We start from the raw sequence: 72,089 nt of genomic DNA on the forward strand, positions 1-72,089 counted from the left end.
AATGAGTAGGTGTGTCCAAGCTTTTGACTGGTACTGTATATATTTTTATTTGACAAAAATAGTGCACTGGGACATTTACAACTTCTGTATTAGTGGAACAATATAGCCGTCTGCAGCACTGGATTTTTTTTTTCTTCACAAGAGTAGTGCACTGGGCCTTTACTACTTCTGTAATAGCACAGAGAGAAATATTTTTCTTTCGCCCCTTTACAAAAAAAATACTTCCCTCATGAAAAGAAGCAGCAACAGCACAATGTGGCCACCTTGTGGTGCTATAACCCTGTCTGGGAATAGGCTGCTACTCCATAGCAGGCCAACTGTCAGGAGTCTGACAGTCACTGCATTGTGTGACTGCTGCAGTGCTGATCCTTTTGCCTACAGCCATTTCAGATGATCTAGTTAACAACATACCATTATTATGAGTAAAAACAGGTAGATGTGAATTGACACTCATTTTATTAACAGTGCCACATCCATCATAATGCCTTGAGTCTTGTTAGGTCGGTCTGTTTTCGTGATCCCTTTTTTTAGAGAAAGATTGGCAGGCACATTGAGGGACCTGCTGCACCTCTGCTTTGATCTGACGGTTACAGCCAAATTCAGACAGTAAGACACCATGCAACCAGCCTGGCCAACACAGAAAATGGGCTATATTGGCTGTCTGATATATATCAATGTGTTCAAAGATGGGCTTAGGCAGTGCCAAGCACTAGGTTTTTACTCCCATTCAGGGCCTCTCTTCAGATGAGCTGAATTATAATGGGATGCTTGGCTTGATCCAACTGGGGAATATCACCTTCCAACAGCAACAAAAGAGGACTAGTCTGTTTTTCCATTGTCTTTTACAATACCACTGTAGTTAGAACAGGCAGAGATGCTGTGTGTATTGACACAATGTCAAAGGTCATAAGTCAGAAAAATGTCAAATACCTCTGTACATACATACAGTACATACCTAGTCATACTGCATTGGTGTCTGAGGTTTCTACTGAATCTGATGAAGCTACATGCATTCCATTTGTGTTCATCATCATAATCATATTGAGCTTCTCTGTTCCATTCCTCGTCTCCTCTTTCCTTCTCCTCTTCCGTCTGCAAAGTTTATGTCGACTGAGACAGAAAAATACCATTAGAAAGTAGATTTGTGATTTTAAAATGCATCGTTTGATATTTATTCTATCATGTGAGTATGGTATCGTCGGTGTTGAATCTCACTTTAGTTATTCACCAATACATTCTCCCAGTATCTCAGAGGTTAGGCATCTAATGTATTTTTTAGCACAGAAGACTCTTTTGTTAATCTGATGCTCAGCACTCTGTCTCGCTTTTGGGTAAAAATGAGAAGGGAGAGCAGGGCAGATACAGTACATACAACCCGATGAAAACCAAAGGTAACATGGCCACAAGCGTTACATTATTACTTTTCCATTCACGGGACACACATAGATTCCTTACATCCCATCCCAGGGTTAGTATGACAGGCTGTAAGGTGATGAGTCTGTATGTCCACCTCTCACTCTTACAAACTCAAACACACACACACATGGAAGTTGACAACATAAGGAAAATCTGGCTGTTTGATGCTTTAAGAATGTTTATTTTACTCACTGTGCACAGATGCGGATGAATGTGATGAGCAGTATGAGGAAGACCAATACTGCTATCACACAGACTACGATGATCTGCCTCTTGTCATCTAGACGCGAGGCCAGATCAACATACTCACACCTGGACCCAATGTACCCTCTCTCACATCTAAAACAGAGCAAACATACCATACACCCACTGTGATAAAAATATGCACAAGAAGTTTGCTTATTGGTTCTATCTCTTGTTGCCAAAAGAAAAACAAAGACGTAACTTGAAGTACATGGGCTATGAGTTAACAAGCAGATGCTGAGCTATCAGAGCTGTCTTGCTGATTGTGATTCTATGATGCTTGTGAGGCTTGATGAAATGCATTAAGACCATGTTAAACCAACCATTTATCTGCCTTGTTGTTTTGATTTAAGTATAATCTGGGGGTCACAGTGAACAAGGTTAGGACAATCATTAGGGTCAACAAGTGATTTGTCTTACAAAGTTTTTAAAAAGTGTTTTACTTCTATTGTCACGCCCTGACCATAGAGAGCCATTGTTTCTCTATGGTGAAGTGGGTCAGGGCGTGACTGGGGGTGATCTAGTTTATTTATTTCTATGTGGTGTTCTAAGTTTATTTTCTATGTTGGTGATTTGTATGATTCCCAATTAGAGGCAGCTGGTAATCGTTGTCTCTAATTGGGGATCATATTTAAGTAGCTGTTTTTCCCACCTGTGTTTATGGGATATTGTTTTGAGTTAGTGCACGTAGCACCTCTGTAGTCATTGTTAGTTTATTGTATATTTGTCTTTGCTAAGTTTCACTTTATTATTAAAATGATGTGGAACTCAACATCCGCTGCGCCTTGGTCCGATATTTATTCTAGCGAACGTGACATCTATTAGGAACTTGAACTTTATACTTGTAATAGTGATGTGTAATAATTCTGCTACAATTATCAAAATAGACACATAAAGCAGGTTTTTAATACATTTTTACTGCAGAGATTGTTGAGTATGCAGCATGTCCTTGGCTTGAGACCTTCTGCCATGGATATATACAGATAAAGGATTGGGGCCCATGGGTCGGGTCGGGTGAGATGATTTACCTGCATGAAGGAGTATTCTGTTCCTTTACAAAGCGACACGACCCATGGATACAGTATTGCCTTAACTCCTTTGGACATTTGGTGAAATGGCCACTCTTTTTGCCTTGAGTTGCAGTTTCTATTGAGTCTATGGAGAGTGCAAATATAAAAATATGGGGGTAAGGGGGATTATAGAGTAACTATTTTGCCATATAATATCCTTCTGATAAGATTGCATTGCAAAGGTGATGTAGAATAAGATATGAGTTTGAAGTGAGAAGCTCCGGTTTTCCCTTAGTAATCTGACTCAGGGTGGCCAGTATCACCTGTCATATAAATATGATCTGAGGAAGGACTAGGAACTGGACTGTCACAACGAGGACAGGACTGGTGTGGTTGAGGATAATGTGTCAATTATATGTCATGAAATACAGTCAAAGTAAAAGAAAACTGAGTAAAAGACAACCTTCTCAGCCAAATTTGGTTGTTGTGTAGAAATACACAAACATAACATTCAAACATAATCGATTTGGCCACTGTTAGTAAAGAGAAGGGATACCTAGAGTTTTATTACATACTCCTCTTTTCCCATCCAGTGAGTCATGGCGAACTTGGGCCGGTAAAATAATGAGGCTTAGTTCCCATCACATAGAGGGAGAAAGCCCCAATTGTAGTGTGAAACATTAGAGCATGCCTTTAAAATGAAAATGACCCATATTGAATAGTAGCCGAACTAGTTACAAATTAACAACAGGTGTAAATTGATCTAGGTATTTAGTTAAGTAGCTGTATGTGCAGCCAGTGATCATACTATACTTCACCGGGATAAGTGAGCAGCTGGGAAATGCTGCTGCTGTTTGATCAACAGAACATAAGAGGTATATGGCGGGAACCAGGAACTACTTCACCGTAATAAAATGAACATAACTGCATCACTCTTCTTCTCCATGTGGGTAAATACAATAGTATGATCAGTAGTTAAGTTGAGTTTATTTTATTTTTACAGGGACAGTGCACATTAATCAACGTTTCAGTAAAAGTGCCGGTTTTAGCCAGCCGGCTCATTTTCAACCACAGTCCCTGGGCAGGTTATTAAAAACAATTACAATATAGACAATCATTGAGCAGTGAGCACACACAGAGCAACATAGGACAAGCAAGACATAGCATACAGACAGAGCAACATAGGACAAGCAAGACGTAGCATACAGACAGAGCAACATAGAACAAAAAGCAGCAAGACAAAATTCATAAAAGCAACAAAGTGTTTCCACACCTCACAAGCTACAGACAACCGACAACATGGAAAGCAGCAATACATAGCTAGGGATTATGTTCACAAATCTGATTGACCTTTAGCCATGTCTTCATGTTTTTTGTGAAAGTGTGATATGTGGTGCAGTTATGTGTGTCTGATGGCAGTGTATTCCAGACATGGGAAGCTCTCACAGAGAAAGCGGATTTACTTAAGGTGCTTTTCCTTAAGGGAACTATACAGTCACCTCTCATGGCAGACGTTGTGGATCTGCTGCCATATGTTTGGGTTTTCTGTTTAACAAATATACTGAGTGGAGGAGGAGCCAGGCCATTTAGGATCTTGAATACAAGACATGCGTCGGTGTATTGCACAAGATTTTTCCAACTCAGGAGCTCATGCTTTCTGAGGATGTAACAGTGATGATGGCTATTGGGCTTCCTATCAAGCACTTTGAGAGCCTGTTTGTAGACAGACTGAATAGGTTTTAATGTTGTACAGCAAGCTTGGGCCCAACTAGTCAAGCAATATGTTAAGTGGGGGAGTATCATAGATTTGAAGTACAGTTTTGCTACCTTGTTGATTAGCCCTTTTAGGTGTGAGGGTTATCATCAAACAGCAACTGACAACTCCTGAACAGTGGAGGCTTCAACTAAGGAGGCTTCAACTGACACATGATGTCAGCCTGCCGTCCATAAAGGCCACGTCTAAATAGCATCAGAGGAACCTAACCCAGGGCACATAACAAGCTGGTGGTACACTTCACAATAACACTCACAGGGGAGGTAATAACTGCATGGTCACTGGTGGCAAGAAGGCTTTAATGTGCACTATGGTCTCTTTTGGGGCTGGTAGGTGACACCACCTCCTGTTACTTCAGGGCCGGGTGGAGATTGGAGAAGCCTTTCATATTCCAACTGTTTGAATGAATAACTGTGAATGACGTACTCCTGAAGCAGTGCCTTCAATTTAACAACAGAGCACGAATACATATAAGAATAGTAGAAGAATGTTTTTGAAGGACTTTTTACAAACGTCACAAACACATTACTTTTCTAATCCAACAGGTTTCTTCTAAACCTGGCTAATTCTAAAGTCAAAATGACTCAAAAATGTTAACACGTGCATGTCAGATGATAAAAAAACTTCAAACAAACTTTTATGGCATGATTATCCCTCCATAAGTTGATGTTTCTTTGGGGAAAACAATCTACCTTTGAAGTTGTTTGTGTTGCCTTGGTGATGGAGGGACACAGTGTTGTTCGCCGGCTGCTCAGTTGTATTCCATTCAGCCAGAGAGTATTTACACAGGGCCAAAGCTACGACCAGAAAACAAACAGAGCTGGTCACACAATGCACAAACATCAAGTCAAATCCTTACAATTCCACCAACATTGGTTTTAGAATCTGATTATGGAGCTTATGATTGACAATTTGACAGTAATACCTCCTAGCTCAGGCTCAGGCTTTGGGTGTCTGGGATTTCCAACACCATGATAACCTTTCTAAAGATAGTCTTTGCATTCAATCCAACAACACTGTCAGTTTTTCATAATATTCAAAACAACACCCAGCCATGATACGAATGTGGTGAATGGGATAAGTGATCTATAAAAACAACAGATGTGGTTATTAATAGTCTATTCTATTGGTTTGGGTAATCTTGGCATGTGATTTGGGGGAACTCTATTTGTAAATAGAGAGAGGGTTATGGGGTGGTGGGTGGTGGATCATTTGCTGATCATCTGACACACCAGCATGCTAATTGCTGCTGTCAATCACAGTATAGGCAGGTACATAGGAGTATTAAGTTAACAGTACACTACACTCCAGTATCTAAAATCAGTGTTGCAGACTCCTTTAAAGCACAGATAGATTAATCAAAGTAGCTAGACAGGGGAAATAATTTCAAAATTGGGCAGTCCTGTAAGGTTCTGCTTTTCTTTTCTTTGTCAACCTTGTGATCTTTTTCTTTGTATTCTGGAACGTAGCCCTATCTTTCATTTTTGTTCATTGATTTCACCTGTGTTCGTTTCTCACCTGGTCTCATCAGCTCCCTATTTAGTTCAGTTCTTTCTGTTTGTATGGTTGTGAGGTATTGTTTGCTTTTTGACTGCCTACCTGTCTTTGACCATTGCCTGCCTGTAACCACGATTCCTGCCACGCTCTGCACGTGAATCTACACCTTTTTCCCCTGAGTATTCATTACAAGTCCATTCATCTTTGTTGGCATATCTTTTGTTATAAAAACTATACAACCTTCTACTTCACTGAGTTGCACAAATAAATATCGTATTGTCTCTTCTGGTGAAAAGAGGCCAACAATAGACTGTAGCATTTACATTTACATTTTACATTTTAGTCATTTAGCAGACGCTCTTATCCAGAGCGACTTACAGTAGAGTGCATACATTTTTATTACATTTTTTTTACATACTGAGACAAGGATATCCCTACCGGCCAAACCCTCCCTACCGGCCAAACCCTCCCTAACCCGGACGACGCTATGCCAATTGTGCGTCGCCCCACGGATCTCCCGGTTGCGGCCGGCTGCGACAGAGCCTGGGCGCGAACCCAGCCCAGCCTGGGCGTGAACCCAGAGACTCTGGTGGCGCAGCTAGCACTGCGATGCAGTGCCCTAGACCACTGGGCAGACCACCCTAGACAACCCTAGACCACTGCGCCACCCGGGAGACTAGCAGCCACATTATGTACAAAACAAGCTACGAACAAAGCAAAAAATAAAAATAAATAGCCTGGTTGGTTAAGAGCCGATAAGACGTTAGCCTTCCCCTCCGGCGCCGTCACAATTTTTTAAATAAATAAATAATAATTTTAAAAAGGAAAAAATACAAATAAAAGGTGCATGGCCAAGCAATCATAGCAGAGAGTACAGGAGGGTGGAGGTGTTGTTGCCTACCTTCACAACTTGGGGTCGGCCTGACAGGATGTCCAGGACACAGTTGCACAGGGCGGGGTTCAGACCCAGGGCCCTGAGCTTAGTGATGAGCTTGGAGGACACTATGGTGATGAAGGCTGAGCTGTAGTCGATGAACAGCATTTTTACATAGGTATTTCTTTTGTCCAGGTGGGATAGGGCAGTGCAATGGCTATTGCGCCCGTGGATCTCTTGGGTGTCAGGTAAGGTTGAGGTGATATGGTCCTTAACTAGCCTCTCAAAGCACTTCATGATGACAGCTACAGGGCAATAGTAATTTACTTCAGTTACCTTCGCTTTCCTGGGTAGAGAAACAATTGTGTATATCTTGAAGCAAGTGGGGACAACATACTGGGATATGGAGAGATGGAATTTGTCCGTAAACACTCCAGCCAGCTGGTCTGCACATGTTTACGGACATATTGGCAGGGTTACATATATCAAGGAACCACCTGGAATTGTACCTTCGAGGGATGACTCTACCCCTGTATATGATTTCCAATTTCCACTACTTATTGCCTGGCCTTGCAGCATTGATGTCCATAGACTAGCTATACTTGAGTTCACATTTTAGCAGAGGGCTCATTGCACTGAGTAGGCCTCAATAGAGAGTAGTCTGAAGGTGAGAAATGAAAGAGCACCTCCTCCCAGCTGCCCACTGCACTCAGGATAGGAAACTCTGTCACCACCGATAAATCCACTATAATTGAGAATTTCAATAAGCATTTTTCTACGGCTGGCCATGCTTTCCACCTGGCTACCCCTATCCCGGTCAACAGCACTGCACCCCCCACAGCAACTCGCCCAATACTTCCCCATTTCTCTCTCTCCCAAATCCAGTCAGCTGATGTTCTGAAAGAGCTGCAAAATCTGGACCCCTACAAATCAGCCGGGCTAGACAATCTGGAGCCCCTCTTTCTAAATGTATCTGCTGAAATTGTTGTAACCCCTATTACTAGCCTGTTCAACCTCTCTTTCGTGTCGTCTGAGATTCCCAAAGATTGGAAAGCAGCTGCGGTCATCCCCCTCTTCAAAGGCGGTGACACTCTAGACCCAAACTGCTACAGACCTATATCTATACTACCCTGCCTTTCTAAGGTCTTCGAAAGGCAAGTCAACAAACAGATTACCGACCATTTCGAATCCCACCGCACCTTCTCCGCTATGCAATCTGGTTTCAGAGCTGGTCATGGGTGCACCTCAGCCACGCTCAAGGTCCTAAACGATATCTTAACCGCCATCGACAAGAAACAATACTGTGCAGCCGTATTCATTGACCTAGCCAAGGCTTTCGACTCTGTCAATCACCACATACTCATCGGCAGACTCAATAGCCTTGGATTCTAAAAAAATTGCCTCGCCTGGTTCACCAACTACTTCTCTGATAGAGTTCAGTGTGTCAAATCGGAGTGCCTGTTGTCCGGGCCTCTGGCAGTCTCTATGGGGGTGCCACAGGGTTCAATTCTTGGACCGACTCTCTTCTCTGTATACATCAATGATGTCGCTCTTGCTGCTGGTGAGTCTCTGATCCACCTCTACGCAGACGACACCATTCTGTATACTTCTGGCCCTTCTTTGGACACTGTGTTAACAACCCTCCAGATGAGCTTCAATGCCATACAACTCTCCTTTCGTGGCCTCCATCTGCTCTTAAATACAAGTAAAACTAAATGCATGCTCTTCAACCGATCGCTGCCCGCACCTGCCCCACCGTCCAGCATCACTACTCTGGACGGTTCTGACTTAGAATATGTGGACAACTACAAATACCTAGGTGTCTGGTTAGACTGTAAACTCTCCTTCCAGACTCACATCAAACATCTCCAATCCAAAGTTAAATCTAGAATTGGCTCCCTATTTCGCAACAAATCATCCTTCACTCATGCTGCCAAACACACCCTCGTAAAACTGACCATCCTACCGATCCTCGACTTCGGCGATGTCATTTACAAAATAGCCTCCAACACTCTACTCAATAAATTAGATGCAGTCTATCACAGTGCCATCTGTTTTGTCACCAAAGCCCCATATACTACCCACCACTGCGACCTGTACGCTCTCGTTGGCTGGCCATCGCTTCATACTCGTCGCCAAACCCACTGGCTCCAGGTCATCTACAAGACCCTGCTAGGTTAAGTCCCCCCTTATCTCAGCTCGCTGGTCACCATAGCAGCACCCACCTGTAGCACGCGCTCCAGCAGGTATACCTCTCTGGTCACCCCCAAAGCCAATTCCTCCTTTGGCCGCCTCTCCTTCCAGTTTTCTGCTGCCAATGACTGGAACGAACGACAAAAATCTCTGAAACTGGAAACACTTATCTCCCTCACTAGCTTAAAGCACCAGTTGTCAGAGCAGCTCACAGATTACTGCACCTGTACATAGCCCATCTATAATTTAGCCCAAACAACTACCTCTTCCCCTACTGTATTTATTTATTTATTTTGCTCCTTTGCACCCCATTATTTCTATTTCTACTTTGCACATTCTTCCACTACAAATCTACCATTCCAGTGTTTTACTTGCTATATTGTATTTACTTCGCCACCATGGCCTTTTTTGCCTTTACCTCCCTTATCTCACCTCATTTGCTCACATTGTATATAGACTTATTTTTCTACTGTATTATTGACTGTATGTTTGTTTTACTCCATGTGTAACTCTGTGTTGTTGTATGTGTCGAACTGCTTTGCTTTATCTTGGCCAGGTCGCAATTGTAAATGAGAACTTGTTCTCAACTTGCCTACCTGGTTAAATAAAGGTGAAAAAACAACAACAATTGCCTCTATATCATAGGCCTGTAGTGGCTAAAGCGTAATAATTGCCACACCATACCAAACCTTCACAAATGTTTCTAAACTTTATTAGGGTAATATTGTCAGTCCCTGATCTGTTTCACCTATTCCTGTGATATTCTCCACCCCCTCCAGGTGTCGCTTATTTTCCCCAGTGTATTTATCCCTGTCTTTTGTCGTGGTAATTTCCTGTATTACTATGTGATGAGAGAGCAAACCACACACAAGTCAGAGTTATATTATAAAGTCCATCTTTAATTATATGAGCTTCACCATAGCCCTTTTGACTCTCAGATCAATTCAGTGTTTATCAATGAATTCTCTGAGAGTGCTTACAAAACAATTCTTAGTATCTTTTATAGAAAAGATACACCCCTCTCAACTTACATGACGATTAACAGATCTTAGGAACATTACAAAGAACCTTTTACTTGAAAGAGGAGTATCCTATCCAGATAGCATTAGCTATAAATTATCGTTCAGTTTGGTCTCTTTAGACGAGACTCTAATCTCGTTCTTGGTACCACTCGGGACCAAAACATTACCTCATCCAATGGCATATATCAATTGTCAATTCTAGATACTCCCATCTCAAATACACCCCCTCCTGGACAAGCTCAGAAAGGGGAGTGATTCTCTAGGTCATATACCAGGTCAAGATTCATACAACATCAGAGGGGTAATACAATGATTCCAGACACTGCCATACTCCTCCCCCCAATGGGAAAAGAAGGGAGTGACTAGCGTACAGACATAGTGGAGCCCTTCTCCCTTTCTGATATTCTGCATATTATGAAAGTAAATAAAACATCTTATTTATCTATGTTACCTAACTAATTATGATTAATCTACGACACTCTCTGTGCCAGATCGTCTTGTATGTTTAGTCAAGTCAACCAGTGTGTTTTTCCCCATACTCCTTTTGCTATTCTCCTTTTTCTAGTCCTCCTGGTTTTGACCCTTGCCTGTTTCTGGACTCTGTACCCGCCTGCCTGACCATTCTGCCTGCCTTGACCACAAGCCTGTCTGCTACCTCCTGGACTCTGATCTGGTTTTGACCTTTTGCCTGTCCATGAACATTCTCTTGCTTACCCCTTTTGATTATTAAACATTGTAAGTGTAAGGGTGCGTGCTGGTGGCAGGGAAGTCAGGCGCAGGAGATCGAACTTCGTATAAACGGAGCAGTTTAATAAGTGCTCAAAAACTCTGACAACCAAAATATACAAAATAAAACAAGTGGGTACAAAACCCGTCGCACACCAGAATATATCTTGCACAATGCTTACAAACAAAACAATCACCGACAAGGACAATGATTGAAACCAGGTGTGATACAAGACAAGACAAAACCAAAGGAAAATGAAAAGAGGATCAGCGATGGCTAGAAGGTTGGCGACCGCCGAACGCTGCCCGAACAAGGAGAGGGACCAACTTCGGCGGAAGTCGTGACAGTAAGACTCCAACCATCTGCCTCCTGTGTCTGCATCTGGGTCTCGCCTTGTGCCTTGATAAAGATCAAAGTAAGCCATTGTTTATAGGGAAAATACAAGCAGAAGAGCAAATGCAAACAAGGGAGAAAACGCACTACCATCCCCTGTGCCCCCCAAAAATCCACACAACCCTCGCCAAAGCAAATAGAAAAAGTTTCACCACCCTCCCCTATTTTGGACCGCCCAGTCAATTTCGATCTGTCCTTTAGCAATGGCAAATATACTTAAAATGTGTAAGCAACACTCACCAATAAGCCATTCATCCTCAACAGCTCCCGCCTGGAGGCTTACAGGCCAACATTTCTGTTCTGCAGAATGAACAAGTCGTGCTTTCCGCCAGGCCACTTCAGTAGCGTCTTTTGTGCATCACAACCAGTGGTGTAAAAAGTACCTAGTTGTCATACCTGAGCAAAAGTAAAGATACCTTAACAGAAAATCACTCAACTAAAAGTGAAAGACACCCAGTAAATTTGAGTAAAAGTCTGAAAGTATTTGGTTTTAAATATACTTAAGTATCAAAAGTAAATGTAATTGCTAAAATATAAATCATTTCAAATTCCTTATATAAACCAAAACAGACGGCATAAAATATTTATTTTTTTATGTACAAATTGCCAGGGGTATGCTCCAACACTTTTATGCAGGGAACTTAAATCCGTTTTACCTCATTTCTACCAGCATGTCACAGGTGCAACCAGAGAGAAAAAAAAACCTCTAGACCTCCTTTACTCCAGACACAGAGACGCGTACAAAGTTCTCCCTATCCCTCCATTTGGCAAATCTGACCATAATTGATTCCTCCTGATTCCTGGTTACAAGCAAAAACTAAAGCAGGAAGTACCAGTCACTTGCTCAATACGGAAGTGGTCAGATTACGCAGATGCTAAACTTAAGGACTGTTTTGCTAACACAGACTGGAATATGTTCCGGGACTCATCCGATTGCATTGAGGAGTATACCACATTCGTCAGAGGCGTCATCAATAAGTGCACCGACGACATTGTCCCCACAGTGACCGTACCTACATACCTCAACCAAAAGCCATGGATTACAGGCAACATCCACACTGAGCTTAAGGGTATAGCTGCCGCTTTCAAGGAGCAGGACTCCAACCCGGACACTTATAAGAAATCCTGTTATGCACTCAGATGAACCAATAAACAGGCAAAGCCTCAATACAGGACTAAGATTAAATCCTACTAAACCGGCTCTGACACTCGTCGGATGTGGCAGGGCTCGCAAACTATTACGGACTACAAAGGGAAGCAGCGAGCTGCCCAGTGACACAAGCTTACCAGACGAGCTAAATTACTTCTATTCGCGCTTTGAGGCAAGCAACACTGAAGCATGCATGAAGCACCAGCTGTTCTGGAGGACTGTGTGATCATGCTCGCCGTAGCCGATGTAAATAAGACCTTTAAACAGGCTGAGACCTGTCCCTGGCTGAGTCTATAATACCTACATGTTTCAAGCAGACCACCATAGTCCCTGTGCCCAAGAACACCAAGGTAACCTGCCTAAATGACTACCGACTCGTAGCACTCACATCTGTAGCCATGAAGTGCTTTGAAACGCTGGTCATGGCTCACATCAACACCATCATCCCATAAACCCTAGACCCACTCCAATTTGCCTACCGCCACAACAGATCCACAGATGACGCAATCTCTATTGCACTCCACTGCCCTTTCCCACCTGGACAAAATTAACACGTACTTGAGAATGCTGTTCATTGACTGCAGCTCAGCATTCAACACCATGGTGCCCTCAAAGCTCATCACTAAGCTAAGGACCCTGGGACTAAACACCTCCCAACTGGATCCTGGACTTCCTGACTGGCTGCTCCCAGGTGATAAGGGTAGGCAAATACACATCTGCCATGCAGATCGTAAACACAGGGGACCCCTCAGGGGTGCATGCTTAGTCCCCTCCTGTACTCTCTGTTCACACATGTCTGCATGGCCAATCACGACTCCAACACCATTATTAAGTTTGCCGACGATACAACGGTGGTAGGCCTGATCACTGACAACGATGAGACAGCCTATAAGGATGAGGTCAGAGACCTGGCATTGTGGTGTCAGGACAACAACCTCTCCCTCAACATGATCAAGAGAAAGGAAATTATCGTGGACTACAGGAAAAGAAGGGGTGAGCACGCCCCCATTCTCATTGAGAGGGTTGTAGTGGAGCAGGTTGAGAGCTTCAAGTTCCTTGGTGTCCACATCACCAACAAGCTAGGACCATCCAAGCACATCAAGACAGTCATGAAGAGGGCACGTCAATGCCTGTTCCCCCTCAGAAGACTGAAAAGATTTGGCATGTGTCCTCAGATCCTCAAAAATTCTTCAGCTGCACCATCAAGAGCCTCCTGCAAGGCGATATAGATGGTAGTGAGTACGGCCCAGTACATCACTGGGGCCAAGCTTCCTGCCATCCAGGACCTCTATACCAGTGGTGTAAAAAATACCCAATTGTCATACTTGAGTAAAAGTTAAGATACCTTATAGAAAATGACTCAAGTAAAAGTGAAAGTCATCCAGTAAAATATTACTTTAGTAAAAGTCTAAAAGTATTTGGTTATAAATATACTTTAGTATCAGAAGGAAATGTAATCGCTAAAACGTACTTAAGTATCAAAAGTAAAAGTAAAAGTATAAATAATTTCAAATTCCTTATTAAGCAAACCAGATGGCACCATTTTCTTGTTTTTTAAGTTTACGGATAGAGCCACGGCACACTCCAACATTCAGACATAATTTACAAACAAAGCATGTGTGTTTAATGAGTCCGCCAGATCAGAGGCAGTAGGGATGACAAGGCATATTCTGTTGATAAGTGTGTGAATTGGACCATTTTCCTGTGCTGCTTAGCATTCTAAGTACTTTTGGGTGTCAGGGAAAATGTAAAAGGTACAATATTTTCTTTAGTAATGTAGTGAAGTAAAAGTAAAAGTTGTTAAAAAATATAAATATTAAAGTAAAGTAAACCCCAAAAAACTACTTATACTAAATACTAAAGTATTTTTACTTAAGTACTTCACACCACTGCTCTATACCAGGCGGTGTCAGAGGAAGGCCCAAAAAATTGTCAAAGACTCCAGTCACCCAAGTCAAAGACTGTGGCAAGCGGTACCGGAGAACCAAGTCTGGGTCCAAAAGGCTTCTTAACAGCTTCTACCCCCAAGCCATTAGACTGCTGAACAGCTAATCAAATGCACTGATCCCCCCCCCCCCCCCCCCTCCCCCTTTTTTTTAAGGGCCATTACAATCAATGCAGAGAAAGAAATAATACAACAATAAACCCCTTGACTTTTTCCACATTTTGTTACATTAGAGCCTTATTCTAAATGTATTAAATAAAACATTTTCCTTATCAATCTACACCCCAAAATGATTAAGTGAAAAAACGTTTTAGATAAAAATTTTAAAAACAGATTTACATAAGTATTCAGACCCTTTGCGATGAGACTCAAAATTGAGCTCAGGTACATCCTGTTTCCATTGATCATCCTTGAGATGTTTCTACAACTTGATTGGAGTCCACCTGTGGTAAATTCAATTGATTGGACATGATTTGAAAAGGCACATACCAGTCTATATAAAGGTCCCACAGTTGACAGTGCATGTCAGAGCAAAAACCAAGCCAGGAGGTCGAATTAATTGTACGTAGAGCTCCGAGACAGGATTGTGTCGAGGCACAGATCTGGGGAAGGATACCAACAAATGTCTGCAGCATTGAAGGTTCCCAAGAACACAGTGGCCTCCATTATTCTTCAATGGAAGAAGTTTTGAACCACCAAGACTCTTCCTAGAGCTCACCGCCTGGCAAAACTGAGCAATCGGGGGAGAAGGGCCTTGGTCAGGGAGGTGACCAAGAACCCGATGGTCACTCTGACAGAGGTCCAGAGTTGCACTGTGGAGATGGGAGAACCTTCCAGAACGACAACCATCTCTGCAGTACTACACCAATAAGGCCTTTATGTTAGAGTGGCCAGACAGAAGCCACTCCTCAGTAAAAGGCACCCCCATCCAACCTGACAGAGCTTGAGAGTATCTGTGGAGAGGAACGGGAGAAACTCCCCAAATACAGGTGTGTGGATATGTACGTACAGTCACTGTGGGGACAACGTCGTCGATACACGTATTAATGAAGCTGGGGACTGATGTAGTAAATGCCTCAATGACATTGTATTAATCCCAGAACATATTCAAGTCTGTGCTAGTGAAACAATCCTGTACCTTAGCATCCGCTTCATCGGACCACTTCCATATAGACAAGTTGGTTGTTTAGCAACAAAACCAAGGGGTGTGCAACTATGGGGCAAAACAGACGGGGTTGGCTTAGATTGTTGACAACATGTAAATGCAATAGGTGCTTCATGTTTTAAGGGGATGTTGTAGAAATTGTTTCACAGGGACACTCAAAGTCAATCTTAAATTAATAATTGTTTGTCAGCGTGCTAGATATGTTCCAACAAACTTGATGCACCACAGTGAATGTCTGTCAGGAGATCTAAAAGGGCAGTCCCATTAGTTCCCTTATATACTGACAAGTCATTTTTGCATGATTTAGCTTATTCATAATTAATTAATTCATCATTAACGTTTGCTTCATTCGTGTGACCGACCAGTACAGGGTCATGCATGTGACAGACCAATACCTCACAAGGCTTCTTCTCTCAGCTGAAACCTTGAAACTGAGATATCCCTTTCTCTAAGCAAGGTTCTGGGCGTACTGACAAAATTGCAGACACTGATAGTGAGGATTCGTTCAATCAGTCACTTGCATGAACACAGAAATTGGTTTATAGAAAAGCACAAACATAGAAATTGGTAAATAGAAAAGCACCAACATAAAATGTTCCATCACAGGAGCATGGAATTGGCATGCTGACTGCAGGAATGTCCACCAGAGCTGTTGCCAAAAAATGTAATGTTCATTTCTCTACCATAAGCCACCTTCAACATCGGTTTAGAGAATTTGATAGTACGTCCAACAGAATCATTTATGTACAAACTGTCAGAAACCGTCTCAGGGAAGCTCATCTGCGTGCTCATCGTCTTCACCAGGGTCTTGACCTGATTGCAGTTTGGCATCGTAACCGACTTCAGTGGGAAAATGCTCACATTTGATGACCACTGGCCTGCTGGAGAAGTGTGCTCTTTACAGATTAATCCCGGTTTCAACTGTACCGGGCAGATGGCAGACAATGCGCATGATGTTGTGTGGATGAGCGGTTTGCTGATGTCAAGGTTGTGAACAGAGTGCCCCATGGTGGTGGTGGTGTTATGGTATGGGCAGGCATAAGCTATGGACCACTAACACAATTGCATTTTATCAATGGCAATTTGAATGCACAGATATACTGTGACTAGATCCTGAGGCCCATTGTCGTGCCATTCATCCACTGCCGTCTCCTCATGTTTCAGCATGATAATGCACGGCCCCATGTCGCAAGGATCTATACACAATTCCTGGAAGCTGAAAATGGCCAAGTTCTTCCATGACCTTCATGCTCACAAGACATGTCACCCATTTTTAAAAGAATTTAAAAAATGTATTTCACCTTTATTTAACCAGGTAGGCCAGTTGAGAACAAGTTCTCATTTACAACTGCGACCTGGCCAAGATAAAGCAAAGCAGTGCGAGAAAAACAACAACACAGAGTTACACATAAATAAACGTACAGTCAATAACACAATAGAAAAATCCAAGTACAGTGTGTGCAAATGTAGAAGAGTAGGTAGGTAAGGCAATAAATAGGCCATAGAGGCAAGTAGCGATACCGGGGTGCAAACGAGCAAGAGTTGGTAGATGTAAATTGAGATTAATAATATAACAAATATATATGAAGAAATAGATATATACATGGGACGGGACAAGACAAGACAAGACAAGACAAAACAGACGTCCAACTGCTACGCCATCTTGGGAAAAAATTGGGATGCTCTGGATTGACATATACGACAACGTGTTCCAGTTCCCGCTAATATCCAGCAAATTCGCACAGCCATTGAAGAGGAGTGGGACAACATTCCACAGGCCACAATCAACAGTCTTATTAACTTTATGCAAAGGAGATGTATCGTGTTGCATGAGGCAAATGGTGGTCACACCAGATACTGATTGGTTTTCTGATCCATGCCCCTACCTTTGTTTTATAAAGGTATCTGTGACCCCGTATCTGTCACACCCTGATCTGTTTCACCTGTCTTTGTAATTGTCTCCACCCACCTCCAGGTGTCTCCTTTTTTTCTCCAATAGTACCCGTTGCATGTATCCCTGTGTTCTCTGTCTCTCTGTGCCAGTTCGTCTTGTTTTGCCAAGTCAACCAGCATTTCTCCTAGCTCCAATTTTTCCCAGACTCTGTTTTTTCCTAGCCCTCCTGGTTTTGACCCTTGCCTGTCCTGACGCCGAATCCGCCTGCCTGACCACTCTGCCTGTTCTGACCTCGAGCCTGCCTATCCCCCTGTACTGTTTGGACTCGGACCTGTTCACTGAACCCCTGCCTGTCCTGACCTCGAGCCTGCCTATCGCCTGGTACTGTTTGGACTCTGACCTGGTTTATGAACTCGTGGTCTGCCACGTGGTCTGCCACTGCGAGGACGATCAGCTGTCCGTCCTGTCTCCCTGTAGCGCTGTCTTAGGCGTCTCACAGTACGGACATTGCAATGTATTGCCCTGGCCACATCTGCAGTCCTCATGCCTCCTTGCAGCATGCATAAGGCACGTTCACGCAGATGAGCAGGGACCCTGGGCATCTTTCTTTTGGTGTTTTTCAGAGTCAGTAGAAAGGCCTCTTTAGTGTCCTAAGTTTTCATAACTGTGACCTTAATTGCCTTAAGCTGTTAGTGTCTTAACGACCGTTCCACAGGTGCATGTTCATTAATTGTTTATGGTTCATTGAACAAGCATGAGAAACAGTGTTTAAACCCTTTACACCGAAGATCTGTGAAGTTATTTGGATTTTTACTAATTATCTTTGAAAGACAGGGTCCTGAAAAAGGGATGTTTCTTTTTTTGCTGAGTTTAGATGAAAACTCTCTTGGTAAATAGTATGGACTACAGCTTATCATGAGGTATTCTATCTTAGGGAGCAGAACCTCGACACTTCCTTAAATATTAGAGTGGTCTTAGCATGATAGTCCAGAGGTCTTTTTTGTTGTTGTACTTTTTACCCCTTTTTCTCCCCAATTGGTACTTACAGTTTTGTCCCATCGCTGCAACTCCCGTACAGACTCGGGAGAGGTATGCATCCTCTGAAACACGACCCTGCCAAGCCGCACTGATCGCTTTACCCAGAAGCCAGCCACACCAATGTATTGGAGAAAACACTGTACAACTGGCGACTGTGTCAGCGTGCATGTTCCACGCCTGCCACAAGGAGTCGATAGAGCTCGATGGGACAAGACATCCCGGTCGGCAAAACCCTCCCCTAACCCGGACAATGCTGGGCCAATTGTGCGCCGCCTCATGAGTCCCCCAATCATAGCCAGCTGCGACACAGCCCGGGAGTGAACTCGGGTCTGTGGTGACACCTCAAACACTACAGTGCCTTAGACCGCTGTGCCACTTGGGAGGGCCTAATAATCTATTTTTAAGCATGCTACACCACTAACTCATTGGGAAGGGGTTACATATATACAATAAGATAGCATATTTTGTTACCCCATCAATATTCACTTTGTAACATTTACAGAGCTATAGTTGAAGTCGGAAGTTTACATACACTTAGGTTGGAGTCATTAAAACTCGTTTTTCAACCACTCCACAAATGTCTTGCTTACAAACTATAGTTTTGGCAAGTCCGTTAGGACATCTACTTTGTGCATGACACAAGTCATTTTTCCAACAATTGTTAACAGACAGATTATTTCACTTATAACTCACTGTATCACAATTCCAGGGGGTCAGAAGTTTACATACACTAAGTTGACTGTGCCTTTAATTAATCAGCTTGGAAAATTCCAGAAAATTATGTCATGGCTTTAGAAGCTTCTGATAGGCTAATTGACATCATTTGAGTCAATTGGAGGTGTACCTTTGGATTTATTTCAAAGCCTACCTTCAAACTTGACATCATGGGAAAATCTAAAGAAATCAGCCAAGACCTCAGAAAAAAAGGGTAGACCTCCACAAGTCTGGTTCATCCTTGGGAGCAATTTCCAAACGCCTGAAGGTACCTCTTTCATCTGTCCAAACAAGAGTACGCAAGTATAAACACCATGGGACCACGCAGCCGTCATACCGCTCAGGAAGGAGACGCGTTCTGTCTCCTAGAGATGAACGTAGTTTGGTGCGAAAAGTGCAAATCAATCCCAGAACAACAACAAAGGACCTTGTGAAGATTCTGGAGGAAACGTCTCCTTCCTGAGCGGTATGACGGCTGCGTGGTCCCATGGTGTTTACCCTTTTTTTCTGAGGTCTTGGCTGATTTCTTTCGATTTTCCCATGATGTCAAGTTTGAAGGTAGACTTTGAAATAAATCCAAAGGTACACCTCCAATTGACTCAAATGATGTCAATTAGCCTATCAGAAGCTTCTAAAGCCATGACATCATTTTCTGGTACAAAAGCATCTGTATCCACAGTAAAATGGTCCTATATCGACATAACCTGAAAGGCCGATCAACAAGGAAGAAGCCACTGCTCCAAAACCGCCATAAAAAAAGCCAGACTACGGTTTGCAACTGCACTTGGAGACAAAGATCGTACTTTTTGGAGAAATGTCCTCTGGTCTGATGAACTGTTTGGCCATAATGACCATCATTATGTTTGGAGGAAAAAGGGTGAAGCTTGCAAGCCGAAGAACACCATCCCAACTGTGAAGTACGGGGGTTGTCGGGGTGCTTTGCTGCAGGAGGGACTGGTGCACTTCGCAAAATAGATGGCATCATGAGGAATGAAAATGATGTGGATATATTGAAGCAACATCTCAAGACATCAGTCAGGAAGTTAAAGCTTGGTCGCAAATGGGATTTCCAAATGGACAATGACCCCAAGCATACTTCCAAAGTTGTGGCAAAATGGCTTAAGGTCAACAAAGTCAAGGTATTAGAGTGGCCATCAGAAAGCCCTGACCTCAATCCTATAGAAAATTTGTGGGCACAACTGAAAAAGTGTGTGCGAGCAAGGAGGCCTACAAACCTGACTCAGTTACACCAGCTCTGTCAGGAGGAATGGGCCAACATTCACCCAACTTATTGTGGGAAGCTTGTGGAAGGCTACCCGAAGCCTTTGACCCAAGTTAAACAATTTAAAGGCAATGCTATCAAATACTAATTGAGTGTATGTAAACTTCTGACCCACTGGGAATGTGATGAAAAAAATAAAAGCTGAAATAAATCATTCTCTCTACTATTATTCTGACATTTCACATTCTTAAAAGAAAGTGGTGATCCCAACTGACCTAAGACAGGGAATTTTTACTAAGATTAAATGTCAGGAATTGTGAAAAACTGAGTTTAAATGTATTTGGCTAAACTTCCGACTTCAACTGTACATACTGCCATCTAGTGTACAAACTTTAAGAAACACCTCATGTGAATAAACAGGTAGCAGTGTTACATTTTAGTCATTTAGCAGACACTCTTATCCAGAGTGATTTACAGGAGAAATTGGTGTTAAGTGCCTTGCTCAAGGGAACATTGGCAGATATTTCACTTAGTCAGCTTGGGGATTTGAACCAGCACACTTTCAGTTACTGGCCCAACACTCTTAACCACTAGGGTACCTGCCGCCCCAAGTGTTCCTTAGACTGACTATCTTCATTCATGTAAGTCATGTATACAGGCAGCATTTCATATGCTCATGATTCACATTAAACTCTTCATTTTAGAGTCTTGTCAGTGATTAGCAAAAAATAGTAAGCAGACATTTCTTCTTATTGCATGACTGTGCCATGTGACGCCTGGATGTGTGTAATTCATCTCCTTTTAGTCTCCAGTCCAGTGCACCTTCCATCTATACAACAACCTCAAAGGGCTCCATCACTTACAGAAGACGAGGTAGTTCATGTCTGGCAGATAGACTTTAGGATGTCCCTTCCCTGTGATCACCTCTCAGGTGGACTGGCATAATTGGCTGCTGCTGCCTTAGTATCCAATGGTTTCACATCCAGCTGAGGATTAAACCTGGTGCTGGTGGAAGCTCAACTCATTTACCCCCAAAATGATGAGCAATCAGCATGAAACAATGTGGTTACATTTGAAGAAATATGCATAATCCTATTTCATCTGTTGTTTTCATATACTGTTATGACAGTGCCGTGGGAAGTGTAATCATTGGCATATAGTTGATGGTGTTTAGCTGTTTCAGTACTAATGTCATTACCAGTTCTACCTGCTTCTCTGTCCTTGTCTGAGGGTCTGATTTACGAATGCACTTCGGGAAGGTGAACCCAAATGAATGTCCCAGGAGTGCTACTTTGCTTTGAAATGGTATTGTGTCATCTTTAATTTGTTTGATGTCCTTTTAAAGATGCATCCATGGAGAGACCTGTTCCATTTTAACGACATGCACTACAGTACCTTGCGACACTAGTACACACACTCCATTAGGACACTATTTTACTCAGGACCCATGAGCAGTGAGTGCATTTGGAAAATATTCAGAACCCTTGACTTTTTCCACATTTTGTTACGTTACAGCCTTATTCCAGACTGGATTAAATAATGTTTTTCCTCATCAATATACACACAACAACCCATAATAACAAAGTGAAAACAGGTTTTTACAAAATGTTGCCAATATATTCCATTAAAAATCTGAAATACCTTATTTACATACAGTACCAGTCAAAAGTTTGGACACCTACTCATTCAAGGATTTGTCTTTATTTTTTGCAAAATAATATTGAAGACATCAAAACTATGAAATAACACATATGGAATCAAGTAGTAACCAAAAAAGTGTTAACCAAATAAAAATATATTTTATATTTGAGATTCTTCAAAGTAGCCACCCTTTGTCTTGATGACAGCTTTGCACACTCTTGGCATTCTCTCAACCAGCTTCATGAGGTGGAATGCATTTCAATTAACAGGTGTGCCTTGTTCAAAGTGAATTTGTGGAATTTCTTTCCTTCTTAATGCGTTTGAGCCAACCAGTTGTGTTGTGACAAGATAGGGGTGATATACAGAAGATAGCCCTATTTGGTAAAAGACCAAGTACATATTATGGCAAGAACAGCTCAAATAAGCAAGGAGAAATGAAAGTCTATCGTTACTTTAAGACATGAAGGTCATCCAATGCGGAAAATTTCACTTTGAGCAGTAGCAAAAACCATCAAGCGCTATGATGTAACTGGCTCTCATAAGGTGAATGTGATTCCATGTAAACCTGTCTGTGTCAACTTTTCTACCCAGAGCTGCAAAGTATTTACCTTGCTTCCAGATAATTACCAGATCAGATTCATGGACATGGACTGACATCAAATTAATTAGTCACCCAGCAGTTGGCCATGACAGCAAATGTTTCTGCACTGATTATGGAACTGATGTGATCTGACATGCTGCCATCCCCTTGACAACTTCAGTTCTGCTATAGAATGTAATATTGGTGTGGAAAACAAAATGTATAAGAATATTTACCCTCAGCTGACAACTTTGGCCTCATAAACATTATATTACGTGGGTGGCAGTAAAAAAAAAAGAATTCTGCAATTACTGAGGCTTGACTTGTAACTGTGTTCTTTTAGTGTATTGCCAGCAGCCAGCATTCAATTACAGCACTGTCAGGGGTTGGGGATGAGGGTCGAGCAGCTGGTGATCCTTCAGCTTTATGGTATTTTAATGGCTGTTATAAAACCATCCTCCTCGCCAATGACTGGCAGGTATGACAGCATCATGAGCATCACAACCATCCTTGCAGACTTCATTACCAACTCACATCCAACCCCTCCTCTCTTATCACACATGCATGCACAAACACACACACACAAAAATATATCAATAAACAAATGTTTTTAGAAAAAACTGATATAATTCCAATCTTTGAAAATAGTGTGCACAGTCTTCACAGAAAGACAGTTTCACCACTACCTATACAGCAGGTGTAATCCAACTGTAGAGAGTAGGTCGTTTGTCATTAGGTTTAATTGATTCAGTGGCATTGAGAGAGAAAAGATCCACCTTTTACGGTAATTTGACATGATTAGCCTGTGACAGTTAATTGAGGAAGTCTGCTGGAACTATTGACAGTTACTCTACTGTGAAACAAAAATGTAGATATGGGTTATTAATAACAACATGCATCTGTCATCACATCAGACTATGCATAATCTAAAATGAAAGACACATTCTGGTTGCGCCTGAATATATGATCAAATATTAGAGGACTTACAAGCACTCCAGTAATATTTGATCAAACAAGATAGTATATTGAATCTTTAGAACAGGTTTACCTGATGCACAGTTATTCTAAGTCCTGTTTAATGTCTTCTTCCATCAAGGCCTCTGTAGTCTCTTATCCTCATCCTTGGACCCCAGATGCCAACCACTTATCTGTTTGATAGCATGCCTGTCTGCCAACTTAGACCATGATCAAAGATAGAGAAGAAAGGGACAGACAGACGATTGATCTATCAACACTGTTTTATAGGGAAAGATTTTCTGTCTTACAGGGCTACTGTACTGCCCTACAAAGGCAAAATGCAGTAACTACGAATTTGGTCAGAAATCTTTGATCTGTTGTAATGGCCAGGTACACTACATTATCAAATGTATGTGGACACCTGCTCGTCAATCATCTCATTCCAAAATCATGGGCATTAATATGGAGTTGGTCCCCCCTTTGCTACCAGCTGCTATAACAGCCTCCATTCTTCTGGGAAGGCTTTCCACTAGATGTTGGAACATTGCTACAGGGACTTGCTTCCATTCAGCCACAAGAGCATTTGTGAGGTTGAGCACTGATGTTGGGCGATTAGGCCTGGCTTGCAGTCGGCGTTCCAAGTTATCCCAAAGGTGATCAATGAAGTTGAGGTCAGGGCTCTGTACAGGCCAGTCCTTCCACACCGATCTTGACAAACCATTTCTCTATGGACCTTGCTTTGTGCACAGGGGCATTGTCATCCTGAAACAGGAAAGGGCCTTCCCCAAACTGTTGCCACAAAGTGGGAAGCACAGAATCGTCTAAAATGTAATTGTATGCTGTAGCGTTAAGATTTCTCTTCACTGGAATTAAGGGGCCTAGCCCGAACCATGAAAAACAGCCCCAGACCAATATTCCTCCTCTACCAAACTTTACAGTTGGCACTATGCCTTGTGGCAGGTAGTGTTCTTCTGGCATCCGCCAAACCCAGACTCTTCCTTCGGACTGCCAGATGGTGAAGTGTGATTCATCACTCCAGAGAACGCGTTTCCACTGCTCCAGAGTCCAATTGCGGCGAACTTTACACCACTCCAGCCGTGAAAACCCATTTCATGAAGCTCCCGACGAACAGTTATTGTGCTGACGTAGCTTCCAGAAGCAGTTTGGAACTCGGTAGTGAGTGTTGCAACTGAGGACAGAAGATTTTTATGTGCCACACGCTTTAGCACTTGGTGGTCCCATTTTGTGAGCTTGTGTGGCCTACCTCTTCACGGCTGAGCTGTTGTTGCTCCTAGACGTTTCCACTTTAGCACTTATGGTTGACTCTAGCAGGGCAGAGAAATTTGACAAAATAACTTGTTGGAAAGGTGGAATCCTATGACGGTGCCACGTTGAAAGTCGCTGTGGTCTTCAGTAAGGCCATTCTACTGCCAATGTTTGTGTATGGAGATTTCATGTCTGTGTGCTCAATTTTAATACACCTTGAAATAGTCGAAACCACTAATTTGAAGGGGTGTTCACTTACTTTTGTATATATAGTGTATTTTATCTGATTAATGTGATATTTAGTTTCCTGGCACAAGAATAAGCAGGATGATCAGAATATATCATGAAATATTGGAAATTGCTGTGTCTTTACAGAAAAATACTTTGAATCCATATTTTGCTGTAAAACACAATGTAGTTACTTCGTTTTGCCTTTGTAGGGCAGTGTTCTGGACAATGAACAGTAGTGGTGATCCTCAATTAATTGATAGGAACACATCCCTGCAGTGGGCACAATTCTCAGTGTTATTGAACCGACACGTACAGGGCGGTCTGCGTCCTGTACGTATTCACCCTCCTTGGCATTTTTCCTATTTTGTTGCCTTACAACCTGGAATTTAAAACATTTATGGGGGGGGTTTGAATCATTTAATTTATACAACATGCCTACCACTTTTAAGATACAAACAATTTTTTTATTGTGAAACAAACAAGAAATAAGACAAAAAAACTGAAAACTTGAGCGTGCATAACTATTCACCTTCCCAAAGTCAATACTTTGTAGAGACACCTTTCGCAGCAATTACAACTGCAAGTCTCTTGGGATATGTTTCCATAAGATTGGCACATCTAGCCACTGGGATTTTTACCCATTCTTCAAGGCAAAACTGCTCCAGCTCCTTCAAGTTGGATGGGTTCTTGCTGGTGTACAGCAATCTTTAAGTCATACCACAGATTCTCAATTGGATTGAGGTCTGGGCTTCCAAGACATTTAAATGTTCCCCCTTAAACCACCCGAGTGTTGCTTTAGCAGTATGCTTAGGGTTATTGTCCTACTGGAAGGTGAACCTCCGTCCCAGTCTCAAATCTCTGGAAGACTGAAACAGGTTTCCCTCAAGAATTCCCTGTATTTAGCACCATCCATCATTCCTTCAATTCTGACCAATTTCCCAGTCCCTGCTGATGAAAAACCTCCCCACAACATGATGCTGCCACCACCATGCTTCACTGTGGGGATGGTGTTCTCGGGTGATGAGAGGTGTTGGGTTTGTGACAGACATAGCATTTTCCTTGATGGCCAAAAAGCTCAATTTTAGTCTCATTTTACCAGAGTATGTTCTTCCATACGTTTGGGGAGTCTCCCACATGCCTTTTGGCGAACACCAAACGTGTTTGCTTATTTTTTCTTTAAGCAATGGCTTTTTTCTGGCCACTCTTCCGAGCCCAGCTCTGTGGAGTGTACGGATTAAAGTGGTCCTATGGACAGATACTCCAATCTCTGCTGTGGAGCTTTGCAGCTCCTTCAGGGTTATCTTTGGTCTCTTTGTTGCCTCTGATTAATGCCCTCCTTGCCTGGTCCATGAGTTTTGGTGGGCAGCCCTCTCTTGGCAGGTTTGTTGTGGTGCCATATTCTTTCCATTTTTTAATAATGGATTTAAAATGGAGCTCCGTGGGATGTTCAAGGTTTCTGATATTTTTTTATAACCCAACCCTGATCTGTACTTCTCCGCAACTTTGTCCCTGACTTGTTTGGAGAGCTCCTTGGTTTTCATGGTGCCGCTTGCTTGGTGGTTCCCCTTGCTTAGTGGTGTTGCAGACTCTGGGGCCTTTCAGAACAGGGATATACAGTGGGGAGAACAAGTATTTGATACACTGCCGATTTTGCAGGTTTTCCTACTTACAAAGCATGTAGAGGTCTGTCATTTTTATCATAGGTACACTTCAACTGTGAGAGACGGAATCTAAAACAAAAATCCAGAAAATCACATTGTATGATTTTTAAGTAATTAATTTGCATTTTATTGCATGACATAAGTATTTGATCACCTACCAACCAGTAAGAATTCCGGCTCTCACAGACCTGTTAGTTTTTCTTTAAGAAGCCCTCCTGTTCTCCACTCATTACCTGTATTAACTGCACCTGTTTGAACTCGTTACCTGTATAAAAGACACCTGTCCACACACTCAATCAAACAGACTCCAACCTCTCCACAATGGCCAAGACCAGAGAGCTGTGTAAGGACATCAGGGATAAATTGTAGACCTGTACAAGGCTGGGATGGGCTACAGGACAATAGGCAAGCAGCTTGGTGAGAAGGCAACAACTGTTGGCACAATTATTAGAAAATGGAAGAAGTTCAAGATGACGGTCAATCACCCTCGGTCTGGGGCTCCATGCAAGATCTCACCTCGTGGGGCATCAATGATCATGAGGAATGTGAGGGATCAGCCCAGAACTACACGGCAGGACCTGGTCAATGACCTGAAGAGAGCTGGGACCACAGTCTCAAAGAAAACCATTAGTAACACACTACGCCGTCATGGATTAAAATCCTGCAGCGCACGCAAGGTCCCCCTGCTCAAGCCAGCGCATGTCCAGGCCCGTCTGAAGTTTGCCAATGACCATCTGGATGATCCAGAGGAGGAATGGGAGAAGGTCATGTGGTCTGATGAGACAAAAATAGAGCTTTTTGGTCTAAACTCCACTCGCCGTGTTTGGAGGAAGAAGAAGGATGAGTACAACCCCATGAACACCATCCCAACCGTGAAGCATGGAGGTGGAAACATCATTCTTTGGGGATGCTTTTCTGCAAAGGGGACAGGACGACTGCACCGTATTGAGGGGAGGATGGATGGGGCCATGTATCGCGAGATCTTGACCAACAACCTCCTTCCCTCAGTAAGAGCATTGAAGATGGGTCGTGGCTGGGTCTTCCAGCATGACAACGACCCGAAACACACAGCCAGGGCAACTAAGGAGTGGCTCCGTAAGAAGCATCTCAAGGTCCTGGAGTGGCCTTGCCAGTCTCCAGACCTGAACCCAATAGAAAATCTTTGGAGGGAGCCGAAAGTCCGTATTGCCCAGCGACAGCCCCGAAACCTGAAGGATCTGGAGAAGGTCTGTATGGAGAAGTGGGCCAAAATCCCTGCTGCAGTGTGTGCAAACCTGGTCAAGAACTACAGGAAACGTATGATCTCTGTAATTGCAAACTAAGGTTTCTGTACCAAATATTAAGTTCTGCTTTTCTGATGTATCAAATACTTATGTCATGCAATAAAATGCAAATAAATTACTTAAAAATCATACAATGTGATTTTCTGGATTTTTGTTTTAGATTCCTTCTCTCACAGTTGAAGTGTACCTATGATAAAAATTACAGACCTCTACATGCTTTGTAAGTAGGAAAACCTGCAAAATCGTCAGTGTATCAAATACTTGTTCTCCCCACTGTATATACGGAGATCATGTGACAGATCATGTGACACAGATTGCACACAGTTGGACTTTATAAAATTAATATCGTAACGTCTGAAGGTAATTGGTTGCACCAGATCTTTTTTAGGGGCTTCATAGCAAATGGGGTGAATACATATGCACGCACCACTTTTCTGTTATTTGAATTAAAAAAAAATTGAAACAAGTTATTTTTTTCATTTCACTTCACCAATTTGGACTGTTTTGTGTATGTCTATTACATGAAATCCAAATAAAAATCAATTTAAATTACAGGTTGTAATGCAACAAAATAGTAAAAACACCAAGGGGGTGAATACTTTTGCAAGGCACTGTATATACATTGAGTGCACAAAATATTAAGAACACCTACCTAGTATTCAGTTGCACCCCCTTTTGCCCTCAGAATAGCCTCAATTCGTCGGGGCATGGACTCTTCAAAGTTTCAAAGTTCTTCCACAGGGATGCTGTCCCATGTTGACCTTTTCACCTGGATTCATCTGGTCAGTCAATGTCATGGAAAGAGCAGGTGTTCATAATGTTTTGTACACTCAGTGTAAGTTTTATTGAATAACAGCAGGTCACAAGGACTGTCACTGCATGATTCTATAAATGCAAGTGAAAGGTTTGCCTTTATCAATCCAACAATTCAGGATTTTTCATGCTCCACACATTTGATTGAATCCAATACCTTGATTTAGATTGAATTCAAGTTATATTATTTTATATTATGGTCTAGTATCAACAACAAGTCCGTTTTATTCACCTGTTATTTTAAGCCACTCTATTTTGTTGCTCTGGGTAATGTTTAGGGGACCTGAGGACTCAATCAAAGCTTATTGCATTTGACAGCTGCTTTATGCTTATGGCTACAACCTGGAGCAAATATACCAATGGACTGAAATGTCAGATTTTTTAAACCAGTGATAGATAGAGAGGGGGTTTTATGAAAGATTTAGATGGATTATTTGGGAAATGACAACTCAAATTGTGGAACAGAAAATCAGAGCTGTCCTTTCAGGAATTTTTTATAATCATGTAACGATTCCGGGGTGCTTTAAATAAACACTATTGTAAAGATATAACTAGGTGAGTATGTAGTGGGCAAATATATTTGACATGTATATACACAGTATTTTGTACAGTGCAATCGGAAAGTATTCAGACCTCTTGACTCTTTCCATGTTTTGTTACCTAAAAGCCTTTTTCTAAAATGTATTAAATAGTTTTTTTCCCTCATCAATCTACACATAATACCCCATAATGATCTATAGACTATTCCCCCAACCTCATGGATGAGTTCTTGCTCTGACATACATTGTCAACTGTGGGACCTTATATATAGACAAGTCAAGGGGTCTGAATACTTTCCGGACGCATTCAGACCCCTTGACTTTTTCCACATTTTGTTGTGTTACAGCCTTATTCTTAAATGGATTAAATAAAAAATAAATCCTCATCATCACACACAATACCCCATCATGACAAAACAAAAAAAGGTTTTTAGAAATGTTTGCAAATGCATTCAAATAAAACAACAGAAATATCATATTGACATAAGTATTCAGACCCTTTGCGATGAGACTCAAAATTGAGCTAAGGTGCGTTCTGCATCCATTGATCATCCTTGAGATGTTTCTACAACTTGATTGGAGTCCACCTGTGGTAAATTCAATTGATTGGACATGATTTGAAAAGGCACATACCAGTCTATATAAAGGTCCCACAGTTGACAGTGCATGTCAGAGCAAAAACCAAGCCAGGAGGTCGAATTAATTGTACGTAGAGCTCCGAGACAGGATTGTGTCGAGGCACAGATCTGGGGAAGGATACCAACAAATGTCTGCAGCATTGAAGGTTCCCAAGAACACAGTGTCCTCCATCAATCTTAAATGGAAGAAGTTTTGAACCACCAAGACTCTTCCTTGAGCTTGCCACCCAGCAAACTGTGCAATTGGGGGAGAAGGGCCTTGGTCAGGGAGATAACTAAGAACCCGATGGTCACGCTAACAGAGCTCCAGAGTTCTTTCCAGAAGGACAACCATCTCTGCAGCACTCCACCAATCAGGCTTGATTGGTAGAGTGCCAGACGGAAGCCAGTCCTCAGTAAAAGGCACATGACAGCCTGCTTGGAGTTTGCCAAAATCTCCAAGCTCTGGTCTGCTGAAGCCAAGATCTTACTCTTTGGCTTGAATGCCAAGCGTCACGTCTGAAGGAAACCTGGCACCATCCCTACGTTGAAGCATGGTGGTGGCAGCATCATGCTGTGGGGATGTTTTTCAACGGCAGGGACTGGAGGACTAGTCAGGATCGAGGGAAAGATGAACGGAGCAAAGTACAGAGAGATTCTTGATAAAAACCGGTTACAAATGACTGATGTAGACATGTACTGCAGACATATCATGATATGACACAAGCACATAATATATATAACAAATGGAAACAAATTGGGAAGCTGTCACGTGTATCCACAGCATGTATACATTTCACTCTCAAGTTATGACACTGGGTTGGTCTTTGAATTAAGTTACATCCCTGCAGTAGTGCATGTCTTTAGAAACCTTGAGGTTCCGTTTCACTCCCTCCTGCGCTGATCCTATCAGGAATCAAGGTAAGACCCAGATGCAGACCGTGTCAAAGTAACAATGTTTATTACAGAAACAGGGGCATAGGAACAGTATGGGAGGCAGGCTCAGGGTCAGGTCAGGCAGAGGTTGGGTATCCAGAGGTGGAGCAAAGGTACAGGACGGCAGGCAGGCTCAGGAGCAGACAGTGGTCAGGCGGGTAGGTACAGGGTCAGGACAGACAAGGGTCAAAAACCAGGAGGACGAGAAAAAAACAGACTCGGGGAAAGCAGGAGCTGACACAAAAAATGCTGGTTAGCTTGACAAACTAAACGAACTGGCAACAGACAAACAGAGAACACAGGTATAAATACACAGGGGATAATGGGGAAGATGGGCGACACCTGGAGAATGGTCACAGACAGGTGAAACAGATCAGGGTGTGACAGTACCCCCCCCTTCTAGGGGTGCTGGCGTCCTACCTGGGCCATACCTGGTTGACCGGGGTGCCAACGGTGGAAGTCGGCGATGAGGGCTAGGTCCAGGATGTCTCTCCTCTGGGCCATAACCCTCCCAGTCAACCAGGTACTGGAAACCCCTGCCCCGTGGTCAAACCATCAGGATGTGTCTCACCGTTTACGCTGGATGGCCATCAACAACACGGAGAGGAGGGGTGGGCCTGGAAATAGAAGACTAAGGGCTGTGAGACACGGGCTTAATTCTAGACACATGGAATGTAGGATGAATACGAAGGGTACGGGCCGACAGCAGAGGGGCTAAAGATCTTGGAGATGGGGAAAGGGCAGATAAACCGGGGGGACAGTTGGCGAGACTCCACCCGGAGGGGCTGATACCCCAGGGAACACTGAAATGGAGATAGGCCCGTGGCAGAGCAGGGAAGGGTGTTGAGGGCGTATTCGACCCACACAAGCTGCTGGCTCCAGGTGGTGGGGCTGGCAGAGACCAGGCAGCGCAGAGTAGTTTTGAGGTCCTGGTTGACTCGCTCTGACTGGCCGTTGGACTGAGGTTGGAACCCGGAGGACAGGCTGGCCAACGACCCAATGAGGGTGCAGAACTCCTTCCAGAACTGGGACGAGAACTAAGGAACCAAGTCGGAGACCATGTCCACGGGCACTCCATGGATCCGGAAGACGTGCTGCACCATAAACTGGGATGTCTCCTTTGCAGAGGGTAGTTTGAGGAGAGGAATGAAGTGGGCGGCTTTGGAAAACCGATCCACCACGGTCAGGATGGCGGTGTTGCCATCAGATGGGGGAAGACCCGTGACAAAGTCCAGGATGATGTGAGACTAGGGACGGTGGGGGACAGGCAGAGGTTGGAGGAGACCAGCCAGAGCTTGCTGATGAGTCTTGTTCTGTGCACACACCGTGCAAGCGGCAACGAATGCGGACTAGTCAGGAACCATAGTAGAACACCAAAAGTTCTGTCGCACAAAGGACAGGGTCTGACGGGTGCCCAGGTGGCAGGCAAGCCTGGAGGAGTCGGCGTCAGGAATGAACATTCCGGTTATCAGGCCTCTGGATTTGCTTCCGGGCGGTCTTTCGCCCAGAGAACGGGGCATCAAAGACCTTCCTCACTTCTCCCACGAACCCCTCCAGACTAGTGCATATGGCCGGCTGTTGCTCCCACATGGCAGTAGCCCAGGTGAGAGCCCTCCTGATCATCCGCGTGATGAGGTAGCCTATCTTGGAGCGATCCGAGGGGAAGGAGGATCTGAAACTCGAAGACGAGAGCACATTGAGCTACGAATGCCCGACAGGTGCTCGGCTCTCCATAGAAGCGTTCCAGAGGAGGTCAGCGGGGCACCCGAGAAGGTGGAGTGACCGATGAGACGGCGCTGCTAGCAGCTGAGTCGCTGAGGAGCTGTGGGGTTACCACCGTGGTAGGCAGCCTCCCAGCCAACCCGTGGACTTTCTCTTCCAAGCTGTCCAACGCCTGGTCATGGCTTTCAGCCAATGTTTGGACCCCCTCCACAAGGCCACGAAGCAATTCCTCATGCATACCAATGGTGGCTCCCTGGGTGGAGATGGCGTTGCGCAGCTGGCCCGGGTCTGCTGGGTCAGTCAGGGCCAGTTCGTACTATCAGGAATCAAGGTAATACCCAGATGCAGACCGTGTTGAAGTAACAATGTTTATTACAGCAACAAGGGTAAAGGAACAGGACGGCAGGCAGGCTCAGGGTCAGGGGCAGGCAGAGTGGTCAGGCGGGTGGGTACAGGGTCAGGACAGGCAAGGGTCAAAAACCAGGAGGACGAGACGAAAGTGACTGGGGAAAAGCAGGAGCTGACACAAAATCAAATTAAAGTTTATTTGTCACGTGCGCCGAATACAACAAGTGTAGACCTTACAGTGAAATGCTTACTTACAGGCTCTAACCAATAGTGCAAAAAAAGGTATTAGGTGAACAATAGGTAAAGTAAAGAAATAAAACAACAGTAAAAAGACAGTGAAAAATAACAGTAGCGAGGCTATAACAGTAGCGAGGCTATAAAAGTAGCAAGGCTACATACAGACACCGGTTAGTCAGGCTGATTGAGGTAGTATGTACATGTAGATATGGTTGACTATGCAGGTAGGTAGGCTAGTTGAGAACAAGTTCTCCTGGCCAAGACAAAGCAAACCAGTTCGACACATACAACAACACAAAGTTACAAAGTTACACATGGAATAAACAAACATACAATCAATAATACAGTAAAAAAATATATATACAGCATGTGCAAATAAGGTAGGATAAGAGAGGTAAGGCAATAAATAGGCCATGGTGGCGAAGTAATTACAATATAGCAATTAAACACTGGAATGGTAGATGTGCAAAAGATGAATGTGCAAGTAGAGATACTGGGGTGCAAAGGAACAACATCAATAAATAAATACAGTATGGGGATGAGGTAGATAGGTGGGCTGTTTACAGATGGGCTATGTACAGGTGCAGTGATCTGTGAGCTGCTCTGACAGCTGGTGCTTAAAGCTAGTGAGGGAGATATGAGTCTCCAGCTTCAGTGATATTTGCAGTTCGTTCCAGTCATTGGCAGCAGAGAACTGGGAGGAAAGGTGACCAAAGGAGGAATTGGCTTTGGGAGTGACCAGTGAGATATACCTGCTGGAGCGCGTGCTACGAGTGGGTGCTGCTATGGTGACCAGTGAGCTGAGATAAGGTGACCAGTGAGCTGAGATATATTTATCTAGCAGAGACTTGTAGATGACCTGTAGCCAGTGGGTTTGGCAACGAGTATGAAGCGAGGGCCAGCCAACGAGACCATACAGATTGCAGTGGTGGGTAGTATATGGGGCTTTGGTGACAAAACGGATGGCATTGTGATAGACTGCATCCAATTTGTTGAGTAGAGTGTTGGAGGCTGTTTTGTAAATCACATCGCCGAAGTCGAAGATCGGTAGTCAGAACCGTCCAGAGTAGTAATGCTGGACAGGCGGGCAGGTGCGGGCAGCGGTCGGTTGAAGAGCATGCATTTAGTTTTACTTGCATTTTTGAGCAGTTGGAGGTCACGGAAGGAGAGTTGTATGGCATTGAAGCTCGTCTGGAGGTTAGTTAACCTCTCTGGTACAAGTGGGATGCTAGCAGGGCGCCAAATTCAAAACAACAGAAAACTCATAATTAAAATTCCTCAAACATACAAGTATTATCTACTATTTTAAAGATAAACTTCTTGTAAATCCAACCACAGTGTCCGATTTCAAAAAGGCTTTACTGCGAAAGCACACCATGCGATTATGTTAGGTCAGCACCTAGTCACAGAAAACCATACAGCCATTTTCCAGCCAAGGAGAAGGCTCACAAGTCAGAAATAGCGATTCAATTAATCACTAACCTTTGATGATCTTCATCAGATGGCACTCATAGGACTTCATGTTACACAATACATGTATGTTTTGTTCGATAAAGTTCATATTTATATCCAAAAATCTCAGTTTACATTGGCGCGTTATGGTCAGAAATGCATTGTCTCAAACAAACATTCAGTGAAAGTGCAGAGAGCCACATCAAATTACAGAAATACTCATCATAAACATTGATAAAAGATACAAGTGTTAAACATACGAATAAAGATAAACTTCTCCTTAATGCAACCGCTGTGTCAGATTTCAAAAAGGCTTTACGGAGAAAGCACACTTTGCGATTATGTTAGGTCTGCACCTAGCCACAGAAACCTATACAGCCATTTTCCAGCCAAGGAGAGTGTCACAAAAGTCAGAAATGGCATTAAAATTAATCGCTTACCTTTGATGATCTTCATCTGGTGGCACTCCCAGGTCTCCATGTTCGACAATAAATGTTTGTTTTGTTCGATAATGTCCCTCTATGACCAAATACCTCCTTTTTGTTTGCGCGTTTTGTCCAGTAATCCGAATGCTTAACCTCTCTTGGGCACGTGAGACGGTAGCGTCCCACCTCTTCAACAGCCAGTGAAACTGCTGGGCGCCAAATTCAAATACAGAAATACTCATTATAAAAATTCAGAAAACAAAACATATTTTACATAGGTTCAAAGATTACCTTCTTGTGAATCCAACCACGGTGTCAGATTTAAAAAATGCTTTACGGCGAAAGCATACCGTACGATTATTTGAGAACATAGCCCACTAGACAAATCATTACAAACAGTAGCCAGTCAAGTAGAACAGTTACACATGTCAGAAATAGAGATAAAATGAATCCCTTACCTTTGATGATCTTCATATGGTTGCACTCAGCAGACATTAATTTACTCAATAAATGTTCCTTTTGTTCGATAAAGTCTCTTTATATCCAAAAACCTCCATTTTGTTCATGTGTTTTCTTCAGTAATCCACAGGCTCATACGCAGTCAAAACAGGAAGTCAAAAAAATCAAAATTGTATCCGTAAAGTTCATAGAAACATGTCAAATGATGTTTATATTCAAACCTCAGGTTGTTTTTAGCCTAAATAATCGATAATATTTCAACCGGACAATAACGTTGTCAATTTAAAAAGTAAACAAGAAACGCACTCTCTCGGTCGTGCGCATGAAAAAGCTCTGTGACACTTTAGGGTTCACTCATTCAGACTGCTCTTACTTCTTCATTTTTCAGAATACAAGCCTGAAACAATTTCTAAAGACTGTTGACATCTAGTGGAAGGTATAGAAACTGCAATTTGAGTCCTAAGTCAATGGATACTGTAATGGCATTGAATAGAAAACTACAAAACCAAAAAAAACGACTTCCTGAATGGATTTTCTCAGGTTTTCGCCTGCCAAATCAGTTCTGTTATACTCACAGACACTATTTTAACAATTTCTGAAACTTTAGAGTGTTTTCTATCCAAATCTACCAATTATATGCATATCATATCTTCTGGGCCCGAGAAGCAGGTAGTTTAATTTGGGCATGCTTTTCATCCAAAATTCCGAATGCTGCTGCCCCCTACTCACCCTACCAGACGAAAAGTAAAAAAAAAAGTGCAATAAAAGTTAGTAGAAATATGCCAAACGATGTTTAAAATCAATCCTCCGGTTGTTTTTGTCATAAATAATCAATCATATTTCAACCGGACAAAAGCTTGGTCAATAGGAAAGGAAAAACAAGAAAGGCGTGTTCCCGATCAGGCGCATGGCTGATAAATGGACATTTCCACTGGCCACTGATTGAAAGTGCGGTATCTCCCTCATTTTTCAGAGTAAAAGCCTGAAAAAATGCCTAAAGACTGGCCACATGTAGAGGAAGCCACAGAGCTCGTGAACTGGGTCCTAAGTCTTTGTATGGTGGATAGGCTTTCAATGGAAAAACAGCCTTTCAAAATAATAGTACTTCCTGGTTAGATTTTCCTCTGGTTTTGCCTGCCAAATCAGTTCTGTTATACTCACAGACACTATTTTAACAATTTCTGAAACTTTAGAGTGTTTTCTATCCAAATCCACTAATTATATGCATATCATATCTTCTGGGCCTGAGTAGCAGGCAGTTTAATTTGGGCATGCTTTTCATCCAAAATTCCGAATGCTGCCCCCTACCCTAGTGAAGTTAACACAGTGTCCAAAGAAGGGCCAGAGGTATACAGAATGGTGTTGTTTGCGTAGAGGTGGATCAAAGAATCACCAGCAGTAAGAGCGACATCATTGGTGTATACAGAGAAGAGAGTCGGCCCGAGAATTGAACCCTGTGGCACCCCCATAGAGGCTGCCAGAGGTCCGGACAACAGGCCCTCCGATTTGACATACTGAACTCTATCAGAGAAGTAGTTGGTGAACCAAGCGAGGCAATCATTTAAGAAACCAAGGTGGTGAGTCTGCCAATAAGAAGGTGGTGAATGACAGAGTCGAAAGCCTTGACCAGGTCGATGAATACGGCTGCACAGTAATGTCTCTTATCGATGGCGGTTATGATATCGTTTAGGACCTTGAGCGTGGCTGAGGTGCACCCATGACCAGCTCTGAAATCAGATTGCATAGCGGAGAACTTATGGTGAGTTTTGAAATGGTCGGTGATCTGTTTGTTAACTTGACTTTCAAAGACCTTAGAAAGGCAGGGTAGAATAGATATAGGTCTGTAGCAGTTTGGGTCTGGAGTGTCTCCCCCTTTGAAGAGGGGGATGACCGCGGCAGCTTTCCAATCTATGGGAATCTCAGACAATACGATGGAGAGGTTGAACAGGCTAGTAATAGGGGTTGCAACAATTTCGGCAGATAATTTAGAAAGAGAGAGTCCAGATTGTCTAGCCCGGCTGATTTGTAGGGGTCGAGATTTTGCAGCTCTTTCAGAACATCAGCTATCTGGATTTGAGTGAAGGAGAAGTGGGGGAGGTTTGGGCGAGTTGCTGTGGGGAGTGCAGGGCTGTTGACAGGGGTAGGGGTAGCCAGGTGGAAAGCATGGCCGGCCGTAGAAAAATGCTTTTTGAAATTCTCAATTATTGTGGATTTATCGGTGGTAACAGTGTTTCCTAGCCTCAGTGCAGTGGGCAGCTGGGAGGAGGTGCTCTTATTCTCCATGGACTTTACAGTGTCCCAGAACTTTTTGGAGTTTGTACTACAGGATGCAAATTTCTGTTTGAAAAAGCTAGCCTTAGGTTTCCTAACTGCCTGTGTATATTGGTTCCTAACTTCCCTGAAAAGTTGCATATCTGAAAGGTTGCATATCACGGGGGCTATTCAATGCTAATGCAGAACGCCACAGGATGTGTTTGTGCTGGTCAAGGGCAGACAGGTCTGGAGTGAACCAAGGGCTATATCTATTCCTGGTTCTAAATTTTTTGAATGGAGCATGCTTGTTTAAGATGGTGAGGAAGGCACTTTTAAAGAATAACCAGGCATCCTCTACTGACGGGATGAGGTCAATGTCATTCCAGGATACCCCGGCCAGGTCGATTAGAAAGGCCTGTTCGCTGAAGTGTTTTAGGGAGCGCTTGACAGTGATGAGGGGTGATCGTTTGACCGCAGACCCATTACGGATGCAGGCAATGAGGCAGTGATCGCTGAGATCTTGGTTGAAAACAGCAGAGGTGTATTTGGAGGGTGAGTTAGTTAGGATGATATCTATGAGTGTGCCGTGTTTACGGATTTGGGGTTGTACCTGGTAGGTTCATTGATCATTTAAATGAGATTGAAGGCATAAAGCTTAGATTGTAGGATGGCCGGGGTGGTAAGCATGTCCCAGTTTAGGTCACCTAGCAGCACGAGCTCAGAAGATAAATGGGGGGCAATCAATTCACGTATGGTGTCCAGGGCACAGCTGGGGGCAGAGGGTGGTCTATAGCAAGCGGCAACGGTGAGAGACTTGTTTCTGGAAAGGTGAATTTTTAGAAGTATAAGCTCTAATTGTTTTGGTACAGACCTGGATAGTAAGATAGAACTCTGCAGGCTATCTCTGCAGTAGATTTTAACACCGGCCTTTTTGGCAGTTCTATCTTGGCGGAAAATGTTATAGTTAGGGATGGAAATTTCAGGGTTTTTGGTGGTTTTCCTAAGCCAGGATTCAGACACGGCGAAGACATCCGGGTTGGCAGAATGTGCTAAAGCAGTGAATAAATCAAACTTAGGGGGTAGGCTTCCAATTAACTTCTTATGGATCAGTGGGACGCTAGCGTCCCATCTCGACAACTTCCGGTGAAATTGCAGAGCGCCAATATTCAAATTAAATTACTATAAATATTTAACTTTCATGAAATCACAAGAGCAATACATCAAAATTAAGCTTAACTTGTTTTTAATCCAGCCGCCGTGTCAGATTTCAAAAAGGCTTTACGGCGAAAGCAAACCATGCGATTATCTGAGGACAGCGCTCAGCACACAAAACATTACAAACAGTTAGCAGCCAAATAGATTAGTCATGAAAGTCAGAAATAGCAATAAAATGAACATGCATGAAACCAAGGCTTTTACGTTTACAGAAGTCAACAAATGAGAGTACCTGGGGAGTAGGAGTGGAGCTAGGCACTGCAGGTCCTGGATTAACCTCTACATCACCAGAGGAACTGAGGAGAAGTAGGATAAGGGTACGGCTAAAGGCTATAAGAACTGGCCGTCTAGCACGTTCAGAACAGAGAGTAAAGGGAGCAGGTTTCTGAGCACTACAGCATAGATTCAAGGCATAATGTACAGACAAAGGTATGGTAGGAAGAGAGTACATTGGAGGTAAACCTAGGCATTGAGCAATGATGAGAGAGATATAGTCTCTAGAGACGTTTCAAATCAAATCAAATCAAATCAAGTTTTATTAGTCACATACACATGGTTAGCAGATGTTAATGCGAGTGTAGCGAAATGCTTGTGCTTCTAGTTCCGACAATGCAGTAATAACCAACAGTAATCTAACCTAACAATTCCACAACTACTACCTTACACACACACACAAGTGTAAAGGGATAAAGAATATGTACATAAAGATATATGAATGAGTGGTGGTACAGAACGGCATGGCAGATGCAGTAGATGGTATAGAGTGCGGTATATACATATGAGATGAGTACTGTAGGGTATGTAAACATAAAGTGGCATAGTTTAAAGTGGCTAGTGGTACATGTATTACATAAAGATGGCAAGATGCAGTAGATGATATAGAGTACAGTATATACATATGAGATGGGTAATGTAGGGTATGTAAACATTGTATTAAGTGGCATTGTTTAAAGTGGCTAGTGGTACATTTTTACATAATTTCCATCAATTCCCATTTTTAAAGTGGCTGGAGTTGAGTCAGTATGTTGGCAGCGGCCGCTAAATGTTAGTGGTGGCTGTTTAACAGTCTGATGGCCTTGAGATAGAAGCTGTTTTTCAGTCTCTCGGTCCCTGCTTTGATGCACCTGTACTGACCTCGCCTTCTGGATGATAGCGGGGTGAACAGGCAGTGGCTTGGGTGGTTGTTGTCCTTGATGATCTTTATGGCCTTCCTGTGACATCGGGTGGTGTAGGTGTCCTGGAGGGCAGGTAGTTTGCCCCTGGTGATGCGTTCTGCAGACCTCACTACCCTCTGGAGAGCCTTACGGTTGTGGGCGGAGCAGTTGCCGTACCAGGCGGTGATACAGCCCGACAGGATGCTCTCGATTGTGCATCTGTAGAAGTTTGTGAGTGCTTTTGGTGACAAGCCGAATTTCTTCAGCCTCCTGAGGTTGAAGAGGCGCTGCTGCGCCTTCTTCACAACGCTGTCTGTGTGGGTGGACCAATTCAGTTTGTCCGTGATGTGTACACCGAGGAACTTAAAACTTTCCACCTTCTCCACTACTGACCCGTCGATGTGGATAGGGGGGTGCTCCCTCTGCTGTTTCCTGAAGTCCACAATCATCTCCTTTGTTTTGTTGACGTTGAGTGTGAGGTTATTTTCCTGACACCACACTCCGAGGGCCCTCACCTCCTCCCTGTAGGCCGTCTCGTCGTTGTTGGTAATCAAGCCTACCACTGTAGTGTCATCCGCAAACTTGATGATTGAGTTGGAGGCGTGCATGGCCACGCAGTCGTGGGTGAACAGGGAGTACAGGAGAGGGCTCAGAACGCACCCTTGTGGGGCCCCAGTGTTGAGGATCAGCGGGGTGGAGATGTTGTTACCTACCCTCACCACCTGGGGGCGGCCCGTCAGGAAGTCCAGGACCCAGTTGCACAGGGCGGGGTCGAGACCCAGGGTCTCGAGCTTGATGACGAGTTTGGAGGGTACTATGGTGTTAAATGCTGAGCTGTAATCGATGAACAGCATTCTCACATGGGTATTCCTCTTGTCCAGATGGGTTAGGGCAGTGTGCAGTGTGGTTGCGATTGCGTCGTCTGTGGACCTATTGGGTCGGTAAGCAAATTGGAGTGGGTCTAGGGTGTCCGGTAGGGTGGAGGTGATATGGTCCTTGACTAGTCTCTCAAAGCACTTCATGATGACGGAAGTGAGTGCTACGGGGCGGTAGTCGTTTAGCTCAGTTACCTTAGCTTTCTTGGGAACAGGAACAATGGTGGCCCTCTTGAAGCATGTGGGAACAGCAGACTGGGATAAGGATTGATTGAATATGTCCGTAAACACACCGGCCAGCTGGTCTGCGCATGCTCTGAGGACGCGGCTGGGAATGCCGTCTGGGCCTGCAGCCTTGCGAGGGTTAACACGTTTAAATGTTTTACTCACCTCGGCTGCAGTGAAGGAGAGCCCGCAGGTTTTGGTAGGGGGCCGTGTCAGTGGCACTGTATTGTCCTCAAAGCGGGCAAAAAAGTTGTTTAGCCTGTCTGGGAGCAAGACATCCTGGTCCGCGACGGGGCTGGTTTTCTTTTTGTAATCCGTGATTGACTGTAGACCCTGCCACATACCTCTTGTGTCTGAGCTGTTGAATTGCGACTCGATTTTGTCTCTGTACTGAGACTTAGCCTGTTTGAATGCCTTGCGGAGAGAATAGCTACACTGTTTGTATTCGGTCATGCTTCCGGTCACCTTGCCCTGGTTAAAAGCAGTGGTTCGCGCTTTCAGTTTCACGCGAATGCTGCCGTCAATCCACGGTTTCTGGTTTGGGAATGTTTTTATCGTTGACATCGTCAATGCACTTCCTAATGAACTCGCTCACCGAATCAGCATATTCGTCAATATTGTTGTTGGACGCGATGCGGAACATATTCCAATCCGCGTGATCGAAGCAGTCTTGAAGCGTGGATTCAGATTGGTCGGACCAGCGTTGAACAGACCTGAGCGCGGGAGCTTGTTGTTTGAGTTTCTGTTTGTAGGCTGGAATCAACAAAATGGAGTCGTGGTCAGCTTTTCCGAAAGGGGGGCGGGGGAGGGCCTTATAAGCGTCGCGGAAATTAGTATAACAATGGTCTAGTGTTTTTCCAGCCCTGGTAGCACAATCGATATGCTGATAGAATTTAGGGAGTTTTGTTTTTAGATTAGCCTTGTTAAAATCCCCAGCTACGATGAATGCAGCCTCAGGGTGTGTGGTTTCCAGTTTACAAAGAGTCAGATAAAGTTCGTTCAGGGCCATCGATGTGTCTGCTTGGGGGGGAATATATACGGCTGTGATTATGATTGAAGAGAATTCCCTTGGTAGATAATGCGGTCGACATTTGATTGTGAGGAGTTCTAGATCAGGTGAACAGAATGACTTGAGTTCCTGTGTGTTGTTATGATGATCACACCACTTCTCGTTAATCATAAGGCATACCCCCCCGCCCCTCTTCTTACCGGAAAGATGTTTGTTTCTGTCGGCGCGATGCATGAAGAAACCAGCTGGCTGCACCGACTCCGTTAGCGTCCCTTGAGTTAGCCATGTTTCCGTGAAGCAGAGCACGTTGCAATCCCTGATGTCTCTCTGGAATGCTACCCGTGCTCGGATTTCATCAACCTTATTGTCAAGAGACTGGACATTGGCGAGTAGTATGCTAGGGAGTGGAGCGCGATGTGCCCGTCTCCGAAGCCTGACCACGAGACCGCCTCGTTTTCCCCTTTTTCGGCGTCGCACAGGGTCGCCGGCTGGGATCAGATCCATTGTATTGGGTGGAAGGCAAAACACTGGATCCGTTTCGGGAAAGTCATATTCCTGGTAGGAACGATGATGAGTTGACGTTAATCGTATATTCAGTAGTTCCTCCCGACTGTATGTAATGAAACCTAAGATTACCTGGGGTACCGATGTAAGAAATAACACGTAAAAAAACAAAATACTGCATATTTTCCAAGGAACGCGAAGCGAGGCGGCCATCTCTTTTCGGCGCCGGAAGTAGTAGGTGATGTCATCGCATATGTGGGAGGTGGAACAACATGGTTGATTAAGGCATGTTGAGCAGGGCTAGAGGCTCTACAGTGAAATAAGACAGTAATCACTAACCAGGACAATAATGGACAAGGCATATTGATATTAGGGAGAGGCATGCGTAGCCAAGTGATCGTATGGGTCCAGTGAGTGGTTGGGCTGGCTGGGGACACGGCGATTCAGACAGTTAGCAGGCCGGGGCTAGCAAGCTAGCATAAGGGCCTTAGAGGGACGTCGCGATGGGGGAAAGTCTGTTTTCTTCCACGTGCGGTGACGTCGATAGACCAGTCGTGGAATTAGTAGGGTTCCAAGTAGCAAAGGGGTCCAAGTCCAATTGGCAAAATTGGTATAGTGGTCCAAGAAACTGGCCGATGTATCAGCTAACAGTCCAATATGCTCTAGATAGCTAGCAGGCCGAGGTTAGCAGAATGGGCCTTTCGGGGGACGTTGCGCCTGAGGGGCCTGTTGGGATCCTCGGGCAGATTATGTCGGTATTCCAGTCGTGAAGGATCGGCGGGGTTCCGTGCCCCGTACCGGCAGTAGAAGGTGTCCAGATAGTGTAGCCGAGGAGTGGGCTTCAGGAGTAGCCCAGGAGCCCTAGCCGGGAGATGGGTCTAGCATGGGCTAGCTACAGGCTAGTTGGTGCTTGCTCCGGGACGGAAACGTTAGCCAGGAGAAGTCAACCCGGGTTGCGGTTAGCTAGCTGCAATGATCCAGGTGAAAAGGTTCAGAGTTTGCAGTAGGAATCCTGGTATATGGAGAGAAAAATAGGTCCGTATACTCTGGTTTGAAACGCGTTGTACGAACCGGCGAGAGCTTTCTGAGCTAAAGGTCAGCTGATGACCACTAGCAGTAGTTAGCTGACTGATAGCTGATAGCTGGTAGCTAGTTAGCAAGCTAACTTCAGTTGAGGGAATTCCAGTTCGGGGGTAAATAGAAATACTTTAGAAAAAAACAGATCCACACCACATTGGGTGAGGCGGGTTGCAGGAGAGTATTTTGAGGTTGAGGTTTAGGAAAAATATAAAAAAGAATGCGAAGGAAATATATTAAAAGATATATACATGGGACGAGACAAGACAAAGACAAAGACGTCTGACTGCTACGCCATCTTGGATACTCAATATATGATGAACAGAGGGTAGCAGTAGCGTAAAGAGGGGTTGGCGGGTGGTGGGTGGTGGGACACAATGCCCAGTTAGCCAATGTGTGGGAGCACTGGTTGGTCGGCCCAATTGAGGTACGCTGGTTGGCTTGACAAACAAGACGACTGGCAACAGACAAACAGAGAACACAGGTATTAGTACACAGGGGATAATGGGGAAGATGGGTGACACCTGGAGGGGGGTGGAGACAATCACAAAGACAGGTGAAACAGATCAGGGTGTGACACATCCGATCGTTAGGGAAATGACAGCCCTGGAGTTTCCTTTTGTGTGCTTATTTTTTTTCAAACCAAGACATAAAGAAAAAAAGACACTCAAATGAAGCCTGCTATGTATAAGCACCAGTTTGATTTTAATGACTCTAACACAGCTGGAGGTTCTCAGATGAGCACAGAATTACTCCCTAAAAACACAACACACGCTGACTCATCACCCTGTGAAATCAGCAGCAGTAGAAGACAAGTAATAATGTGGTGTATGTCTTAATTAGAGTTCCACAAAGAGTACAGATTTGAATTTAAAAGGCACCAGCATAGAACCAAACAAAAGGCAGGGCACAATGCTTTTGTAAGTTGACTAGTTTGCCCCAACAGTAGCTGTAAATCGAAGATGTTTTAAAGTAAAACAAAAGGTTGTATCATCCCCGCAGGTGTGAAAGTAAGGCGGTACGGCCTGGTATGGCTTTCCGGCAAAATAAATAGTGTGGGTACGCCATACCGTTAAAACGTCTGCCCATCACAATTAATAAATCATGCCCAAAAACTATAGGCAATTACCATTACTTAACATTACCGCACATCAGCCGCATGAAACATTTGCGAATTGACTGGAAACCGGGTGGTATACACACCAAATTACATTTGTGGTTTGAGGAGAACACATTTTTTCAAGGTGGAGATGAGTGGCCGAGATGCTTGCAGACAAGGCAGAGATGAGTGGCCGAGACAGATGAGTGGCCGAGACCGAGGAGTGCTTGGGCAACAGTTGATGCATCAATTCAGTGTAGACTTATGACAATCGCAGAATGTAATTTCAATACATGTAGGTGTTTTCTTTCCATTCATCAAATTGCGGGTGCACATTGCACTGTTGGGGTTAGGATGCTGAAATGATATTGTGAGTGGACTAATGTGCACAGGTCGCCTACAGGAGCGCTTGTTGTTGATTGTTTGACAATCAGATGAAAACATCATGACTGGCTGTGTTTATGCCACATTAAAAGGCATCGGCGGCATGTCCATATAGGCTAAGGGAAGCTCAGCTTTCTCTGAAGTAAATATAATTAAATTCCCCAAATAATATAGCCTAATTAGCTTACTCATGTCAATACCGAAATAAATAAAATCATTCAAAATAGGCTACTATACCAGAAAGCATGATTTGGGCACAGAGGATCATTCATTAGCTTCTGTAAAAAAAAAAAACGGTGTATTGTTTTAAATCGCATAGCCTACAGTCTGAAGGGCCCACAATTTGCGCAGGGCGTGTTGTAAATACCAAGTAGACGATTGTTGAGTTGCGACTGTCAGTGAAAAGCAGAGAGACCCAGCCAGGCATGTCACAATATTTAAAAATACATTAGCAGAAAAACTGTTTGGAGAGCAAATGGCTATTGCTGTGAAGAGATGATAATGAAAAGACTCCAATCTGTCTTTTTCTTAACTAAATTGAGCAAACTATAGCCTATCTTATTGGCACCAGCGGAGAACATTGGCCATATCCCCGATGAGTGTCCATATTCACTGTCTTTATCATTAGGTCAGTGCCACTTTTGTTTGTTTTTGGACAATAATTTCTTCCTCCAGGTTAGATGGACATCATACAGTGGCAAACCGTCATTCAGGGCAGGTGGGGCAGTTTTGGCAACAAAAACAAAACGGTTTTGCATGTTATTTTGGCATTAATACGTGTCACATATCAGTTTGCAAACAATGTAAAAAAAATATATATATAATTGAGTTAATAAAGCCGCATACAAACATGGTCTCTTTTTAGTTTTCTTGAGAAAGGCCGCTTCAAAATGTAGGTGTTTCAGCCTAGCTCAGTGCCTTCTGTGGTGGGGCAAGGCAGCAGAAAATACAGAGTGTTTTGCCGTGATTGGCTCAGTGTTCTGTCACTCATGGGGACGCTACGTCACCGCAAAGTCTAAGGGTAGAGTTAGAAAAATATAGCCCATTGGGTGCTGCTATAGAGTTACATTAGAAGTGCCCATCCAAGAAGGCTCAAAGTCATTGGCCACAGATAAAATCACGTCAAATCACGTTATATGTACAGTAGCTTTGATTGGACTGATCATGTCAACATCATACTTTCAAAATCTTAGCTAGCAGTCATCATCATGAATCAAGTCAACAATCTACTTCCAACTCCTTTTTAATCCTTGTCATATGAAGAGAAATAATGAACCGGCCATTGGACATGAACATTACACAGCAAGTTGGAAATTGCAAATTCAACAATAAGTGGTTTGGAAGGAATCAGTGATAGTGGCTAACTGCAAGCATTGCTAAGCAATCACTAGCCTGCTATTCAGTGGAGTGGCTGTGTTACCCAAATCTGGGATTAGGGGGCTCTTTTCCAAGTTTAAAATGATAAACATTCAACATTGGCCATGCTGTCAATGAAGCATGATTTGTGCCACGCTCAAATCAACTGTTAAATGGGAACTGCGAAAAACTTGACTTCAGTGAGTTCAAAACAACTGGGAAGACGGGAATAAATGAGCTCCGACTGGGAAAATATGTTTGAACGGTCATCAAACTTGGAATTGTAAATCTGGCCTCTTTCTAGAGCTATGACCTGAAGATCAATGACGTCATCATGATTCGACCATGTTTTTTTCCAAGTTCACAGTTGTTTTGACAAAATTTCCCCATGAAGGACTGACGCCATCTTCCTGTTCAAGTGAGCACAGCACAACAAGGTGAGTCCAAAAATGTATTGTATGCTGCTGCATAAATGATGTAATATGCCAGGGAGATATATATACTGTAGCTAAGAAAGTAATACTAAGAGTATGTTGTGTAGTAAGATGTTAGTAGCCCATGTGCTTCACCCTAATAATTTGGTCAATTTACCCCTCTTAATTTCGCCAACTGTTCTGACTTGGTGGTGCACATGTAGCTTATAACCTGTTTTAGAGAAATGTAATCATTGAATATTGTAAGAGATTTCATAGTCTGCTTATATGCCCCCTTTATGTATCCTACTGACTTGGTGGACAGGGGAACACTGTAAGAACGGCCCATGTTCTGAATTCTGTCGCTGTACATTTTAAAAGTGCTAATCAAATAGTTATATTGACTATGTCCGTCCTAGCTCACTTATTAATGTTTTAATCGAAATTACGGTTTGACTCTAATCCGCTTGTCATCACCTTATGTGTCACGTATACTCCCTCTCCAGCGCTCGAGGTCGCTACGCACACCTGTCACCATCGTTACGCGCACCAGCGCCTCATCAGACTCACCTGGACTCCATCACCTTCCTGATTACCTTCTCTATATCTGTCACTCCCTTAGGTTCTTTCCCCAGGTGTTATTGACCTGGTTCGTGTTTCATGTCTGTATGCTTTTCTTGTTTTGGTCTATGTTAATTTATTTATTAAATTATTCACTCCCTGTACTTGCGTCCCGACGTACACGTTACATTATGCCATAGTTTGTACACCTCAATTGACATTACATTTGTTTAAGCAAGTCAGCCATATCAGCTATGTTTTTTTTAAAGGCAGTAAATGAGGCTGAATGAACTGTTTTGCTGCCAGACAAGGCTCAGCTGATAGCCAGGTGTAGCAGTGGAAAGATTTTGGGACAGCTTTATGTAGGCCCTAACAGTTTGTGGGCATCGTTTGTCACCGCTATAGTGCAATTAATGTGTTGTTTAGTGTTGTGTAGTGGCTTAGTTGGCATCCATCCCACTTTTTTTGTTTTTGCCCCACCAAGATTTACATTCTGAAATCGCCACTGACGTCATATTGTATTTATGTCGCCCCTTTTCGTAGGACGATTATATGGATCAGGCAACATTGTTTTTATTGATCTGTTTGTCAGTGACAGCAGAGTAGTCTACACTGTAATTTTTGTAGTATAAAAAAACTATGAATTTAATCTATTTTCACCCCGGCCTCTGCGAGGCTTTAAAAGCCCTTCATTACCACTAATAGTACCATAATGACATCAATCATCATGTTTATTCATTGCATTTTATCCAGTCAGTAAAGCACAGTGAGATCAAAGAGGTGAACACTATTTTAAATGATTGACTGGATTTCCCATTGTTGCTGTGAGAGCGCAGAGGAAAACATCAAATCACTTGACATGTAACATAATATAATATGAAGGTTTGATGCTGCTTAACTTCACAATTACAGAGTATCTAAACTATAGGCACAAAAGCAGTTTGTTATATAAATAACGGTTTGTTGCCAGTGCCTTCAGAAAGTAATCATACCACTTTAATTATTCAACCACTGTGAAATAAATAACAATTTTCAGAAATGACTGAAAGCAACAAAGTAACTAGGTCTTTACAACGATGGTGAAATTACATTTTGGGGCTAAGTGGGTGTAACGGCTCTCGTCGAAAGGAGTGGACCAAAGCACAGCATGGAAAGTGTTCATGATTTTTATTTTCAAAAAACACTTAATATCATTATGGATGGCGCTAAATACAGGGAAATTCTTGAGGGAAACCTGTTTCAGTCTTCCAGAAATTTGAGACTGGGATGGAGGTTCACCTTTCAGCAGGACAATGACCCTAAGCATACTGCTAAAGCAACACTCGAATGGTTTAAGGGGAAACATTTAAATGTCTTGGGATGGCCTATTCAAAGCCCAGACCTCAATCCAGAGAATTTGTGGTATGACTTAAAGATTGCTGTACACCAGCGGAACCCATCCAACTTGAAGGAGCTGGAGCAGTTTTGCCTTGAAGAATGTGCAAAAATCCCAGTGGCTAGATGTGCCAAGCTTATAGAGACATACCCCCAAGAGACTTACAGCTGTAATTGCTGACAAAGGTGGCTCTACAAAGTATTGACTTGGGGCAGAGGGATGAATAGTTATGCACGCTCAAGTTCTCTTTTTTTGTTTTGTTTCAACATAAAATATTTTGCATCTTCAAAGTGGTAGGCATGTTGTGTAAATCAAATGATTCAAACCCCCCAATAAATGTTTTTAATTCCAGGTTGTAAGGCAACAAAATAGGAAAAATGCCAAGGGGGGTGAATACTTTCGCAAGCCTCTGTAGGTGCCCTTTGCGTGGCATTGGAAAGCCTCCCTGGTCTTTGTTTGAAATACACTGTTCGACTGAGGGACCTTACAGATAATTATATGGGGTACAGAGATGAAGTAGGCATTCAAAAATCATGTTAAAGACTATTGCACACAGAGTGAGTCCATGCAACTTATTTTGTGACTTGTTAAGCACTTTTACTCCTAAACTAATTTAGTCTTTCCATAACAAAGGGGTTTAATACTGATTGCCTGAAACATTTAAGTTTTATATTAATTTGTAAAAATGCCGCTTTGATATTATGGGGTATTGGGGTTAGGCCAGGAACACAAAATGTAAATGTAATTCGTTTTTAAATTCAGGTTTTAACACGAGGGAGAGATTATGTCTACATTAAAACACAAGTTTCCTTAAACTGTCTGCTTAAAAACAAGATTTAAAATTGCTATATAATATGTTGTCATGGCGAACAAGTTTCCTCCTTTTGACATGGGTACCAGTGGAGGCTGCTGAGGGGAGAATGGCTCATAATAATGGCCGGAATGGCTCAAGTGAAATCAAATCAAATCAAAGTTTATTTGTCACGTGCGCTGAATACAACAAGTGTAGACCTTACAGTGAAATGCTTACTTACAGGCTCTAACCAACAGTGCAAAAAAAGGTATTAGGTGAACAATAGGTAAGTAAAGAAATAAAAACAACAGTAAAAAGACACTGAAAAACAGTAGCGAGGCTATGTACACTAGCGAGGCTATAAAAGTAGCGAGGCTACATACAGACACTGGTTAGTCAGGCTGATTGAGGTAGTATGTACATGTAGATATGGTTAAAGTGACTATGCATATATGATGAACAGAGACTAGCAGTAGCGTAAAGAGGAGTTGGCGGGTGGTGGGTGGCGGGACACAATGCAGATAGCACGGTTAGCCAATGTGCGGGAGCACTGGTTGGTTGGGCCAATTGAGGTAGTATGTACATATGTATTGGTAAAGTGACTGTGCATATATGATAAACAGAGAATGGTATCAAACACCTGGAAACTACGTGTTTGATGTGCAGTATTTGATTCCATTCCAGTCTTAAGGTGCCAATGGCCACCTGTGATGGGAATATGTGTGTTGTCATAAGGGAGTGTTGGAGGACAAAAAGTGAATTAGCAATGGTTCCATGAGTTTCTGTTCATCTGTTCAAACGCATCCCCCAGTCATTGACTCCAATTAAGAATGGCAGTCTACAAAACATCAACATTGGAATAAACTGAAGTCTGCTATTTTTTATAACACTGGGTCAATCTTGAAATATATTCTGATGTAGCTTAATTAAATCGTTTGAATACCCAGCTAGCACATTTGACTCCTTAGAAGTTGTGGGAATGTACGTTTTGGTTGACCATTGGTTCTGTGAACGAAGCCATATGTTTCCTGGCAGTTAAAATGGAAGTGCAAATTTCCCCTGTTCTGGGAATGTACATTTTTAGTTTACAGAAGGTTCTGAGAACGTTTTTCTATGGTTCCCTGAAAGTTTCCCTGGGAGGCATTATTAATGTTCTGAGAACCAAAATGATTGTTATTTGAAGATAATTAAATAATGTTCTGAGAACATGTTTCAGTAAGACTTTTAATAACACCGATAGCTTAAATTAACTGTTTTTAAATCCAACCACAGACAGGATACATGGAAATGAATTTGGCATTAATCATGCAAACACCTTTTTTTTGTGGCATGGCTTTAGTTAGATTTGAATCTACAGTACTATCCATGGAATTAGTCCACTGCGCCACCAGGTTGGAGCTAGCAAAGATGGTTTTAACTCAAACAAAGCTGTTTATTTTAGTCTACATAAACTGACCCTATTTCAAATTAAACAAACACTAATTAAGATCAGATGAGTTCAGTTAGTGGGTGCGGCCAACACACCTGAACACACTTAACAAGATAAAGGATAGAGAGATTTGTTGATGCTGAGAATGGAATGTATGTTTTTAAATATACTGAACAGAAATATAAACGCAACATGTAAAGTGTTGGTCCCATGTTTCATGAGCTGAAACATAAGATCCCAGAAATGTTCCATATGCACAAAAAGCTTATTTCTCTCAAATGTTGTGCACAAATGTTTGCATCCCTGTTAGTGAGCATTTATCCTTTGCCAAGATAATCCATCCAGCTGACAAGTGTGGCATGTCAAGAAGCTGATTAAACAGCATGATCATTACACAGGTGCACCTTGTGCTGGAGACAATAAAAGGCCATTCTAAAATATGCCATTTTTTTCAGAGATTTTGGCAGTACGTTTTAGAGATTTTGGCAGTACGTCCAACCAGCCTCAACTGCATATCACGTGTAACCATGCCAGCTCGGGACCTCCACATCAGGCTTCTTCACTTGCGGAATCGTCTAGACCAGCCACCTTGACAGCTGATGAAACTGTGGGTTTGAACAACTGAAGAATTTTGCACAAACTGTCAAACCATGTCAGAGAAGCTCATCTGTGTGCTTATTGTCCTCACCAGGGTCTTGACCTACTGCAGTTCAGCGTCGTAACTAACTTGAGTGGGCAAATGCTCACTTTAGATGACCACTGGCATGCTGGAGAAGTCTGCTCTTCCCGGATGAATCCCAGTTTGAAGTGTACCGGACAGATGGCAGACTGTCAATGTTGTGAACAAAGTGCCCCATGCTAGGGTTATGGTATGGGCAGGCAGAAGCTACGGACAACAAATACAATTGTATTTTATCGATGGCGTTTTGAATGTACAGAGATACCGTCACGAGATCCTAAGGCCCATTGTTGTGCCATTCATCCACTACCATCAGCTCGTGTTTCAGCATGATAATGCACAGCTCCATGTCGCGAGAATCTGTACACAATTCCTGGAAGCTGGACATTTCCCAGTTCTTCCATGGCCTGCATACTCACCAGACATGTCACCCATTGAGCCTGTTTGGGATGCTCTGGATCAACGTGTACAACATGTTCTAGTTCCCGCCAATGTCCAGCAATTTCGCACAGCCATTGAAGAGTGGGACAACATGCCACAGTCAACAGCCTGATCAACTCTATGCGAAGGAGATGTGTTGTGCGGCATGAGCCAGATACTGACTGGTTTTCTAATCCACTCCGCTACCTTTAAAAATATACAGTGGGGCAAAAAAGTATTTAGTCAGCCACCAAATGTGCAAGTTCTCCCACTTAAAAAGATGAGAGAGGCCTGTAATTTTCATCATAGGTACACTTCAAATATGACAGACAAAATGAGAAAAAAAATTCCAGAAAATCACATTGTAGGATTTTTAATGAATTTATTTGCAAATTATGGTGGAAAATAAGTATTTGGTCAATAACAAAAGTTTATCTCAATACTTTGTTATATACCCTTTGTTGGCAATGACAGAGGTCAAACGTTTTCTGTAAGTCTTCACAAGGTTTTCACACACTGTTGCTGGTATTTTGGCCCATTCCTCCATGCAGATCTCCTCTAGAGCAGTGATGTTTTGGGGCTGTTGCTGGGCAACACGGACTTTCAACTCCCTCCAAAGATTTTCTATGGGGTTGAGATCTGGAGACTGGCTAGGCCGCTCCAGGACCTTGAAATGCTTCTTGCGAAGCCACTCCTTCGTTGCCCGGGCGGTGTGTTTGGGATCATTGTCATGCTGAAAGACCCAGCCACGTTTTTTCTTCAATGCCCTTGCTGATGGAAAGAGGTTTTCACTCAAAATCTCACGATACATGGCCCCATTCATTCTTTCCTTTACACGGATCAGTCGTCCTGGTCCCTTTGCAGAAAAACAGCCCCAAAGCATGATGTTTCCACCCCCATGCTTCACAGTAGGTATGGTGTTCTTTGGATGCAACTCAGCATTCTTTGTCCTCCAAACATGACGAGTTGAGTTTTTATCAAAAAGTTATATTTTGGTTTCATCTGACCATATGACATTGTCCCAATCTTCTTCTGGATCATCCAAATGCTCTCTAGCAAACTTCAGACAGGCCTGGACATGTACTGGCTTAAGCAGGGGGACACGTCTGGCACTGCAGGATTTGAGTCCCTGGCGGCGTAGTGTGTTACTGATGGTAGGCTTTGTTACTTTGGTCCCAGCTCTCTGCAGGTCATTCACTAGGTCCCCCCGTGTGGTTCTGGGATTTTTGCTCACCGTTCTTGTGATCATTTTGACCCCACGGGGTGAGATCTTGCGTGGAGCCCCAGATCGAGGGAGATTATCAGTGGTCTTGTATGTCTTCCATTTCCTAATAATTGCTCCCACAGTTGATTTCTTCAAACCAAGCTGCTTACCTATTGCAGATTCAGTCTTCCCAGCCTGGTGCAGGTCTACAATTTTGTTTCTGGTGTCCTTTGACAGCTCTTTGGTCTTGGCCATAGTGTAGTTTGGAGTGTGACTGTTTGAGGTTGTGGACAGGTGTCTTTTATACTGATAACAAGTTCAAACAGGTGCCATTAATACAGGTAACAAGTGGAGGACAGAGGAGCCTCTTAAAGAAGAAGTTACAGGTCTGTGAGAGCCAGAAATCTTGCTTGTTTGTAGGTGACCAAATACTTATTTTCCACCATAATTTGCAAATAAATTCATAAAAAATCCTACAATGTGATTTTCTGGATTTTTTTTCCTCATTTTGTCTGTCATAGTTGAAGTGTACCTATGATGAAAATTACAGGCCTCTCTCATCTTTTTAAGTGGGAGAACTTGCACAATTGGTGGCTGACTAAATACTTTTTTGCCCCACTGTATATGTTTTATGGTATCTGTGATCAACAGATGCATATCTGTATTCAGTCATGTGAAATCCATAGATCGGGCCAAATGAATGTATTTACATTGACTGATTGCCTTATGAACTAACTCAGTAAAATCTTTGAAATTGTTGAATGTTGAGTTTATATTTTTATTCAGTGTAGCATTCCTCGAATGTTTGAATGTTCATGTTTTTTTATGGAAAGTTTCCTTAATGTTCTGAGAACATGACTGTAAATAGAACTATGAGGAACCCTGAACATTATGCTGAAATTCAGAAATTCCTGCAGAACATTTTTTTTTTAAATGTTCTCTGAACAATTTGAGAACATTCTTTTAAAATGAACCATGAGGAAACCTTATTGGAAGGTTCTATGCAAAAAAAACATAGGACAACCATGCTCTCACCAAGCTTTAAGAAACATATGGTTCCCAGACCATTGTGTTAGCTGGGTATATTAAAATTATTGCAACAAAATTGGACTCAGGGTGATTAGGCCTTCAGGGTCAGTAATTAATAAGAAACACAAATGAACCGACCATTTGACAAAATATAGCATTGAAATAAAACACTATGTAATATTGAGTGCAACACTCTGCAGTATAGGATCTTCCCACTGGGCACATACTGATTGAATCAATGTTTTTTCCCCCTGTCATTTCAATGAAATTGTAGAAGGAAAACACAAAGCGTGGATTGTCTGAAATATCTGATATGCTACAAGAAAGGAACAAAAACAAACATCCAATCTAATTTGTATGGTAAACCACCTAAATTGATTACAAGGAGATGGTTGTCTTGATACCACACAACTATGCAGCTATGTAATCTGTGCATGCATTTGATGATTCACAAAGTGTCAGTATCCCACATGACACAAAGAAAAATCAGAGCAAGTTATCGGAATGGAACATGTCTCCAATTTGATTTTGAATTTCATTGCATCAGTTGTAGATTTATGCAAAGGCAACAGCGAATTTGGAGAATGTACACTACCTTTCAATTTTTGGGGTGACTTAGAAATGTCCTTTTTTTAGAAAGAAAGCACTTTTTTTATTATTCAATATTTTTTTTGTCCATTAAAATAACATCAAATTGATCAGAAATACGGTGTAGAAATGGTCAATGTTGTAAATGACTATTGTAGCTGGAAAACCGCTATTTTTATGGAATATCTACGTAGGTGTCACACCCTGACCTTAGAGATCCTTTTTATGTCTCTATTTTGTTTTGGTCAGGGTGTGATTTGGGTGGGCATTCTATGTTCTGTATTTCTATGTTTTGTATTTCTTTGTTCTGGCCGAGTGTGGTTCCCAATCAGAGGCAGATGTCTATCGTTGTCTCTGATTGGGGATCATACTTAGGCTGCCCTTTTCCCTCTTTCTGTGTGGGATCTTGTTCTTTGTTTGTGTGCAGGGAGTTTGCACATCGAAGCTGTTCGGTCGTTGTATTCTTTATTGTTTTGTCCTGTTTTAGTTTCACTTCGTGATTAAATTATGTGGAACTCTAAGAACGCTGCGCATTGGTCTCTTCCTTCCGACGACACCCGTTACAGTAGGCGTACAGGGGCCCATTATCAGCAACCATCACTCCTGTGTTCCAATGGCACGTTGTGTTAGCTAATCCAAGTTTATCATTTTAATAGGCTAATTGATCATTAGAAAACCCTTTTGCAATTACTTTAGCACAGCTGAAAATGGTTGTTCTGATTAAAGAAGCAATAATGCTGGCCTTCTTTAGACTAGTTGAGTATCTGGAGCATCAGCATTTGTGGGTTCGATTACAGGCTCAAAATGGCCAGAAACCAAGACCTTTCTTCTGAAACTCGTCAGTCTATTCTTGTTCTGCGAAATGAAGGCTATTCCATGCAAGAAATTGCCAAGAAACTGAAGATCTCGTACAACACTGTGTACTACTCCCTTCACAGCTCAAACTGGCTCTAACCATAATAGAAAGAGGAGTGGGAGGCCCCGGTGCATAACTGAGCAGGAGGACAAGTACATTAGAGTGTCTAGTTTGAGAAACCGACGTCTCCCAATTCCTCAACTGGCAGCTTCATTAAATAGTACCCGCAAAACACCAGTCTCAACGTCAACAGTGTAGAGGCGACTCCGGGATGCTGGCCTTCTAGGCAGAGTTCCTCTGTCCAGTGTCTGTGTTTTTTTGCCCATCTTAATCTCTTCTTTTTATTGGCCAGTCTGAGATATGGCTTTCTGTTTGCAACTCTGCCTAGAAGGCCCGCATCCCGGAGTTGACTCTTCACTCTTCACAAGCCTAAGATCACCATGTGCAATGCCAATCACGGGCTGGAGTGATGTAAAGCTCGCCGCCATTGGACTCTGAAGCAGTGGAAACGTATTCTCTGGAGTAATGAATCACGCCTCCCCATCTGGCAGTCCGACAGAAGAATCTGGGTTTGACAGATGCCAGGAGAACGTTAACTACCCAACTGCATAGTGTCAACTGTACATTTTTGTCGAGGAAGAATAATGGTCTTCCCGGCACAGCCAAAAGAGGACTGGCCATTCCTCATAGCCTGGTTCCTCTCTAGGTTTTTTCCTAGGTTCTGGCCTTCCTAGGGAGTTTTTCCTAGCCACCGCGCTTCTACACCTGCATTGCTTGCTGTTTGGGGTTTCAGGCTGGGTTTCTGTACAGCACTTTGAGATATCAGCTGATGTAAGAAGGGCTTTATAAATACATTTGATTTGATTTGAATGGTCTGGGGCTGTTTTTCATGGTTCGGGCTAGGCCTCTTAGTTCCAGTGAAGATATTTTAACGCTACAGCATACAATTACATTTTAGACCATTCTGTGCCTCCAACTTTGTGGCAAGAGTTTGGGGAAGGCCCTTTCCTGTTTCTGCATGACAATGCCCCCGTGCACAACGCGAGGTCCATACAGAAATGGTTTGTCAAGATCGGTGTGGAAGGACTGGCCTGGATTGCCAGTCCTTCCACACAAATTGGAATGCCGACTGCAAGCCAGGCCTAATCGCCCAACATCAGTGCCCAACCTCACTAATGCTCTTGCGGCTGAATGGAAGCATGTCCCTGTAGCAATGGTCCAACATCTAGTGGAAAGCCTTCCCAGAAGAATGGAGGCTGTAATAGCAGCAAAGGGGGGGACCAACTCCATATTATTAATGCCCATGATTTTGGAATTAAATATTCGAGCTGGTGTCCACATACATTTAGTCATGTAGTGTATAGCAACACATAACCCAGTGGGAATACGACGTGATAAAGACGTATTTTACTGGTTGAAATCTGGTCGGGACGTCTAACCAGATTAAGACGTCTTCGTCTTTTTTACGTCATGAAAAATGTGTTAACAGTTTTTTTTTTTTTTAATCTGATTAAACCAGTTATCTATACTGAACAAAAATATAAACGCAACATGCAAAGTGTTGGTCCCATGTACTGAAACAAATGATCCCAGAATCTTCCATATGTACAAAAAGCTTATTTCTCTCAAATTCTGTGCACAAGTTTGTTTCACCCCTGTTAGTAAACATTTCTCCTTTGTCAAGATAATCCATCCACCTGACAGGTGTGGCAAATCAAGAAAGTGATGAACAGCATTATCATTACACAGGTGAACCTTGAGCTGGAAACAATAAAAGGTCACTCTAAAATTCACACAACACAATGCCACAGATGTCTCAAGTTGAGGGAGTGTGCAATTGGCATGCTGACTGCAGGAATGTCTATCAGAGCTGTTTTCAGAGAATTTTATGTTCATTTCTTTACCAACATCGTTTTTAGAGAATTTGGCAATACGTCCAACTGGCCTCACAACCGCAGACCACGTGTAACCACGCCAGCCCAGGACCTCCACATCCAGCTTCTTCACCTGTGGGATTGTTTGAGACCTGCCACCTGGACAACTGATGACACTGAGGAGTATTTCTGTCTGTAATAAAGCCCTTTTGTGGGGAAAAACTAATTCTGATTGGCTGGGGCTGGCTTCCCAGTGGGTGGGCTTGGCTCCCAAGTTTTGCGCCCCTGCTCAGTCATGTGAAATTTATAGATTAGGGCCTAATTTATTTATTTCAATTGACTGATTTCTTTAACTGTGACTCATAAACGCAACATTTTCAATGATTTTACTATGTATGTTCAGTTAAAATTCCTCTCAATTAATATAAACAATCTATATAAACATGTGCATAGTGTTTCATAGTGTTTGTGGGCCATGAACCTATTGCATACAGTATAAGACAATTGCACCATTACAGTGATTCAAAGTGGAGTAGTCCCAGTGGGCAAAACCTGGTTAAAAAGATGTCAGTAAGAAATATTTTTGTTGACGTCTTATTCTGGTACGTAAACTGGTTGAAAAATGAAGTTTAAAAAAAACAACGTATTTTTACTGATCAGAATAGGATGTCTTTTTCTGACCACCATCTGACCAGTGTAAAAAACCTGGTTGAAAATACATATTTTTATGACGTCTTATTATGGTCACTTTTTTATTTTTTACTGACCATGTTAAAATGTATTTTTCTGACCGCCATAAGACCAGTTGCTCATAATTGTTACCACTATTGTAACGGTCGTCGTTGCATGAAGGAGGATCGGACCAAAGCGCAGCGTGGTAAGTGTTCATGATATTTATTAAATCAACAAACACTCGAACAAAATAAACAAAGTGAGAAACGAAACCGAAACAGTCCTGTCAGGTGCAGAACACTAAACAGAAAACAACTACCCACAAAACACAGGTGGGGAAAATGCTACCTAAGTATGGTTCCCAATCAGAGACAACAATAGACAGCTGTCCCTGATTGAGAACCATACCCGGCCAAAACAAAGAAATACCAAAACATAGAAAAATGAACATAGAATGCCCACCCAAATCACACCCTGACCAAACCAAAATAGAGACATAAAAAGCTCTCTAAGTCAGGGCGTGACAGTGCCCCCCCCCCAAAGGTGCGGACTGCGGCCGCAAAACCTGAACCTATAGGGGAGGGTCTGGGTGGGCATTTCTCCTCTGGTGCGGGACGTAGACCCCGCTCCACCTCTGGCTTGGCCCACTTAGGTGGCGCCTCTAGTGCGGGGACCCTTGCCGCCGACCCCGGACTGGGGATCCTCGTAGCGGGCCCCGGACTGGGCACCCTCGTTGCGGGTCCCGGACTAGGCACCCTCATTGCGGGCCCCGGACTGGGCACCCTCGTTGCGGGCCCCGGACTGGGGACCCTCGTTGCGGGCGCCGGACTGGGCACCCTCGTTTCGGGCCCCGGACTGGGCACCCTTGTTGCGGGCCACGGACTGGGCACCCTTGTTGGAGGCTCCGGACTGGAGGGCGTCGCTGGAGGCTCCGGACTGGAGGGTGACTCTGGAGGCTCCGGACTGGAGGGCGTCGCTGGAGGGAGGAGACGCAGAGACAGCCTGGTGCGTGGGGCTGCCACAGGGCCCACCAGGCTGGGGAGACCTACAGGAGGCCTGGTGCGTAGAGGAGGCACAGGATGAACCGGGCTGTGGGGGAGCACTGGAGCTCTGGTGCGCAGCCTTGGCACCACTCCTCCAGGCTGAATGCCCACTTTAGCCTGGCCCCTCCAGAGTGCAGGCACAGGTCGAACCGGGCTGTGGGGAAGCACTGGAGATCTGGTGCTTACCACTTGCACCTCTCCACTTGGCTCAATGCCCACTTTAGCCCGGCACGGGCGGAGTGCAGGCATAGGATGAACTGAACAGTCCCAGCGCACCGGAAACACAGTGCGCAGAGCCGGCGCAGGATACCCTGGCCCAAAACGGCGCACCGGAGATGCCCACTCTCGCATGGCACTTGCGGAGGGCTGGCATATAGCGCACCGGGCTATGAGCACACCCTGGAGGCACCGTGCGCTTTACCGCATAACACGGTGCCTGACCAGTACCATGCTGCTTTCGGTCAGCACGGGGAGTTGGCTCAGGTCTATAGGCTGACTCCGCCAATCTCCCCATGTGCCCCTCCCCCAACATTTTTTGGGGCTGCCTGTCGTGCCTGCTTCGCTCTTTTGCCTCATATCGCCGCCTCTCAGCTTTAGCTGCCTCCAGTTCCTTTTTCGGGCGGCGATATTCCCCAGCCTGTCTCCAGGGTCCCTTTCCGTCCAGTATATCCTCCCATGTCCAGGAGTTCTGAACCCTCTGCTCCTCCATACCACGCTGCTTGGTCCCTTGGTGGTGGGTAGTTCTGTAACGGTCATCGTTGCATGAAGGAGGATCGGACCAAAGCACAGCGTGGTAAGTGTTCATGATATTTATTAAATCAACAAACACTCGAGCGAGTTAGAACCAGTGTTTTTCTGGATTAAACATGCCAAATAAATGGAGATTTTGGAGATATAACGACGTACTTAATCGAACAAAAGGACCATTTGTGATGTTTATGGGACATATTGGAGTGCCAACAAAAGAAGATCGTCAAAGGTAAGACATGAATTATATCGTTATTTCTGAGTTTTGTGTCACGCCTGGCGGGATGAAATATGTCTGTGTTTGTTTGATGGAGTGCTATCCTCAGATAATAGTATGGTTTGCTTTTGCCGTAAAGCCTTTTTGAAATCTGACACAGTGGCTGGACAAACAAGAAGTTTATCTTTAATCCTATGTATAACACTTGTATCTTTCATCAATGTTTATGATGAGTATTTCTGTAATTTGATTTGGCTCTCTGAAATTTCACCGGATGTTATTTGAGACAATGCATTACTGAACATAACGCGCCAATTTAAACGGAGGTTTTTGGACATAAAGAGGGACTTTATTGAACAAAACAAACATTTATTTTGTAACATGGAATCCTGGGAGTGCCACCAGATGAAGATCATCAAAGGTTAGTGATTAATTTAATCGCTATTTCAGACTTTTGTGAGCCCTCTCCTTGGCTGGAAAATGTCTGTATGGTTTTTGTGGCTAGGCGCTGTCCTTACATAATCGCATGGTGTGCTTTCGCCGTAAAGCCTTTTTGAAATCGGACACTGTGGTTGGATTAACAAGAAGTGTATCTTTAAAATGGTGTGTAATACTTGTATGTTTGAGGAATTTTAATTATGAGATTTCTGTTGTTTGAATTTGGCGCCCTGCAATTTCACTGGCTGTTGTCGAGGTGGGACGCTAGCGTCCCACAAATCCCAGAGAGGTTAAAGAATTTTGTGGCAGTTACAGTGCCTTCGGAAAGTATTCAGACCCCTTGACTTTTTCCACATTTTGTTAGGTTACAGCCTTATTCTAAAATGTATTAAATAGTTTTTTCTTCTCATTAATTTACACACAATTCCCCATAATGACGAAGCAAAAACAGGATTTTAGAAATGTTTGCTAATTAAAAAAAATAACTGAAATCACATTTTCATAAGTATTCAGACCCTTTACTCAGTACTTTATTGAAGCACCTTTGGCAGCGGTTACAGCCTTGAGTCATCTTGGAATGACGCTACAAGCTTGGCAAACCTGTATTTGGGGCGTTTTTCCCATTCTTCTCTGCAGATTCTCTCATGCGCTGTCAAATTGGATAGGGAGTGTTGGTGCACAGCTATTTTCATCTCTCCAGAGATGTTCGATCGTGATCAAGTCCGGGTTCTGGCTGGGCCACTCAAGGACATTCAGAGACTTGTCCTGACCCCACTCCTGTGGTGTCTTGGCTGTGTGCTTAGGGTCATTGTCCTGTTGGAAGGTGAACCTGAGTACTCTGGAGCTGGTTGTCATCAAGGATTTCTCTGTACTTTGCTCTGTTCATCGTTATAGCATAGAGATGTCTTCAACAAAGAGCAACTTGATCATAATGATTTGTAAAGCAAAACAAATCCTATTTAACTTGACTTTTTTCCAGGTGCAAGACCCTTGTCCTGATTCAGACACCTCATTTGAGTCATGTAAAGTTTCTCCCATTTCTCTTTTGCTCGTTCTCCCTGTTGTTCACTAAAACTCACACACGTGCACAGTTGTAGAGAAGAGGAAGAGATTTGCGAAGTATACCCATTTCTAACACTGTTTGTGGCAGGAATAATATGACAGACAACTTTTGAACAATATAATAGTTCTTTGCCTCTTTACAGATACTTACATGTTTGTATATAACTTTCTTCTTTTAAGACTGCCAAGCTGTCCTCAATTGGAGAACCTCAGGATTAATCCTCAGGATTATGGAGCGGTGTGTTTATAAAAAGTTGTTAGAATATTACATCATGTATTATTATTAAGCAAAACATTACCATTTAGAGAGGTGTTAAACATTTTCATTATCCAACTGTCAAATTTTAAAAGCCTCTTTCTTAATGTTTCAGATTGATTACCAATTAATGAATGTCCCACTTCAATATGAAGGGACAGAGGAGCAAACATGCCTTTGATACCACTTTTAGTAGATTCTGACTGTTAAATATATTTTACTGCACGTTACTGTTATGTCGTATCCTGCATGCCCACATTATGCCAATCGTTAATTTAAATGTTTTATGCTTACAGTAAGCATGTGTTTTCGTGTGTTTTCATGTTTTCGTGTGTTTTCATGTGTTTTCGCAAAACACTGATTCGGGCCTAGTAACACATCAAGGAACTGGCACCCATTTTAAGCCCAAAAGCAAATTCTGTCCTATGGTTAACAACTCCTCGATTAATACCTATTGTAGGTTAGTCGAACAAGAAGCCATGTCAGTATATACAAGACAAACAAAACATATTCAGAAGAATCTCACGAGAACAGAAGAACTGGCACTCAAAGAATTAATGAAAGATTCATCTTTGGTTATAAAACCTGCAGACAAGGGTGGTGCTGTGGTTGTTTTAGACTATGACAAATATAAAGAAGAAATTCAGAGACAACTCAGCAATGAACGTTTCTATAGAAAACTGAGTGTTGATCCCACACAGGTGTTCCAAAGGGATATTTGCTCTAATTTGGAGCAAGCCCTATTAAACAACCTTATCTCAAAACCTGAATATGAATATCTTTGTTGCAAATGTGCCATACGTCCATGCTTATACATTTTACCGAAATTACACAAACCTAAAACACAACAAGGCAACTATCCAGGCAGACCAGTGGTTGCAGGAATAGGCTCAATGCTAGAGCCATTGTCAAACTTTGTAGACTATTTTATTAAATCTCATGTGCAATCATTGCCATCATATGTAAAGGACTCTATAGACTTCATAAACAAGATCTCACCAATAACGGGTTTAAAAGAAGACTGTATTTTGGTCACATTAGATGTCGAGAGTCTTTATACCAGCATTCACCATGTGGGGGGGCTGGCAGCACTAGCACACTATTTGGGAGACAGAGATACTAATGAATATCCACCAACAAACTTCATTCTAGAGTTGGCTGAATATGTTTTGACGTACAACTATTTCAGGTTTGATGATGAATACTATCTCCAAACGAATGGAACATCGATGGGCTCTACATTTGCTCCGAGCTATGCCAACCTCTATATGGGTCTTTTTGAAGAACGTTTTGTTAATAATGAAAACGAGAATCCATTTTTGAATAAAGTCCTTAAGTGGTATCGATATATTGATGACATTTTTTGTATATGGGTAGGAACTGAAGAAGAACTGTCAGATTTTATGGCACTACTCAACGACATTGACCCCAATCTCAAATTCACTATTGAACGTGACACTAAACGTGTTCATTATCTCGATATGTGGATTGAGAAATCAAATGGAACCTTGTTTACAAGTCTATATAGAAAAGAAACGGACAGAAATACTCTATTACAGGGTGACAGCTTCCACCCTGAGCCATTAAAAAGAGGACTTCCAAGAAGCCAATTTTTTAGACTGCGCCGTATATGCCACTCCACAGATGATTATCTAGAAAAAGCAGCGGAGATGCGCATGAGGTTTCTAAAAAGAGGCTATTCGTCACAATGTGTGGATGAAGCTCATAACTTGGCATTGGAAAAAACACGAGATGAACTGCTACAAAAAAGACCCGCTAAAGCTACAGAACATTCCGTAATGTTCACAACTACATATACTTTGAATTCGCGAAAAGTGGGAGAGGTGGTCAAGAAACACTGGCATATTTTATCATCGGACCCAGCTTTGCCGGCTGAATTTAAATATCCACCACGTATTGTGTATAGGAGAGGTCGCAATTTACGCGATAAATTGGTTCATGCCAACTGCCAGCCACTTAAGAAAATTAGCCAAGCACTTTTACGCCCTCTACCAAATGGTAGCTATAAATGCAGAGGATGCGCACAGTGCAACAATATGATGAAGTGTCAATATTTCTGTCACCCACACACAGGAAAAAGGTTCCAAATAAATGACATTATTACGTGTTCCACCACCCATGTTATTTACATTATTAAATGTCCATGTGGGCTCTGTTATGTCGGTAAAACCACCCGCTCTCTCAAACAGAGAATTAGTGAACATAAAAGTTCAATCAGGAGAAACGACAGGGATTATCCAGTCGCTGTACATTTCAATGACATGAAGCATGACATTTCCACCTTTAGATTTTGTGGCATAGAGAAAGTTAAGATATCAGACAGGGGAGGTGATATTAATAATACTCTGAGTAAAAGAGAATGTTTTTGGATTTTCACCCTCCAGACATTGTTTCCAAAAGGACTTAATGATGAAATGCCTTTGTATGTTATGCTGTGAATTGGAACATGAAATGTGTGTCTCTTGTAGATTATTCTGACGTTTTTCATATGATGTACCCAATGACTAATGAACTTGCTATGTCCTCATTGAGATTATACAGAAGAGTTCAATACGCCTTATTTATACACTTTTGTAATATTTATGAATTGCACATTGTTATATTTGGTAGCACTTATTTATTTTCCTTTGCCTCCAACCCCCTTCGATGTGTAGAACGGATGTGGGTGGAGCCAGGTCTACATAAGGGTGCAACTTTCAAAAAATCCCAAAAGCTCTGACGAAGGCCGTGTGGCCGATACGTAAGCTTATTAAATATCGGTGATACTATCAAGAGCAGTGTGCGGTTTCCTTTTCCTTCATGCTTACAGTAAGTGTCATGAAGTGTTGCGGGCCCTCTGAAAAGTCCCCAAATATGCCCCTGAGCCGTGTTGGAGAAGAATCAGGACAAGGGTTTTGCACCTGGGAAAAAAGGTGAGATAGGATAGGATTGGATTTGATTTGCTTTGCAATTATATATTATTAGAAGCGGTGCTATTTCAATTGGAACTACTTACACTACACTCTTAGAAAAAAGGTTTCTTTGGCTGTCCCAATATGAGAACCCTCTTGGGAACCACAAAAATGGTTCTTCAAAGGGTTCTCCTATTGGGACAGCCGATGAACCCTTTCAGGTTCTAGATACCACATTTTCTTCTAAGAGTTTAAGATCAGAATCTTGAGCAGCTGAATAGCATGTCTCTTGGGGAATCCAGTCTTAGTGAGACCTGATGCAGAGAACTTTTATGATCATCAGCACAGCAAGTACAAACCTTGCTCTTACAATGCTGGTTAGTAGGAAGCAATACACATTGAAGATCAAAGTATCAAAAAATTTGGCACACAACTTACTGTAAATTAGTATGGATTTCAGGAGGGGTGGTTCTGATCTCTCCTTTCCCTGGGATGTGCCAGAATATGTCACTGGTCCCCCTGAGTGGGTGGCCAAGCACTGCTGTAGATGCCATGCATCCAGTCACTGACGTGTTTGCAGTTGACTTTACTCTTCAATGACACAGACCCCAAAGCAAATCAGGGGGAGGAAAATTGTTTTTTTCAAATATGTTATGCAGAGGGGTAGATGTTCATTCTCCCCTGTCCAGTCATTGTAGTCAGTCATTCTCTCCACAGAACAAAGGGACAGGGTGTACTTTATAACCCAACCCTAGCCTGTGGTTGACCAATTAGAATTCCTTGCAATAAAACTGGGCCAATGGCCAAATAACAAGTATCCTATTTCAGGGTCAATGTATAAACAATTTGGACCAAAGAGAACTTGCCATGTAGCTATGAGTCCCGGACTGAAATTCCTCCCATGTCTCTGAACCATTGATCATTAATCCCCTATTACAGAAAAAACACTTTCCATCTATCGTTAGTACTCCAAAAAACAGTTATGAACCAAAATAGAAGGTATTTTTCATGATTCAAAAAGACATCATAAAGAAGACGTCTTAATGTGGTTATATGACGTCCCGACCAGATTTCAGCCCGTAAAAGACGTCTAAATCACGTCGTATGCCCACTGGGATTGATTTATGAGTGTGTGATACAAATGCTTTAGCCTGTTTTGGTGACATTTTATTGATGACAGAAAATGTTGTGTTGACAAATTATGATGGCATAATGTATACATCAATGCAATGTCAAAGAAATGTCAAACTTGAGATGTTAAAAGATTTAGCATGTCATCTTTGACATCTTAAATAGGATCCAAGCCATAAGTGGTTGACTAAAACATTGTCGCTATCTACTGGTAAGCATTGTTTATGGTGACTCGCTGTTATAAAATGGGTGGCAATTTGTATATGGCTAAATTCTTAAAGGCACTATATGTAATTTCAACAGCCTGACACTACTACTTTGTTTGGTAACTTGATTGATGGCGCTGGGGAAATACAGCCTAGTATGGGATAGGGTAAGGAATTTTTACTAAACATTATTCAGATATTCTTCAAGAATTAACATGTAGCCTATAATGAGCAATTGCAATTATTATTGAACAGCACGAAATCTTCAGGTTGTGCCCCTGAACACAAACAGTTCCAAGGCACTGATATTATCGGTTTCCACTAGTTACCACAGCCACAAAGTAAAAATAGTCTATAGGCCTATTGTAAAAAATCATAAATTAAGATCAAAAAGCTCATTTTTGTTTTTAGGCATAAAGTTAGCAGTGTGATTAAGGTTGGGGTTAAGTTTAGGGTTAGATTTAAAATCAGAATTTAAGAAGATAAATTGTAGAAATGGGCGGGGTTTGACGTTGTTGTAACTAGTGACGAACAATATTCTTTAGACTTCAATTCCCATGCACCACCATCAGGAGTTGGACGTCATCAGGAAGTAATATTGTCAGAAATATTTTGTTCATGGTTTGTTGTTGTTTAGCAATGGTAGGTGTTTCTATGAAATAGAGTTAACAGAACACAATTTAATACTTTATACATTGGCACATCGCTATTTCTCTACATAGAATGCCAAAAGATAATTTAGCCTACGAAGCAGCAGTCATTGATTATGTTTAGATTTTAGAAAACCTTGTATCAACATCAGTGTGTCTCCTATGCTACCTGCCCGACTGCATAGTGCCAACTGTAAAGTTTGGTGGAGGAGGAATAATGGTCTGGGGCTGTTTTTCATGGTTTGCGCTAGACCTCTTTGTTCCAGTGAAGGGAAATCTTAATGCTACAGCATACAATGACATTCTAGACAATTCTGTGCTTCCCACTTTGTGGCAACAGTTTGGGGAAGGCCCTTTCCTGTTTCGGCATGACAAAGCCCCCATGCACAAAGCAAGGTCCATACAGATTTCTTTTTTTGAGATTGGTGTGGAAGAACTTGACTGGCCTGCACAGAGCCCTGACCTCAACCCCGTCAAACACCTTTGGGATGAATTGGAATGCCGACTATGAACCAGGCCTAATCGCCCAACATCAGTGCCCTATATTTGTGCACGTGCTGCCCATACTGCAGCCTTCCCGACTGTAGGCATACCAATAACTGACAAAATAAAGGAAAAACTTGAGTAAATGATGGATACAAATGATGTTGAGGGGTGTATTTTCCTGGCATTGTTTAGGTCCACGTGTAGAATCTATGTCGAGGAGCATTGAAGCTGTTCTGACAGCTTGTGGTGGCCAAACACCCTTATAAGTCACTATGTTGGTGTTTCATTTATTAAATATTATCTCAAGCACATACAGGCAGTTACCTGTATGTGCTTGAGATAATATTTAATCCACAGTTCTTTTTTTCTTTTTTAACTATTGATCCTCTGTGGCTAAATTATGCTCTCTGGTGTATTTTGAACATTGAAAGTGGGTTCCTGTGGTTGTATATATATATTTTTTGCCTCAAAGGGCCCTCTATGGGCTTGGGGCCAGCCACCGACACACAATTGACCAGTCACATTTATTCAATAAATGTAGGCCCCCCAGTTACCCATGTGTGTTCCTACCTCCTCTCCTTCCCACCCCATTTGATGATTAGCAGAGCGTCAGCAGGCAGCAGCAGGCTGTCTACACTCATTGAGAGCCGGCTCCTGAATTTTCCTATGGTTGGCGGTTGCAGTAAAAATGGTGGCATGGGGCTACCCTTTATTTTGTTATGTTTGAGTCACTCAGATAGCATAAGAACATAGCATAAGGACATAACATAAGCCATGGCAAAATGTGTAGAATTGCAGGAAATGAGCTATAAAACTGCATATTTCCTGTCATCCCCATGATAAAATGTGTAGAATTGCAGGAAATTTGCTTTAAAGCGGCAATAAGTGTCCTCCTCCTTGTTTCAGGAAAAAGCTAAGGGATAGGGCTGGAGAAATGTAACCTGTCTCAAATTCATAGACAGAGCCACCGGATGGAAGGACTGACCATCCATGATATCAAAATTATAGTTTTAACCATGTTTACATTTACTTTGTTTACAAACATTGGAGTACAACAAGCTTATCTTTTGGGTTCTGATTGGTATGACATTTGAACTAAGCTCATGAGGCATTTATACACTGAACAAAAATATAAATGCAACATGTAAAGTGTTGATTCCATGTTTCATGAGCTAAAATAAAATATCTCAGATATTTTCCATGCGCACTAAAAGCTTATTTCTCTCATTTTGTGCAAAAATTGTTTACATCCCAGTTAGTGAGCATTTCTCTTCGCCAAGTCAATCCATCCACCTGACAGGTGTGGCATATCAATACACTGATTAAACAGCATGATCATTACACAGGTACACCTTGTGCTAGGGACAATAACTGCACAATTTAGAGTTGCCTTTTTTGTCACACAGCACAATGCCACAGATGTCTCAGTTCCTGACTGCAGGAATGAAAATGTTATGTTCATTTCTCTGCCATAAGCAGCCTCCTACGTCGTTTTAGAGAATTTGGCAGTATGTCCAACCGGCCTCACAACCGCAGACCACATATATGGAGTCTTGTGGGTAAGCGGTTTGCTGATGTCAGTGTTGTGAACAGAGTGCCCCACGGTGGTGGTTGGGTTATGGTATGGGCAGGCATAAGCTACGGACAATGAACACATATCACTGGAGCCAAGCATCCTGCCATCCAGGACCTCTATACCAGGCGGTGTCAGAGGAAGGCCCTAAAAATTATCAAAGACGCCAGCCAGGATAGGGACTACTCTTTTTATTCACACCCACACAAGACACACACACGCATAGATAACTTTTTAATATCGACACAACTGTTTCATAGAGTGTTAGATGTCGAGTATCTCCCCAGATTGCTTAGTGACCATTCTCCCCTGGTATTATCAATCTCCATTCCTACCAAGGTAAATGGAGCATATAGATGGAGACTAAATTCTACACTCCTAAAGCAACCTGAATGTTGTGCATTCATCAAAGAGCAGATCAATATTTTCACTTTGACAAACAAACCCTCCGCTCCTGACAGTTTCATTCTTTGGGACACATTGAAGGCCTATCTGAGGGGACAGATCATTTCCTATACTAAAGGGCTGAAGAGAAAACACGGTGCGGAACTGAGTGCCCTTGAATCTGAAATCTCAGAGCTAGAGAAAACCTACCAAAGAGGCCCGACTAAAGATCTATACAGGCTTTTGGTAAATAAAAAACTGAAATATAATATTCTGAACACATATCAAGCTGAGAGGGCCATCACTAAATCAAAACAGCGTTATTACGAGCTTGGAGAGAAAGCTCACAAAGTATTGGCATGGCAACTGAAAGCAGAGGAAAGTAAGAGGACAATTAATGCTATAGAAACTCTTACTAATGAGATATCTTTCGACCCTACTGAAATTAATAATACTTTTAAGAAATACTATGAAGACCTCTACACTTCCCAATCAAGCGATGATCTATCAGAGATCGACTCCTGTCTCTCCTCTCTCAACCTCCCATGCCTGTCAGGGGAAGACAGCGAGCGCCTGAGTGAACACTTCTCAGTTCCTGAATTGTTGGAGGCCATTAAATCCTTACCTTCTAATAAATCTCCTGGGGAGGATGGCTTCCCTCCAGAGTTCTATAAAGAATTTAGGGAGCTGTTGGTCCCCTACCTTATGGAGGTACTTAAAAAAGCCAGGGAAGACAACTACTTTCCAGAGTCTTTCTCTCAAGCAGTGATTACTGTAATCCACAAGAAAGGGAAAAATCCACTAAAGTGCGCCTCATATAGACCAATCTCTCTCCTTACCACAGATTGTAAACTGGTCACCAAGATGCTATCTAAGAGACTGGAGTCATGTCTTCCCCTGTTGGTCAACCCAGATCAGACTGGCTTCATAATTAATAGATTGTCCTCCAATAATCTCAGAAGGTTCTTTGATATAATTCACCTTGCTAACAAAAACAAAATACCTAGTGTCGCAGTCTCCCTCGATGCTGAAAAGGCCTTTGATAGGGTTGAATGGCCATACCTCTTTCGCGTCTTGGAAAAGTTTGGTTTAGGCACCGTGTTTGTAAATTTGATAATATCACTCTACAAATCTCCTAAAGCTAGGATTGCTACCAACGGGATTACTTCCTCCTCTTTCCCTCTCTATAGGGGGAACAGACAAGGTTGCCCAATTAGCCCCCACCTCTTTGCCCTCGCCATCGAACCGTTGGCTGAGGCTATTAGAACGTGCCCTGACATACATGGCTTTGAGGTGGGCCCTCATACCCATAAATTATCACTCTTTGCGGACGACCTTATCTTATTTCTAACAAACCCAGAACACTCCCTCTCTCACTTGCAGATCCTACTACAGTGTTATAGTTCTTTCTCTGGATATAAGGTCAATTTAGATAAAAGCGAAATCTTACCGTTGTCTGTCTTTGACCATCATACCATCAAGCACAAGTTTCCTTTTAGATGGTCGCCTATGGGCTTCACATATTTGGGCATAATGGTGGATGGTAACCTGAACAACCTCTATAAACTCAATCTGGCCAGTTTGTTACAAAAGGTGGAGGGTGACCTTTGTAAATGGATGGACTTACCTCTCACTCTACTGGGTAGAATCAATGTAATTAAAATGAATGTCCTGCCCAGATTTCTATATCTGTTTCAATCTCTCCCTATCCCTGTCCCCGCAGCATTCTTTTCCTCTCTCGACAAGATGACCAGACGGTTTATCTGGCACGGCAAAACCCCCAGGGTTGGCCTGGATAAACTGACCCTGGATTACAGTCAAGGAGGCTTAAACCTCCCCAATTTTAGAATGTACTACTGGGCAGCACAGTCTAGGTTTCTGGCTCAGAGGTTTGATAAGGGTCCCTCTCCCTCATGGTTGAACATTGAAAAGCTTGAGGTAAACGATGACACTGGGGCAGAATTGTTTTACAAATGGGACAGAAAATCTATAAAAACCATCACAGACAACCCTTTAATCATACATTCTGTCCTGACATGATGCAAACTGCAAGAGCTGTTCGGACGAGGGGGATTCCTTTCCCCTAAAACCCCTTTATGGAACAATAGATTGATTCCTATGTTTTTCCAGAATAGTAACTTTAGACCATGGTCTGATAAGGGGATCACTCTTCTGGAACATTGTTACGAGGAGGGAGTTCTTATGTCTTTTGATCAGCTAAAACAGAAATACCACTTGCCTAACAGGGACTTCTTTAGCTACCTACAACTACGAAACTTTATTAGGGTGTCTCTCAAGGGACAATGGAACCTACCTAAGATGTCACCTATTGAACAACTCTGCCACGCAGACCAACCACTGTTCAAGACCATTTCCCGTGTTTACGATGCTCTTATGTCAGGACTAACACTCCCTGGACTAGATAAACCCCGACTTAGATGGGAAAAAGATCTGGGTATTGATCTTGATGAGGGTCTATGGAGTGACCTATGCAGG

General features: G+C 42.9%; 1 protein-coding gene across 1 annotated transcript; it reads right to left on the reverse strand.

The window, feature by feature from the left end:
• Window positions 1-959: 959 nt before the first annotated feature.
• Window positions 960-12,919, reverse strand: LOC139567540 (probetacellulin-like). Its single transcript, XM_071388886.1, has 5 exons — window positions 12,858-12,919; window positions 5,136-5,263; window positions 2,688-2,814; window positions 1,609-1,755; window positions 960-1,110 (listed from the first exon to the last, which is right to left on the reverse strand). The coding sequence occupies exons 1-5, from the start codon at window positions 12,917-12,919 to the stop codon at window positions 960-962; spliced, it is 615 nt and encodes a 204-aa protein (XP_071244987.1).
• Between the last annotated feature and the right edge of the window lie 59,170 nt (window positions 12,920-72,089).

This window comes from Salvelinus alpinus, chromosome 1, assembly GCF_045679555.1.
Source record: "Salvelinus alpinus chromosome 1, SLU_Salpinus.1, whole genome shotgun sequence".
Taxonomy (NCBI): Eukaryota; Metazoa; Chordata; class Actinopteri; order Salmoniformes; family Salmonidae; genus Salvelinus; species Salvelinus alpinus.

Coding starts and splice junctions, on each gene's coding strand:
- LOC139567540 (XM_071388886.1), bottom strand. CDS start 12,919: ATGAGCTTTGAGGGCACCATGGTGTTGAATGCTGAGCTGCAGTCAATG. Junction 2,815..5,135: donor CAACACAAACAACTTCAAAG/GTAGATTGTTTT, acceptor CACTCTCCATAG/ACTCAATAGAAACTGCAACT. Junction 1,111..1,608: donor TTCATCCGCATCTGTGCACA/GTGAGTAAAATA, acceptor TTTCTGTCTCAG/TCGACATAAACTTTGCAGAC.